Consider the following 72,089-nt stretch of genomic DNA (forward strand, 5'->3'; position numbering starts at 1 on the left):
GCTAGTAGTTTATGATAATCTTTTCCTACATCTTAGATGTAGTTTTAGATCACCTTAAAATGAAAATTGGATAGCTTTCATTTTTTTTCCCCTAGACTTTGAATTTTTTAAAAAAATAAAATAAGGATTATTGGTTTCCTTGGTTGAATTAAAATGTTTGATTATAAAATGACCTGGGTCTGGTACATTTTATGATGCAAATGGGTAGAGAGGTGGTGAAAAAAGATGATTATTGGTTCAACTTCTTTAATGGCTATGGTAGGTCGAAAAATAATTCTCCAAGATGTTCACGTCCTAATCCCCAGAACTTATGAGTGTTACCTGCTATGGCCAAGGGAACCCAGCAGATGTGGTTAAGTAAGGTCTTGAGATGAGAGGATTATTCTGGATTACCTAGGTGCACTCTAAATGTGATCCCAGGTGTCTTTATGAGAAGGAAGAAAAGGGTGATTTTTGTCTAAGGGTGGGTCTCCAGCCATGGAATGCAGGCGATGCCAGAAGCTAGAAAAGTCAAAAAAAACAGTTCTCCTCCAGGGCCCCTGGAAGGGAGCATCCCTGAGGTACCTTGATGTCAGCCCATGAAACTGATTTCAGATATCTCCAAAATTGCAGATTAAATCTGTGTTGTTTTAAGTCACCAAGTGTGAGTTGATGCTTTACCGTGGCAATAGGAAACTAATACAATACTTCTGAGGTTATTGCTTTTTTAAAATGTCATTAGCTGTTTATGTTATCAGAAAGGCTTTCAATTAACAGTAGGTTATTAGCAGTTAAGTTTTGGTAACTCACAATTATACATACATTTTCAGATGTGCAAGTGGTCAGTGTTTCTAACTCCCAAGTTGTTCTTTTTTATTTTTAAAAATTTGTATTTTAAAGAAGTAGTGTACAATTCAGGGTGGGATTATTGTTTTATCTGGGTTTTCCATTTATGTTTTATCAAATTGCAATCAGTTGCATTTGCCTTGAAAATTATCCCTCTCATAACTGCGTTGGTATTTATTTATTGACATTAGTCTGTGAAAGTTGTCAGATTCAAAATGGAGTCACTTGTGTCAAATTCTGGAAAATGGAGCCAGGAAGGCCTTGAAGGGGTTCTCACACACTCTTTGCTCTCACATGCTCTTTGCTTGACAACTGGAACCATCACAAGAGCTTTTCCCAAACAGCTTCTCACTATTGAGTCACTCAAGGACAGCTAGCAGCACAAAGTCACATAGCCATTCATACAAGAACACTTGCCTGATGCCAAGTCTCACAAACCCAATGAGAAAGCACAAGGGCTTAATTCTAACTCCAAGATTCTAAGTCCTACCTGGCAACCACTGACTCTCGGCAGCCAGAACTCTCCAGCTCTTATAAGGTTCTGCCAGCGCCAATATACTTCCTGTCCAAATAACTTGGATACTCTTTTCCCAATGAACCCTACCCTTTTCCTCTGCCCTCTGCACATATCAGGGATCTCCGTTGTCTGTCTAAATGCGCTGGACTGCAATCCTACTTCGTGTATATTGCTCTAGATAAAATATTTTTACTTAGAGATTCATCTCTATGTTTTTGTATGCTGATGAGACTTTCCTTGACAATTTAAGTTGTGATTTTTCCATCACTCTTTCATCTGGCTTTCTTGCCCTGTTGGGGTAGAACTCTTGAAGACTTTCTCACACTCCAGAGCCCATACTTGACACCGGGCAGCTTCAATGCTGTTCACACAGACTTCAACTCTTACCCTCTTTCTCGTCATCGACTTTTTCTTGTAATGAGCCCAGAGATGCCTTTTTGTTGCCTTTTAAGCCTGTTCGATGTGCATTTGACTCAGAGAAGTCACCTCCAAAGCTAATTTGCTTGCAATGCCATAAGAAGACCCAAACACTGTACGATTTCTCTTCTCTTTGCTTCTTTTCCACTTTAGAGCACTGTGTAATGTAGAGGCTAAAGTCAGGGGCAGATGGAAATGTGTGGGCTGGAACACAGGCTCTACACCAGTAGAGTAGCTCAGTAAGTTGGTAAACCTCTTCATGCCTCAGTTTCTCCATCTGTAAAATGGGCATGAGAATAGCATCCACCTCATCTGAGTGCTGCGAAGGAAGTGGCTTGTATAGTGTTTGGCTCACAAGAGCTCATCTGACTTGTGGTCAAATCACTCCTACCATTAACAGGAAGTGTGCTGCCATGTGATGCCAAACTTCCAAGGCAGAAAGGCTCTCTCGGGCTTGGTGCTCCACTCCAGCCAACACACTTTACCTTGTCTGCAGTCCTCAACATGGCTGCCCTCACCCTGCCTTCCCATTCCCAGGTCTAGGATTTGTCACGACTGTGTGGACACTTCTGCTCCCTCTTATTGGTCAACTGGTTGCTCTTGATCTCACTTCAGGTGGAGACCTTCCCAGTCAGCCCTTTTTTGTTTTTTTTGTTTTTTTGCAAATCATTGCCAGGTCTATCTCTGTCTTTCTATGATGCTAGAGGTCATCCTCAGTGTTCCTGGAACAATTCCAAAGCCCACAGGGTGGCCCTGGTCCCAAGGGTCCGACTGCAGTAACCCCAGCTCATCGCAGCTCAAAGCTTTTGAAGCATCCAAACCGTGCCTTGACTCAGCCTCCCGTGTTCACCAAGTTTTTGGACACTCTCTGAAGTCTTACAAAGTCATTTTGTGGTTTTCCTGATACTGAAGTGATTCCTCTTTCTGAACAAACCGTCTTCTGCTCATCAAAACCTTCTCAGGTTCACATCCCTCCTTCTTGGAGACCTTCACCCAACCACACACACCCACCATCACTCTTACTCTGTTCCAGCTTCTGGGAGTCCCAGGCTTTGAGGCCCCCACACAGTGTCATTCACTGATGTGTACCAAAGAAAATTAGTATTTGATGATAATGTGTATAAAAGTAGGTATTTATTTGTATCATTTTAGACCAGCAGTGTCAAAGTCAACGAAACCCGGCGATTGCTCTTATTTTTGCCTTGATCTGTATACACCCCTTCAAAGATTCCTTCAGATACTCTGCTGTGTTCTTTACCATGTGATACATTTAAGGGATTCTAAACTCCCTCTTTTTCGTGGTGGATGCTGATATTATATAACAATCTACTTTTATAAACAGGGGAGAGTAAACTCCCATTCACAGTATGTGTAAGGTATTTTGTTGTTTCATGCCATGGCCCAAGTAGTCACTCGTGAAGGAAGCAGAGAACCTGGCTCTTTTGTTCGTCCAACAAATGGGGACGCAGTGGAGAAGAGATGTGCTCCCTCTGGTACACACTCTTCCTCTTTATTTGATGCCACTTTACACTTTTGGCTCGCTTTTACTTTAAAAATATCCCATCTGGGCATTAAATTCCAATTTCACCAGTCTTGAAGGCTATATTTATAATATGGTTCTATGCCATACTAATATCATATCATAGAATGATTATATTACATAACTATATTATCCTATTTTATAATGTGAGTGCACTGAAGACAGATCAGTCCCTGAGCCTTGACTCTCACGTAAGTGACACAGACACCTCACTCTATCTGCCATGCTTCTTAGACTGAGATCGCATTATCGATTTTGTTTAATTCTTAATCATTCAATTGGAATTTCATCTCTCTTAGCATCAAAAGTAAAGTAAAAACCATGTCATTCACCAAGACAATCTTTTGATGTGCTTATTCAGTGTGGATTTCAACTCTAGAAACTCACACATTCACTTGAATTTGGTCTCTAATTACCTACAGCCACTGTGGAATCCAAAGAGCCCCTGTGATTTGTGACCCAAGGGCTCCGTGTTTTGTAAGCTGAATCGTAACATGGCTGTATTCTGGATACTAAGCTTTTCAGCCAATTTTTAAAAATCAAAAAAGGAGCCAAGCTTGGTGCCCTGGGTCTGTAGTCCCAGGTACGTGGGAGGCTGATGTGGGAGGACCGTCTGAGCCCAGGAGGTGGAGACTGCCATGAGACGTGATTGCTGTGCTCATCCAGAATGTACTGTTTACTGATAGTGTTGCAGTATGAGTGCCAGACAGCTGCTTCTCCACTTTCCTGAATCCACATCTATTGGCATTTGCATACACTCAGCAGCCTCTTCTGCAGCCTAGCAGTTAGTGTAATCTCTGATAGTCACAATAACAAACTGCAAACTTTTAAATACATGTGCAAAGTCTAAAAATAATACATGCACAATTAAAAGTTATAAAAACAAAGAACTTGGAAATCACAGTGCAATGGGACACAGTAAACAATGCGTATATTCAGTCTTTCTTCTCTGTCTCTTGAAAGACAAACAGGTAAATGTAGATATGAGTTTGATATAAAATTAGCCAGGTGAGATGACTCACACCTGTAATCCCAGCACTTTGGGAGGCTGAGGTGGGCAGATTGCTTGAGCCCAGCAGTTTGAGACCAGCCTGAACAACATAATGAAATCTCATCTCTACAAAAAAAATAAAAATAAGAACATTAGCCAAGCGTGGTGGCCTGTGCCTATAGTCCCAGATACTCAGGAGGCTGAGGTGGAAGGATTACCTGAGCCCAGGAGGTCGAGGCTGCCATGATCTGTGATTGTTGTGCTCATGCCACTGCATGCCAGCCTGGGCAACAGAGTAAAACTCTGACTCGAGAAAATAAAAATTAAAAAATTAAAAATTAAATTAAGTGTATAATTCTTCCTACTCTACTGACTTATAGCCAATCTTCAGAACATCTTTGCTCAGTAATTTGAAAACTAACCTCCCTCTCTCCCCCAAAAAACAGCATTATTCTGAAATTCATTATTATTACTAAATTATTAAACTGCAATTATACATTTTAAATAATTCACTTAGAATGGTTCCTTTTCTTCTGCTTTACTTAAATATATTGTGTTACTTTTTTGGTTGCCTTTTCAAATTTATTCTCCAGTCTCATCATTCATTCTGTTTTCCGATTTCAAAATAATATATACCTTCATAGAGGTCTATTATTTTTTATCCTTATTTCTAATAATCTTTAAATTATAAGTTAAACAATGTCTTCTAAGCAATAGCAATGAGTGAATCACTCATTATTAATCCACTATTTTATCTGAATGGTGGGCATTTATATCCATTGTGATATAACTATGCACAATAAATATTATAGTACGTGTAAGAATATTCTAGAATGGTTAACCCTGTGATTATTAGAAGGATTATGTGAAAACATGCCTTAGAATAAACCAAGATAAAATTCTGAATTGCTTGCAATTCCTTTTGCATAATAATTAGACAAGTGTTAGTAAAACTTAATCTCCCTTATTGTGCATCAGAAAAGCTTTCGTATTCAAAGAGTTTTTCTTTTTCTTTTTTTTTGAGTTGGAGTCTCACTCTGTCGCCCAGACTGGAGGGCAGTGGCCGCTCCCGGCCACCGCAGCCTCGACCCACTGGGCTCCGGTGATCCTTCTGCCTCAGCCTTCCGAGTAGCTGGAATTACAGGCACGCGCTACCATGCCCGGCTGATTTTTTGATTTATTGTAGAGATAAGGTCTCGCCAAGTTGCCCAGGCGGGTCTCGAACCCGCAGTCTCAGGCAATCCACTCACCTCAGCCTCCCAAAGGCGCAGGATTACAGGCTGAGCCACGGAGCCCGGCTTCAAAGAGTTTATCATTCGCATTCCGACACATTCCAATGAAGAAATAGGACTTGAAGATGATGACAGGGCCTGTGTGGTGACTGGGAATAAAGTGAGATGCTCAGGGAATTGCAAGGAGTTCAGCAGAACTGGAGGGAAACCCAAAAGACTTGAGCCTGGCTTCACTGTGGGAACTTTTCCTTTGGTGAATACTTTTCACCCACACTTGCCCCACCTCCTCCTTCCCTGATAATTGCAACATGTTGTCTGTCCAATTTAGGGGTCTTCTGTTCCTAATATGGCTCTCCTATATGACTGTTAGTGCTCATACCAGTCATCTAGCCTGGAGGGGCAAAATATCTGTCTTACTTGCATGCACTTAAAAGCAGCAATACCTTCATGGGAAGAAATATACACGGAAGAAGATGTTGGGGAGGTGATCAAGGAATCAAGACCGTAAGACATTGTGCAGTTCTGAAAAGGGAGGCTTCCTATGCAGAGATAAGAACAGTAGGGACCTTTCTGAGAAACAGGTGAGCTATGGATCTTTCCCTTAAAAAATGCATGACCTGCACACTCACACACACCACTAATGAACATGCAGAATTTACTTTAAATTGAGAGGTTGTATGTGCTTTCCAAAAACCAAGTTTAGGATCCCTGCACCAGGAACAAATGTCTTCCAGATCTAACACCCCCACTCTGAATATCAGAGAGAAAATAGTCTGGGGAGAGAGAGGGAGAGAAAGAAAAAGAGAAAGATTAGAGTCTGAGGGACTGTAGCAAAAGATACAACATTGATGTCATTGGAACCCTAGAGGAAGAGGAGCAAGAGGAAGAGGAGCAAGAGAAAGAGAATAAAGAGCTCACAAGGAAATATTGGCTGAAAACATCCCAAATTTATGGAGAGACATAAATCCACAGATTTATAAGGCTGAGGAAATCCCAAATAGGATAAACCTAAAGAGATCCACACCAGGACACATCATAATTAAACATACGAAAACCAAAGACAAAGAGAAACATCTTGAAAATAGTAAGCAAGAAATGCCCCCTTATCTATAGAGACATAGACACAACTCGGAGGACCCTCCAGAAAATTATACTAAGAAAAAGGGAACATCCCCAGAGGTCACATACTGTACAATTCCATTTTTTTCCCATTCCTAAAATTAGAAAATTGGAAAACTGGAGAATGTGTTAGTTGTCTCTAGTGTTTAGGAAGGATTAGAGGTTGGGAGGGAAATTTTGTGGCTATAAAAACACAAGATAAGGAATGTTTGTGCTGATGAAAATGTCCTGTATTTAACTGCATCAATGTCAATATCCTGGTTATTGATATTGATATAATTTAGCAAGGTTTTAATAGTGGGAGAAACCTCTAAACCGTACATGGTATTTGTGTTATTTCTTACTACTGAATGTTAACTTACATTCATCTCAAAATGATATGATGAAGAAATAAACATGTCTGTTTGATATGTGCAAATAAATGCGATTAAGAACTTTTTATTCTTCAAAGAGCTGTCTTAAGTGTTGTATTAAGGACAAAGTTTACAGAAGCTTGGAATGAAATCGAATTTTGCTGTTTAGGTAAATTTATTTCAAATCTTCTCTCTAGAATAGCTATAGACACACATACAATCTTTTGTGGCCACTTACATTTTGCATTCATTTTTCTTGTATTGATTTTCTGTGTCTCACACAAAGATCTAATAAATCAATCAGGTTAAAATAAATTCATATCACTGGAAATTATAAGTAAAATAAAAGGGCAGTACATAATACTTCCATAGAATAAACTTGTATTTGTTCAAGAATAGCCCTGCTAAAATTATGATGGATTTGCACACAGAAATCTGAAAAAATTATTATTTGAAGCTATAGCTAGAAGCAGAATATTGAACATTGTTATGTATAGTTTCCTATTCACAGATGCATTCCTTGAATTTACACTGTGATTTTGAATTAGACTTAGACCCTGAATCACGGTCTAAAGGAAGAAGCTTAGAACCATCTCAGTTGTGACAGAACATGTGGCAGGTAGGAGAAGGGATGGCCTGTGTTTGGAAGTCTAGCAACTGTTTCACTTTATGGTGGGTGATGCTGGTGTAGCAGGAGGCCCCAAAGGCCCGGGAATGGGAGGCCAAGACATCTTCCCCAGAGGTCGTGGCCATGGTTGGGTCAGGTCAAGGCTGAGGACAGGAACTAGATGCCCGGCACCAGGGGTCCCAGCCTGGTCAAGGACACGAAGATCAAGTCACTGGAGGAGATCTGTCTCTTCTTCCTGCTCATCTAGGAGTCTGAGATCATTGAGTCCTTTCTAAGAGCATGTCTGAAGGATGAGACCTTGAAGATGATGTCATTGCAAAAGCAGACCCGCGCTGGCCCGGGGACCAGGTTCAAGGCATTGGTTGCCATGGGGGACTACAATGGCCACATTGGTCTGAGTGTGAAGTGCTCCAAGGGAGTAGCCACTACCATCCCAGGGACCATGATCTTGGTCAAGATCCTCTATGTTCCTGTGCGGAGAATCTACTTGGGGACAAGATGGGCAAGCCCCACACCATCCCTTGCAAGGGACCGGCTGCTGCACCTATGTGAAGGTGCACCTTATCCCTGCCCACTGAGGCACTGGCATCGTCTCGATCTGGGCCCAAGAAGCTGCTGATGGTGGCTGGCACTGACAACTGCTACACCTCCCTTCAGCCAGGGCTGCACTGGGCAACTTCACCAAGGCCACCTTTGATGCCATCTCTGAGACCTACAGTTATTTGACCCCTGACCTCTGGAAAGAGACTGTATTCACCAATTCTCCCTATCAGGAATTCATCAACCATCTTGTCAAGACCCACGCTAGAGTCTCTGAGCAGGGGACACAGGCTTCAGCTGTGGCCACAACATAGGGTTTTTACACAAGAAAAATAAAGTGAATCAAGCCTGTCAAAAAATAAAATAAAATTTATTAAAGGCCATTTGTAGCTTAAAAATGATATAAAATACTTAAAGGTTAATTTTATTTTCATTTACTATACAACTAGGTTGCTGAAACTTAAAATTTAATTGATATCTATCTTAATTATGGCTCTTCCAACTCTTTTTGATTACACCCTTCAGGAATATTCACAGTGATGTTTTATGGGATATCGACTTATAAATTTAAGTCTATAATATACCAGTGGCTTTATACAATAGAAGTATCAGTTGCATCAATATATATTTTTATTGATTTGAACCATGTCTAATGAATTACTTGGCACTAGGAATATTATTTTTCCCCCAATAATTTTTTTCCACCATTGTTGGATTAAGTCTTCAAATTTGTACGTTGCTCCTTTGAATACTATCATAAATGATAGCAGGAAAAGTTAGGAAGTTTGTTTAATTTCTTTAGATGTTCGTCTACCCTTCAATTGAGACCTTTGTTGTGAAGAAATCTAACTAGTGTTATTGCAATAAAAAGTCATTTATATTTGTTATTTCAGTTAGCGGAGAAATTGTGTTGGTTCTGCCTATGAGCTAAATCTCCTGTGCTGTGTTTGCATTATTATTGTTATTTGTCTGAATATTATTTTGTCTTTGTTTATTTTCTCTAACAGCACCATTTATTGAAAGACAAAAATGGGAGGTGTCTTTCAGTTCATCTCTGCTCTTTAGAAAAAAATACAGTGATATTGCCCTTATCTTTCTCTGGTTTTATAGTTACTATTTTGACCAAAACAAAGGTATTGCAAGTGTCAAGGTACTGCAGTTGCATGTATTTTAGCAAATTTTCTTTATTCAGTTTCTTCCTCAGTTTTAACGGTTCTCTAAGACCACCCACATACATCTGTCATTCATTATGCAGCCCGGTGCCCTCTCCCATATAGTGACTGAACCTGGCACTGGGTTTGATGCTGCTTAGACTGACCTACTAGATCTTTGTTTTCTATTGGAAACACCTAGCTCGAATTGTAGTGCTTTTCAGGATAAAGAACTTCCAACTGGGGCTTAATGACTACAGGATGGCATTAGTTATCTCAGGAAGAACTACAATAATAATTCATTTTAACATCCTAAGTAGATTGCAATAAAAAGTCTGACTGACTCCATTTTTGGGGTTTGTCCACGTCTTTCAAGCTTCTTCCCCTCTTGCCCCATATCTGTTTAAGTCAATAAAAAGCTCAAGTGTTCCCTGAGTGGTGGGAAGTTCAAACCATACAAGCTAGCTTGACCCACAAGCAGGAGTCTCAAACTGACCCTTCACTACAGGGAAGCTGTAGCTCTCCCAAGCCATATTTAGATCTGCTTGGCAAACTCCTGCTCCTCGCAGAAGGCCTCATTATTTCAGCAATAATTCCTTTTTATATCCTCTTGGTATATGTCTTTGGAATTACTTTTTCAACATCTGAATCATATTTTGGGTTGAGGGGTTCTTTCTGCCTTTCTGAGATGACTATACCCTATACGATTTACTGTCACACATGTTATTTATGGACATGTCATAAATCTTTTATAACCATGTCATGAAAATATCACAAAACTATATAAATTACTGTATATACGTTAAAACATTGTAAATTGCCCATCTCTGTTGTCTTCCCATGTGTAAAAGACAACCCTTCATTTAGTGTGTGCACTTTTCATGACTCCTGGCCTCCGCATCCTTCTCTAAATATTACAGTTCCATTGTCTATTATGATCTAACAAGCTTCGCTCATGTATTTGCTGTTACATCAATTTCTGAGCTCTCTGTGGTTTCTCTTGTTGCCTTTGGTACCTGTTTCACCACCTTGTTTATGGCTCTTTGCTCTCAAGCACACCTACAACCGATCACCCACACTTGACTGCTGTATTCTGTCCTTATTTGGTATAAATTACTGAACATATGAACAACACTAGCCAGCATTTCTTACCATTTAAGTGTAACTTCTGCAGACAGCAGGTAAACCCTAAGTGTTATTAGAATAAAAAATTCTAAGCTTGCCTCTAAACTTGTCCAGCTACTGTGTTTCCACAGACTATGCAAACCCAATTTTTTTGTAACTGTTAACACTTCATCTTTACTAATTCAATTTGTTTGTTAAAGATGTAATTGAATTAATAAATGTTGTACCATTTCTAAATCCCTCTCCCTATTACTGCTATCTAAAGACAGATGGAGAAAAGTAGACGTTATATAGTTTGGTGGACACGTCAGTGGGGGCTCCATCAAGAAAAGAACTTTCTGACACCGACAGCCTGTGTACTTGAAGGCAGCTGATAAGAAGAGACTCGTGCTTAATTATCACAAAATAAAGACGAACACCAAGAGAAATATTCATACTATGAATTTAATAATAACTTATTGGTTACATGAGATCTCAGTTTACATAATTCAAACCTGCTAAAACTTTTCTAAATCTTTAAATAATGTGTGTCCTTGGGATTTTAGCCTGTCTCACTGGTTGTTATGAGAAAAAAAAAAATCTGGGATTTTAAAAAACATATTGCTTCACTTCAAAGCATACAATAAGAAAATTAAGTAACCAATGTGTTACTCTAAAATGTCAAGTAGACTTTAGACATAATATATGATGTTTGTATTGGTAACTGTAATTTTGAAAAGTGTACTGAATATCTTAAAATAAAATGTCATGGCATAGTAGATAAATTTCAGAACAGTTCTTCTTTCAAATTTAACTACGAGGGGAAAGGCCCAGCATCGACCTCAGCTTCCTAGGAATGCTAATCTTAATACCCTACTTAAAGATATTGCTGGAAGCCAAGTCAATGTACTTCATTATAGAGGAAGGAGGGCAAGTCCCCGGGAAGACATCATAAAATATGTGACATATGCAAGGAAGCAAATATGAAATGACCACTGGGTACATTCTTTAAGCTCTGACTGATGAGTAATAGCCTATATATCATCATTTAAATTAGAAATACAAATTGTTGGAATCAGACTTACTTATCACAGGTTCTAAGTTAATACTTACCAATCCATTAATTTTCCTGTAATATGGCATAATCAGCACACTTGAAAGATGTGATTGCTATATAAATATTTAACTAATCACTATGACCTTGAATTTAGCAAAATGCTCTTAAGCTAAATATTCAGAAGCAGATATTGGTTCCATCCTTGGTGAGACTTTCAGGAACATCCTTTCCATCCCAGAGGAAAAAGGTTCAAATATGTTGAGAAGCATTTGGTCCTGAATTGAGAATTCACCATTGCCCATGAGAAGCTGTGGTAGATTTCTAGGGATGCTATAACAAATTGCCACACATTGTGTGACTTACAAAACAGAAAAGTATTGTCTCACCATTCTGGAGGTTATAAGTCAGAGATCAAGCAGCTGGCAGGGCTGTTTTCCTCTAAGGACTGTGAGGTAAGGCTCGATTCCAGGCCATCTCCTTGTGTGTTTCCACACAATCTTTTCTCTATAAGAGACTGTCTTTGTGTCCAAATTTCTACCTTTATAAGGACATCAGTTATGTCAAATTAGGGTCCACCCAAATGATGTCATCTCACTTTTATTATCTCTGTAAAGACCCTATCTCTAAATAAGGTCACGTTCACGGGTATTAAGGGTTAGAACTTCAACCTATGAAGAGTAAAGAACATAATCCACCCAATTCAGTGTCTACAAAGTAACCACAATTCTCCCTTTTCTGAAGAGACTATAACTGTCTGTACTTCTATACGAAATATATGAGAATTTGACGATAATGGTCTTCATGCATATGCCAGGATAGCTTTTGCCTTATAACTATTGTCTTTTCCCCACTGGGGAAAAATTTTTATTTTATTTTTTTGAGGTGGAGTCTCACTCCACTGCCCAGGCTGGAGTACAGTGGCACACTCATGACCATCCCAGCTTTGACTTGCTGGACCCGGCAATCCTTCCACCTCAGCCCTTCAAGTAGCTGGAACTACAGGCACAGGCTACCAGGCTCAACTAATTTTTTGATTTATTGTAGAACTGAGGTCTTATCAAGTTGCCTGGGCTGGTCTCGAACTGGAGGGCTCAGGCAATCCACTTGCCTCGGCCTCTCAAAGTGCTGGGATTATAGGCTGAGCCATCGAACCCGGCCCGCACTGGTGCTTTATCTGACGAGACAATATTTAGTAAATAGTTCATTAGTCCATGACCAAATATGCAAATGAAGAAGTAAATTAGTGAAGAGAACTGGTCTACTTGGGGTCTGTACATTGAGGACATAGGAAAGCCTTCACAGTCTAAAGTTGCTATCATCTGGGATGCCCTGGGACAGCGCTGCATTAACCAAGTTGGTCCAAAGCAACAGGCTACCACGAGAGTCCCTGGAACCATGGGTGCTACCACCAATATTTGTGTTATGGAGGAATACATTTGCCGAGCTCATGTTGTGGTTGGGGTTATTATAACCATATTCAGATTTAATCAGAGTGGATGACTTTTAGACCCGAGATTAAAAATGTAGATTCAGACAGAGAAGAAACAACTTAAAAAATTACCTGCACCTTTGATTGGCTCTTCTTTTGACAAGTCTTTGACACTTTGTCTGTTTCCAACAACAACTGGAATATTAAATATAATTGAAATGAAGGCCCTGATCTGTTCGGGGCGTGTTGAAAGAACATATGGCTGTCATTGTATTCAGAATATCAAGAATATTTGTTATCAAGTTCCTTTTGTGTTTAAAACAAAAATAAATGCAGGCAGAGGTTTTCTCCACAATTTTATATTAGACTTGATATAGAATGACAGCTAGATCATGTTAAATTCAGTCAATGGCTAGTCAGCTTGAAAATCCAAAACTTTGAATTCAATAAAATGAGGATATTCTTCCAGAGAAAACTTATCTTTCATAAATGCATGCACAATACATAAATTGCATCCATAGTAAAATACTCGGGATAATGCAGATGTATAGTCTATACAGTTTGGTTAAGGACTATTTAGAATATAAATTTTATTTTGTAATATTTGCAAAGTTACTTCTCTGTTTTAGTTTGCAAAATAATTTAAATGCTATTCAGAGGGAAGAAAATGTCTCCAGTTTCTCATATTTCATGTCTTCTCAAGAGTTCTTTATGACAAAATTCTACTTTCTTGCATGAAGTGTCCTGGAAATTTCTCAAAATTAAGCATTGCCTCTTCTTTTAAGGAGTACATGTTTGATGTTGAGATTACTAAAGTGAACACCCCAAGCTTTACCAGTGATCTCCCTCTGGCATGAGGACATCTGAGCCCACTCTTCTCTCGTGGCTTTCCTCTTTCTGTCAGTGCCAACTCTTTTCAGTGACCCCTACCCACCCCTCCCCTCAGGTCTCATATTAGATGGTGTCTTCTCGGAGAAGGCTTCTCGGATTCTTAAAAGACCTCCCTTCAAGAGGAACTCCCAGAGTCCCCCAGTTCTTATTCTCACCCAGGTTGGCATTTACTCTCCTGCTAACCACTGGCATCCACCACCAGACTGTGGGGAAGACATTGTATCTGTACTCTCATAGTAGATCCAAAGCAGGCCTTTCATCAACATTTGTTTCGCCAGTCAATCTTTCTCACTATTTTGCTATTGTATTATGCAAGCACTTAGTTGGTGATTGATGAATGCTAGTGAGTTGAATCGCATACAAAGAGAGACAGCCAGAGTCTGCCACTTCAGTCAAGATGGAGGGAGATGTATTTTTCCTTTGTCCACAAACTACAATGAAACTCTGGATATGATATGTACATTAATAAAAGGAGACTACGAAAGGTGGAAAAAAGAAGTAGGCATTTAGCAAAAAGGAATATTTATGTGTCAAGAAGACACAGAAAAAGATGTTCAACACCATTAGTCATTAGGCAAATGAAGATCAAAATCCAATGAGACATCACTACACACCAATAAGATTAAGTAAAATAAAAACGAGAATAAGGATTTGGAGAAATGGACCACTTACACATTTTTGGTGGGGATGCAAAATGGCACAGCCACTTTGGACAACAGTTTAGCAAACGTTGAAAAAAACTTATACATGAAATTAGTATACGTCTCAACAGTTGAACACTTTGGACATTTATCCACAAAAATGAAAAATGTTTGGTTACTCAAAAACTTCTACACACATTTTAACGGCAGGACTATTTGAGAAAGCCTAAACCTAGACACACTCAGGGTCCTTCACCAGTTGAATGACTAAATGAGCTACGGCATCTCCATGTCATGGAATGCTACTCAGCAAAGAAAATAATGAGCTCTTGATGCACTCAACAATGTGGGTGGATCTCTGGGCTGTTCAGTGAAAACAGAAGTAACAAATAAAGCCAATTACAAAAGGTACCCTGCTGTATGATTTCATATCTATAATGATCTTGAAATGATGAGATTACAGACCTGGAGAATAGAATAGTGGTTGCCAAGTGAGAAGGAGGAAGCCGGGACAGGCAAGAAGTGAGTGTGGTCATCTACAGGAAGCATGAGGAATCTTCATGGGAATGGAAATATTCTGCAACCCGATTATATAGATGTCAATGTTCTGCTCGTGACATTTACTGCAGTTCTGTCCATTGCTACTTTTGGTACCCTAGAAAATGCTATTGGAATCTCTCTGTATTCTTTCCTACTACTGCATGTGAATCTATAGGATTTCAAGATTTAAAATAATAACAATTTTAGAAAGTGATTGACGGATTTATGGCTCTATGAAGGTCAAGAGTGAATAGACCTTGGCTCTATGAAGGTCAAGAGTGAATAGATCTTGGCTATTAATTATTCACTACGTTTCTTTCAATAATTAAGGAATATGTCTAGGATCCATTTACTTTTCTGAGATTTTTATGAGTTCGATATTAGGACTTGTGTGATTGGCAAGATTAAGTTCACAGAATTACCTAAGTATGCCCTAATCTGGCATTTTCCCTTGTTTGGTATTATGTGGGGAAATATGTTAATAAATTATTTAGGACAAGCAGGAAACAAGGGTATATTTTAAAGTCAATATTTGTATGCATATACAGATGTATTAAATTGATGAATATATACAGTTCTTTTCCGAGTAACCTACATGAACTACAGCATATACTAGAACTGTATGGTCACTTATTTGCTTGTGTCTTGTTTCTGTTCATTGGAGTCCCTCCATGTCCTGCTAGGAAAATCAACAAGTCACTTTGAAAGACCTGACTGTACTCCTTCATTTGACTTACCCTAGAAACCTGTAGCTTGCCCAGATCAAAGGGGAGGAGGTGGTAGGCAGTCATGTCCACCTGTCAAGCTACCAGAGAATGCTGTTGGCCTAGCCACCACCATATTATGCTTCTGTGGAAGCTGGTCCTACAGGCCCATTGGCACAGCTCCGGGCAGCCAACGCTTCCTCAGTGCTCATCGCCCTTTGTCAAAGGCTATATCCTGAGTCATCTCAGCCAAACTTCCACCACAGCCATCCCTCCTCACAGCAATATCAAGGTGTTAGTTTTGACAACCCATTTCTACAAGACACATTTAGGTCAGAAACGTCAGCTTCCCCCTTGCTACTAGTTTTACCAGATGGCTTCCCTGATTCCTTTTCAGACTTTCCCAATTAAATCCAGCTTTTCTGAATTCATCCTGATTCACAAAGCGCTCCCTGAATAAAAATCTTGAGTAGCAAGTATTGGTACCTGGATTACTTTGCGAACTGATCTACTTCCTCTCCAGGGCCTGACGCTGTGAAGCATATACCTCAGGAAAAAGATGCATTAATAGCCCACTGAATATCAAGTTTTAAAAAGAAACATTGGCTACCGATGAACATTTTCAGGTAATTTAACAAACTTAATTATGCCAAGTATGCATATCTTAATGTGGTACTCAAATCTCAGAGAGGCAAATTGAATGTAAAAATATCATTTAATTCCCCTTGCTATATTCCTGCTCACGATTTTTTTGCATAACCCAGGAGAATAGAGTCAAAGTGAACTTAAACATCCCCATTCAAAGGGCCTGTTAATTAATTATTGTTTCAAAAGTCAGTAGTGAGACTGACTTCCAGAATGTTGGCATAAGAAAGAAGTGGGTGACAGAGTGAGACTCCAATTCAAAAAAAAAAAAAAAAAAGGAAAGAAACAAGTGGACCCGCTTGGCAACAAACACTCATTGACTTGGAGGAAAATTATAAATTGAAACCATGTAAAGTCTTTAGACATTGGCCTTAAGTGCATGTTGCAAATGGAGAATCATTTATTCAAGAACATTTACTAAATCTCAGTAAAAGCAACAAGAGTATAAGTGACAACCCAGTCCCTGCCCAACTCCTCCTCCACCCCAAGCGCTATCTCGTGGGAAATACTGTGGGAGCTAGTCTTCATAACGGTATGGTCCAGAAAATGGGACTTTACTCAAGGAAGAGGCAAGCCACTGTGGTGTCTCATCTCTTCAAGATCTGTGTTGCAGATACTCACTTCTGAGAGTTCTGGGGCATCTCGCTCCCACTAGCCCCAATTTATAGGGCAGAACATTACCCCCTACATGGTAGGTTGAGATGACCAAGTCTCAGTTTCCACTGTCCCAGTTCACTTGCAGAGTTGGACATTCCATACAAGAAAGGACAGAGAAAATGACCAGGGTTGCAACCTGCCCAGCACCTCCACTTGGAACGGGGGTGGCATCCTGCCACAAGCAGACCAAATCCCAGCTTTGGTGCAGGGGAAACATTCTGTGTAGTAGGAAGTAGAAAGGCAGCTCATCAGAACTACATGCTCTGCAGTTCTGCTGGAGTGGCCTCACAGTTTGCAAAAGACCGCGGAAAAGTTCATGCCCGAGGACATATTTTTTATGTCAAAAATATGTATTAATCCTTTTTGAGTGAGTAGAAAATATTCATGAATGTGTCTGCTTATATTTAGATTATTGTTTTTTAACTTGACTTTAGTTCCTATATTTTCTTGTTAATCACTAAGTACATTGTTAAAACCACAGGAGATCTTGGAGGAAAGTAGTTAAGAAAAGACCAGTAGCTCCAAGATATGTTATTTTTAAAGAACCAGGTTCAAGTTTCATTGATTTTTTTTCTCTATTGCATTTTGATTTTCTATTTCATTTATTTCAACTACAAACTTTACTATTTCCTTCCTTCTGCTTACTTTGGGTTTAGTTTGCTCTTTTTTTATTTTTTGCATTTTTAAGGTAGAAAGTTAGGTTATTGATTTGAGACATTTCTTCTTACTCATAAATACTGTGTTATCAATTTTCCTGATCTCTTTGCTAATGCACTTAAGTGTGTGACCTTCTTGGAAAGTCATCCTTCAGTATTGACAGACTCTGCAGATTTTGTCATCATGAAAACTTTGCCTTATCTGAGAGCTGGCATGGTCTTCCTGGGATGAAGGTTGGGTATTTATATCATTCTATGTTATATCTTAACACAATATTTAAAAAATTCACATGTGATATAAAGGTGGTTACTGTATTTTAAAGATAGATGTGTGACAGGTCCACTGACTATATTCCTAGTGTGTAAAACTGACTCATCAGGGAAAAAAAAAGACTATAGATGCTGCTGTTCTATTGCAACAGGACTATGAAACAACCTTTTTAGTAAAAATGCAGATTCTCAAATTCTATCCCAATGTGTTCCCTTCAGAGTCTCCAGAAATGTTAGAATTCTCTGACATATAAAGGAGCATTTTTTGTATTAATACAGCCATAATTAAGTCCACACTTAATATAACATGATTAAATATTCATATATTATGATATCAAGAACTCCTTGAGGAATGGGGAAAAAACAATGATTAATGCAAAAATTTTGATCATAAGCTTAGTTTTTAAAAATTTAGATGGTGAATAAATTGACAAGCTGACTTTCTCACAGGTTAGATGGCAAATATATTTGCCCCTTAGTGAGAGCTAAAGAAATATCAATTGATATTTCTTATGCTCTGCCTAAAAAAAAATTTTTTTAAATACTTTGAGGACAGTGAAAACAAAAACAAAATATACAAAAATTTATGGGGTATAGTTAAAACAGTGTTAGAGAAAAAGTTGTTGCTATAAATGCCTATATTATCTTTAAAAAATCAAATAAATAATCTAAACATCCACCTTACAAAGAAGAACACAGTAAACCTTAAGGACGTAGAAATGAGGAAAAGCTGAAGATGGGAACAGAAACAAATTAAATAGAGAATAAAAAATAATAAGCACAATCAATGAAACAAACGTTAGTTGTTTGGAAAACTGAGTAAAATGGCCACACATTTAACTAGACCAGCCAAGAAAAAAGGTGAAAAGAGACTCAAATTATGCAATTCAGGAATGAGAGGAGCCATCACTACTGACCTTACAGAATCAAAAGGATTATCAAGGAATGCTATGAACAACTGTATTCCAATAAATAATAGTAACTTTGATGAGATGACTGAGAAAATAAATGATAGGAATGATAGGAATCCCAGGGGTAGGTGCTCTAGAGAAGCATAACTGACATAGGTGCATCCCTGGGCTCTGCAGTATCCACATCCTGTAGGAAGGGGCCCAGACAAGGAAGCCAAATGCTCGAGTGTGCCACCCTCCCCTGGGTCTTAGAGAAGCTGTGATTTCAAATTCATATTCCCTTCTATTTCACACACACACACACACACACACACACACACACACACACACACACACCCCAACCAAGCACAATCACAGAGAAAAAGTTTTATTGGACATATTTTGTTGACTGAGCTTCATGAGGACAGAAACAGTTTCCAAAGTATTCACTGCTGTAGCCCCAGAATAATTCCCTGCTCGTAGTAGATGGTCATTACCTAACTGCTAAATAACTTTTTAAGTGGATACATACTTCATCAGCAAGTCACAACTGTAAGTATACTGAGGTAAATACTTGTTAGAAAATATATAACGTTTCTTTTTCATACTTAATTACAATAGTTTTCTTAAAACTACTTAGCACAGGCCGGGCTCAGTGGCTCAGCCTGGAATCCCGCGCCTTTGGGAGGCTGAGGTGAGTGGATTGCCTGAGCCCATGAGTTCGAGACCCGCCTGGGCAGCAAGACCTTATCTCTACAATAAATCAAAAAATCAGCCGGGCGTGGTAGCACATGCCTGTAATTCCAGTTACTTGGATGGCTGAGGTGGAAGGATCGCCGGAGCCCAGCGGGTCAAGGCTGCAGTGGCCGGGAGCAGCCACTGCACTCCAGTCTGGGCGACAGTGAGACTCCAACTCAAAAAAAAAGCTACTTAGCACACATTTCTATATTATAAAACAGGGACATAGGCAAGGGAAAATTTTCAACCAAAAAAACTGCAATTATTAACGCGTTAAAAACTTATTATGAAATGTTAATTGAATACTCTTTTCTCTTCTACAGAGACTATTTTAAGTTCTGACCCCATTGTGGTGGTGTTCTGATAGGAGAACTAGTGTCTTATTCACTGCTGACAAGTTTGTTTTTAGTCTTACACTGCCAATGCAGACTATATTAGTTAGAAATTGAAAAATCATTGGCATTATGAGCTGAGACAATTCTCATCTTACAAGTAAGTCTCTTCCATCTTGGCCTATGTGGAAAGTAGTTTAATTCTAAAACAATGAAAGAAAAAATATAAGCCCGGTTTTTACTAATCCCTGATTGGATTATGATAAAATATTGCTATAGTTTCCAAGAGATGTTAACCCTGAAAGAACTTGGGTAGCGAGTGCATAGGGAGTGTCTGTATAATTTCTTATAATAGCATGTGAATATACAATTACCTAAAAGTAAAAAAGTTTAATTAAAAAAATAAAGAAAACCAAAATTCAGATTCCTCAACTACCATCATTTCTCTATTAAGTTATAATCACTTCAGCTCCTTTAATATAACTATTGTGTATATCTGAGAAATATGCTTTTACTTATTCACATATGTGTAAACATTGCCAGTTTATATCAAAAAGTGTTTGATTAATATAAAATTTTTTTGTCATAATTCCCAGGTGTTGGTTTCTCTGGGAGTCCTGTCAAGTACAAACTTTCGTGGTGACCACTCCAAACTGAAGGCCAAGTAACATTTTTCAAGTTCAAGGTAATATACATTTTGTTTCATTTTAGTCTATGTTATTATTTTTTTTTGTACTTAAAAAAAAATCTGTTAACTACTGTTGTCAAGCTATGCTGATTGACTTAGTGATGCATATTTACCAATGTCATGTTTCCTGGTGGGCAAGTCTGCAAAACTTACCCCTAAAGTCTGAAGAAGCTATGAGGCTGAAGAAAGAGGCTAAAATATTCAACTTCTTTTAAAAAGAAAACATTTAGCCGGGCTCTATGGCTCAGTCCATAATCCCATGCCTTGGAAGGCCGAGGTGAGTGGATTGCTTGAGCCCGCAGGTTCGAGACTCACCTGGGCATCTTGGTGAGATCTCATCTCTACAATTAAAAAAAAAAGTAGCCGGGCATGGTAGCGTGTGCCTGTAATTCCAGCTACTGGAAGGTTGAGGAGGAAGGATCGCCGGAGCCAGCAGGTCGAGGCTGCGGTGGCCGGGAGAGGCCACTGCACTCCAGTCTGGGTGACAGAGTGAGACTCCAACTCAAAAAAAAAGAAAAAGAAAAAGAAAACATTAAATAGGGACTTACAAGCAGAAGCCGTATCTATGTCTCAGGTGGCAGTGAGATGAAATGGTGGATCCCCATGGCCTTACTCCCTCAACTCAGAGATTATAAACCATAAAAAAGGGGTGATTCAGAAGAGATGTGTGGGACAAGTGAAGTACAGTTGAAAGTTGTTTGTTTGTCCAAAGGGCAGAATTTATGGGAAGTATCTGCTCTTGCACAAGGAACAATAAATGAACTGAAAGTCTTAGACGCCTTCTCAAAATTGGGGTTAAACAGAAATCAGCACAGCAGATGAGTATCCAAGATAGAGTTGCTTTGGTCTCCACGATATTATTAAATACATGAGGAGGATCCCCAAAAAGCAAACTGGAATTATCTTTTGGAGGGCAAGCCCCTTGTAGTATACTTGAAATTTTTTCTTCCAGATGAAACAGTCAATCAAAGTTTTTATCTGGAAATTTTCAGAAGGTTGCATCATGATTTGTTGAAGAAAACACCCCAAGTTACGGCAGACAGGTGAATGGTTCTTCCACTATGACAATGCACCTCCCCCATCACGTTGAGTATTCAGCAGTTTTCGACCAAAAGCAACATGACCTTTGGGTCCCATCTGCCTTATTCACTCCAATGTGACTTTTTGTTTTGTTTTCCCAGGTGGAAAAAGTCCTTAAAGGGAAACATTCTGCCAATGTGGAAGAGGTGAAACAAAAATGGCAGAAGCACTAAAAGTCATCCAAACTGGTGAGTTCAAAAACTTTTCTGTGCAGTGAAAAAAGCATCTTGATAAGTGCACTACATCAAATGGAGACTACTCTAAAGGTAACTGAAGCTTAAACATGCAAAAATACATACTCATTTTTTAAGTAAATCCCAAATTTTGGGGGTCCCCACCTTTTGTAGGCTTTGAGAGATGCACTGCCAATTGTAATGAAGGAGATATTTAGGTTCCCATTGCACTCTTCATTTTCCCCAGACTATTTGGTTTCACATCTGCCATACATGTTCATTTTTTTTTCCTGAGAATCATTGAAGTAAGTGATTTGCAAAATGTGTATACTTGTTATTCATATACTACAACATTGACATTATTTAAAAATAGACATCCTAGAGAAACTGACTTAAATATATGAAAATGTTTGAAAATGAAGGCCGTTTGTGAAATCATGTATCCAAGTATTTGTTCACTCTGAGGCCTCAGTCTTTGGAAGAATGTTGGAAGGAGCTTCTGGCATCATGACCATGCGGATGATGAGGAAAGCAGGGAAGACACTTGCTAGGACTCTGGGAACATGACCTAGGGTCCACTCTTGGCCGACTATTTTATCTGCCATCAACTCCCAGGTAACGGTTTCTCTGGGAACTCTGTCAAGCGCAAACTTCCATAGTGAGCATTCTGAACAGAGGATCAAGTGGCCCTTTTCAAGTTTAAGGTCATACTTAATAGAAGTTACTTATCATAATTAAAGTTCAATGTTTTTTAAAAAATAGTGTCTTCATCTGACGTGTCTTTTTACTCTGAGGCATTTTAGTATAAGCAACTTATAGATCTGAATCATATTTATAATTGAAAACACACAAGAATCAGAATAATTGGAAGATATACAACAATTCATAGTTATTTAAGGTAGAGAGATGGAAATAATTACTCATCTCCCCTTTTAATTTACAGGACATGCTTATATGCTACATCTAAAAATAATGTTTAAGGTATTGACATCTATGAAATCTCTTGCTACATATCTTAATAGTATGCCTTTGAAGAGCCTAAGTAAATAATAAAAAATTGTAATAATCAGTTCAGGCTTCATTGTATTTCTAATAATGTAATTAAAAGATATCAATATTTGCAGTTGGATAAATATGAGTTTAAATTCATAATTTGCCACTTACTGGTTCTGAGGTGCATTATTTTGAATGTTGCTAGACTCTTTTGAGCTATAGCGCTTAATTTATAAAGTAAAGATTATTGAATTTATCATCTGCATATTTGGGAGTAAAATGGATAAATAGATGGTTAGGAAATTACAGATTTAGGCAGATAAATATACGCAAAATTGGAACTCCTAAGAAGTAGCTGTTCTTGTCATTACAGTTACCCACAGGGCTGAGGCATGGGACCAACCTTGGTTAAAGGAATGAACTTCAAGTGCCTTTCAGCAGCACAATGCAGGGAGACCATGAAGCTGGAAAGTGAGCAACAGTGGCATTAGCATATGGAAGAAGTGGACATGAACAGCAGGTGTCCAGTATCCACTCCTGATGTGTAATTTTCTTAATTCAGAGGAAATTAAGAAAATGGTCACTTGGAAATTGAGTTTGCAAAATTAATAAAATCCAGGTAAGCTATGAACACTTTTCTATCTTTACAGCCAAGAAAAAGTCTTGTGCAACCATGGTGTGATGTTGAAACAGGATGTGCTAGGCACGCAAGGAGCAAACTCTGTCTTATTATCTGTTGTGCAAAGCAGGTGATATCATCTTGCAAATAGAGACTACTTTTCAAAAAGGAAAAAATAATGTGAATTACAGAGTAAATTTATTACTTGCTGTAGGGATATGTTTAACAAGTTTAACTCGGTCCAAGTGTGCTGAGCTGAGAGAAGGCAGTCTAACCATCACATACCTGGCATAGCGCCACTGAGACTCAAGCTTCCTCCCATCCGAGTCCACTTCTGAGTCTCTCCATGTCCTTGATGTAATGAGTAAATTGTTACGGATGCAGATGGAGTGCCATCAAGATCTTGAAATCCCTCAGAGGTGACCATATGGCTCCCTCTCACCTTTTAATATTTAATGATGGTCCTTGGGCATGCTCCAATTATTAAAAAAACCAAAATAAACAAAGTTTGGGAAAAGAGCATTTTTACACCAATTGAAAAAGTATGTACCAAAGACAAGCTATCCTAAATATTTAAACACCTTTTAAGTTAGATTTTTTTTGCTTGAATTTAATAAAATGTTTGCTAAATACTTTGTTTCAAGACCGATTATCCTTTGGTGGATGCTTTTCTGTATTGGAATAATATAATCTATCTCAAAAATCCTTTTCAGTTATCAATTATATAAATCAATGACAGGCTGCTAGCACAAAGTCATTACAAAGTAGCAATATTGGGTAAAAGCCTGATAAAATTGCCATTTGACCAAAAAATAATGGAAGCCCGCAATCCCAGCACTTTGAGAGATCGAAGTGGGAGGATTGCTTGAGCCCAGGAGTTCAAGACCAGTCTGAGCAAAATAGCAAGACCCTGTCTCACAAAAGAAAAAAAAGAAATGGCTGGCGAGTTATGCGGGTTACACTTTCCTCGTTAAGGTTATCATATCTATTGCATTCAGCAGGATCACAGCCAAATATAACTTCCCTAGAATTATCAGTGCTGCAGCTTGGCTCTATTTTTTTATTCAGAGACAAACTTTTAACATCAGGAATCATTTGTTCAAATGCTTCTGAAGGCTAAGTCCTGGGCTTGTGGGCACATGAGCAAGAGTCATGATTTCTGTCTTGGAGAGATGCATGGTTTGCTTCTATAAAAAAGATAAATACATCTAAGAGGTCTAAGTGGCAAGTCTGACTATGGAAACAATTATCTTATCTTTGAAGGTATATAATTTATCCCAAGTGGTTAACATTTCATGGTTATTTACTCAAGCTGTTTCATCAGCAGGTACTTTTTCCCCCCTAATTCTTATCTTTTTTCTTCCATTAAGTAATTTGAGTTTTCATCAATCAGTCATTTGTTTTCTATCATTTGATAGACATGTGTGAAAATGTAAAATTCTTGGTCCTGGTGTGGGCCCTGGAAACTCAGAAATAAACAGCTTAATTCCTGCCCCAAAGCAGTACATAACTCAGCAGGGTCACAGTGAAATAATGTTGTATATGTAAGACAGTTTTAAGTGTTTTAGTGGTGGGATCCTGTAATGGGGACTCTAGAAGCTCAAAGCTAGGAGTTCATATGGAGGGGGAGTTTGGAAATGGAAATTGGTAAGGGAGGTTGACTTCTTACAAGCTTAGATTAAGTCTCAAAAAAACTGAGGTGAGGCTGACCAGGTTGGGAGTAGTCTTGGAGAGTTTTCCAGGCTGACAGGGAGTTAAGGAAGTTGACAGAGAGCAGGACACATTTGAAAAATGCTCACTTTATTGGTATGACAAAAATGTATGGTGCAGGGAGGGTGAAAGATGAAGATAAGACTTAAAATTCACATTTAAACATTGAGTATCCCAAGACTTAACAATATGTTGCATAGCTGTTTTAATTTTTTCACATGCAATTTTTTATTTGTAAAAAGCTGGAATGAAGATTCAGAAGATAAAGTTATTAGGTGAGAGCATAAAGTCTTAGAGGTGACAAGAAGCCACAAGATTCAGGACATAGCTGGAGATATTAGTTCTTCGGGGAGAAGTGCAGTAGCATCGATTTGGAGGAAGAAAGCAAACAAAAAATCATGGAAGATCTGCAAAGGAGCAAGTGGACACGGAGGGCATTTCCTCTGGGTAGGCTCTGCTTTCTCTGCTGTGTGGATTGCAACTGAGGTGGGAACTCCAATGACTAAATCTCTGGACTTAGAGGCAAGTAAAAGCATCATTGAGAAATACTGGGACTGACTGGAGAGAAATAATAAATATCTAGGGTTCCAGCTATGGCTAGGGCACGGTTTCTTCTTTCAGGTCTCAGCTGTCCATGAAGAGTCATGGAGCCTGCATCCTCAGCAGGAAAGATATCACCACCCAAAGGGACAAGAACTGTTTTTTGCAGGGCAGGTAAACAACAACAACAACAACAACAAAAACACAATGATTTTTTTGGCATGAAATGTAAATATGCATACAACTTATAAACAAATATATGACAGGTCTTTATTATTACATTTATAAGGTGAAATAATTAAGAAGACATGTCTAAAAAGGCTCTTTCAGAGGGGCAATAATGAAAAAAGTGGCTAAAAACACTGCTGTAGAAAAAGTGACTGGAAACCTGAAGGTTGGCCATAGCTTTGTGATACAAACAGCGAAGAGTCAGAACATACTTGTTGTTGGTCATGATGCCACTGAAGTGGTAAGCTGCAGGTTCCATGTTGGGCAGAGATGGAAGTTCAACTGAAAGGAAGCTGGAAGACCAGGAAACAGAGAAAGGTGGAAAGACTGGACAAGTCAATGAAGGTAAGAACATACAAGTTGCCAGTATAAGTGGTTGGAATATCGGAATTACAGGCTAGAATTACTAGAGAATGAAGTGCCTTTGGTTTTAATTAGGAGATGGAAGGGGTGAACTGAACTCAAGTTTGAGAGGATGGTGTGGGAATTGGCAGTATAGTGGACAAAAATCAGAAGCCATTAGCATGAGTGTCACACCGAAGAACTGAGAATACTTGGGTTCCTCAAACTTACCTGGGGGCAATGAGAACTGATGCCAACATGGAGGTCATATTTGTTTTAGGAACATGTTTCCAGAAGGGTATGCCTTTCACCCAATAAATAAACTTCATTGTTTCAGACAACTTTTACAAACCAATGTGTCTAGTTGAATCATTAGTTTCTCTGGTCAAATAGTTCTCCTTTCATGACAGTAGATTGTTGACTTCATTTGGACAAAAAGCTAACTTATCAAATAATAGTTTCTTTTACTAAAACTCACCTGAAGACCCTCCTGTGAACTCACTTTCCCGCATTCACCAGTCCTAAGTTATTTCGTCATGAAGTGTTTCTAATCCCAATCACTCTCTTGCACATAAAGGTCTATCATAAAATCACCGAAACCCAAATATGAAAATTATATAAATCTCCTCTGTTTAGTTCCCCTTGTGGAAAATAATTAAGAGTCTGTCAAAGATTATTCTTCCTGATTGCATTAGCTCTGATCATCTTAGCTTTGCTTAATTAACAGGTTTTTCTGTTGGATTTCTGAAGGTTCAAGGGTTGACACATGTAATATCATCCATGTGAAGAAGGTATGGGTTAGAGCCTGGAGAAGTAATGGTTACTTAAAACAAATAAATATCAAATAATTTGTGAATGAATGCATATTTTAAGAAACTACCATGATATACAACAAGATAGGGGATGTTTTATCCCTTAGAGTTTTTAGAGGAATGAAACTCTATTTTTTGAGGGGAATATATTGGTGGCTAGATAGGCTAGACTGAGTTACACTGAAGGATCTGATTGTGAAAGTAAATACTTTGCAAAAGGTTGAAGAAAGAAGACAGGACAAGGGAGAAAATGAGACAGTCCCACAGAGAATGGCCAGGCAGTCTAAGGGATGTCTACTTTTGGAACCCATAAAATATATTGAGTGTGTGATATACTGAAACATTTAAAAGCATGCTGTAGATAACTAAAAAGATTGGTCTCTTCTGAAAATAACACAGTTGTGCAGATATAGGTGTGAAGAAGAAGAAAAACAGAAAACAGAATCAGAATGTAAGCCTTAGTAGCTCAAAGATTTCCTGGGAGGAACTCTGGACTGCCAGCTGGCTGAGGAATTGGTGTCTCTGTGCCTAACAGATTGAAGAGAGAACATCTTCACAAAGAAACATCAATCTGACCTTTAAAAACACCAGGGTTGGCCTTTGCTTTGCTAAACCATGGTTTGACTCTATGACTCCTTGAGCCATGGTTGTTATGCTTCCTAGTCTTGTAATCCCCACCCCCACCTGGGGGAGGTGAATCTCCACTCTCTCTCTCGCTAAAATATACTTTTAAAATAAACTATATTTTCCAATCTAAAAATAAATAAATGCATTAAATGAATAAATGAAATAAAAGCACTGGAGTTATTAAAAAAAGAAGATTCTTACTGTTTCCAGAGAATAAGAAACAAAAAATTGAGGATCAACAAGACGTAAGTTTTCTCAGTAGCATGAATTAGCACTGAAAGACAGAAGAGTATCACCTTCAAATCTCTGAGGGAAATTGATTGGTAATTTTTAAAAATTCTAAAACTTTGAATCAGTTGTGAGGTTAGAAGACTGTTTCATGCATGCAAGAGCATTACAGACTTGTTTCTCATACATCCTTTCTTCAGACCTACCAGATGTGCAACAGAATAACATAATAGTATACCTAGAAAGGGGGAACCCAGGAACCAGTGACATGGGGCCTCAGCACAGGAGAGTGACAGAACCAAGTTAAAGGTTGACTGAGGGACCAGGGCCACAGGGACAACCATTGGGTAAAGCAAGAGAGCAAAAAGCTCCGGGACAGATGGGATTTGTTCTGAGAAATGTGTGGCTCGGCGAACATCATAGAGTATTCCACAGTCCTAGACAGTGCAGTCTACTACACACCAAGGGTACATGGTACAGCTTCTTGCTCCTAGGCTATTCACCTGTATAGCATGTTACTGTACTGAATGCTATGGTCAGTTGTTACACAATGGCAAGTATTTGTGTCTCTAAACAGAAAAGGCGTAGTAAAAAATAGGATATTATGATCTTACGGGACCACCCTCCTGTCTATATGGGGCTCATCATTGCCAGAAATGTCACTATGTGGATATGTGGCACATGGCGGTATATACACATCCATATATACACACTCACACACACACACATATATGGAGAAGCAGAGACAAACAGAGACAGAGAAACTGTAAAGAATTGGCTCACACTATAGTGGAGACTGATAAGGCCAGATTCTGCAAGGTAGGCCTGCAGGCTGGAGACTCAAAGAATTGTAGTTCAAGTTCAAAAGCAGACTCCCGACAACATTCCCTCTTTTTTCTTGAAAGCCCCAGTCTTTTTCAATGATGACCTTTCATTGGTGAATGAGGTCACCAGATCATGGAGGGTAATCTACTTTACTTTAGGTCTACTGACATAAATGTGTATCACATCTAAAAAAATATACCTTCACAGCTGTATCTAGGAACACTGTTTGACCAAGTACCTGGATGTTGTGGCCTAGTCAAGTTGACATATACAATTAACCACTGTCACCTTCATGCTGAATCAGGAATCTCCTCTTGCCTCCAGAGCTCTGAGGCCGAGCCTACCTCTCTGTGCTGAACTCCTATCCCTCACCTGGATTCTCTCTTAGCCACCTATCACACTCTGTAGTCAGACAGTAGCCTCCTCCTCCTTGTCTCAGGCTCGTTCTTACCCACACAGGGGAGAGTATCGATGTCGACTACGCCTTGAATTTGCTCCCCATAAGTGGAAGTGTAAGACACAGATCTTTTTTTATCCTGTAATTTCGAGAGGGTTTCTTGGGTTGTTATATCAAATGCCCTCGAGGGGCATCAAAGTGACCAAGACTTTAGAGTGTCTCGGAGAAGGGAGTAACTATCTGAGAATGTCAATCTCGATTTTTACTTAAGGCCTATTTAATTTATGTGTCTAGTATTGGTTTTTTCACTATTTCTTTTACACATATTGTATGATGCTTATAACAGCAGATTATAAGGGTTCTTCAAACTTTGTACTGTAACATTGAAGTCATAGGTCAGTTTGATGCAGAGAGCTTGGCATCAGACTGTAGCTCTATCTCTCACATGGCTCATGTCTCAGCAAATGACTTCACCCTTCCAAACACCTCTCCTTACAGAAGAGGACGTCAGTATAAAAACGAGTAACATTTACTGCACACTTAACAGAGCAGGGTGATTTTGTGGTTGTCAGGGGGTATCCACCTCACAAAAGATTTCTGAGAATGCCACAAGAAAACTATAAGGTCTTTGTCTGACATATCATAATGATTTTATAAATTACATCTACTTATATCCCTGTAACTATGAGCCATGCCGAAGGGCGAATTGTTAGAAAATTAAGAATCTTCTCAATATGTATACATTAAACTCCCTTCATGTGTTTTTTTGTGAAGATATCTTCGAAGGCTCAAGTTTAAATCAAGTATGAATTTGTGTCTTAGTATTTATTAAAATACTTTCCCAAACTGAGCATTTGATCATTACTCTTTTATATGGGAGAGTCATTATTTGAGCTTAGCAGGAAATGCAATATGGCAACTGGTCTTTGAGGTCCTGGAAGACAGAAGTCATTGTGTTTTGCCTTTGTTTCTCTACTATCTAGTACAGAACCAAAAGACAATATATGTATTTAAAATGCAGTGAAGCAAAATATATTCTCTGAATGAAGACCAGCAACTGAATGTGTAAATGCTAACATGTGTTCACAGAAAAGTCTGCCCTTATGATTATGAAGTCATGCCTTTACTCCAAAAGCTTCATGACATCATCCAGTGAGCTATACCTTGGTGTTCACAGGAGCTCAGGGCTTTGTGCTGTTGTGGTTCTAGTATTTGAATCAGTGAAAGGCTGGAATAAACAGCCGGGCTTGGTGGCTCAGCCTGTAATCCTGCACTTTGGGAGGCTGAGGTGAGTGGATTGCCTGAGCCTGCAGGTTCATGACCCGCCTGGGCAACTTGGCGAGACCTCATCTCTACAATAGGCGTGGTAGCGCACGCCTGTAGTTCCAGCTACTTGGAAGGCTGAGGCGGAATGATCAGCGGAGCCCAGCAGGTCGAGGCTGCGGTGGCCGGGAGCATGCCACTGCACTCCAGTCTCAGCGACAGAGTGAGACTCCAACTCAGAAAAAACAAACAAACAAAAAAACCAGTGGGCCATTCTGAGGTCAAGTTCAAAGCTCCAGCTAAATACCCTGAAACAGTGTATTTCAAACACTTTCATTTGAATGAAAGTGAGAAAAGCAACGAAAAAGACCTTTTCAGGTCTTTTCTCATTTAGAAAAACATCTCTTTCTAAAATGGTGACTAATTTTCTCTTTTTTCTCTAAAATTTATAAGCAAAGAGGGTGTTCCTTATGCTGCTCCCTTTACCAAACGAAATCACGTCTTCCAATCAGACGGTGGGGAAAACCCTGCTGGAAGCTGTTTCATGATTAAGGCATTTCACTGTGGGGATTCTTATTTTAATAGAAAGCATCAACAAGAGTGTGCCATCCGTTCTGACTGCTGGCTGGCAGGTGTGGGTCAGAACACCTGTGTGTCTGATGTGCATTGCTGTTGAGTCACTATCCGCCTTGTTTTAGTCGCAAAATATTCTGACAAAGTCTTTCCTTATATCTACCACATTTGGGAGCATGTGTTCCTAAAAATACTCAATTAGGATGATAATACTTATCAGAAAGTAACCAGGAACTGTTGTTTGGGGAAGTCAGTGCACTCTTTAGAAATTTCTAGAACTGGCCCTGGGGAATCTCCTTGGGACCGCTCTCCACAGGATGGATGCCGACAGCACACAGACACAGTGTCTACAGGGCTCTGGATGAGAAGGCTAGCACCTCTGGGCCCTGACCCCCCTGTTTATAATAAGGGTCTTTCCATTACACAATCTCTAATGCCCCGAGTGTTTCAGCCATCTATGGTTCTGGGACAGACTTTTCTAACTAGAACAGAAAATTTATTACAAAAAGTCTTGTGCATTTTAAGCCTTTTAGTACCATGTTATTCTAGCTTTTTTTTTTTTAGATTGGAAAATATAGTTTATTTAGAAAATAAATTAGAGAGAGAGTACACTCCCCTTCCCAAGTTAGGGGAGGGAGCCAAAGCTCATTATTCTAGTTCTAATGCAAGTGAAGATACCTGAAATGGATTACCTCTGGGTTCTTATATAGTTTGTTTTATTTATTAGCTAAGTTACTGATGGTAAGTTGCTTACGTCTGTGCCTCATTTTTCTCACTGTAAATGGAGGTTATTATAGCACTCACCTCTTGTGGGGTCTGGGAGACAATAAAGTTATCTGTAGTGGTCCCTGTGGTTCATAGGTTGCTGGCCCTTCAAGGCATGAGAACCCATCTCAGATCAGAAATGTTCTCCCCACCTCTACTTCTGGATGTTATATCTCAGCACTGCCTAGTGCCATGGGAGAGCCTTTGCCCTGCGTTTTAATAGCACACCACTTCTCTCATTCCTGGAACAACACAGAATCAGATCGCCAGCGTGCCCAGCTGTTTTTCCTTTAATCAAGTTCACTTCCAATTATAGTGTATCTTGACAGTTTGAAAGCCAACTGCCTAACTAGCAAGTAGTGCTGGAGTTAATGGGAAGTAAGAAGTTGTGTCAGTGTGGGAAGGTTTGATGACTTACAAATGCAGAGTTGTTCAAAGGGCACAAACTCCACGTTCCTTCTGAAAAACCGGTCCTTGTGACACCACCTGTCACCCAGAAACAGTGGTTGCTTTTTAATCACCAGCCACTTTCCTGTTGTTGAACTCCATGCATCTTTGATTTTTATTCACTGAAGGTGGACTTCGGACCCTGCAGGAGAATGGAGATCAGGAAGACATGCCGTCGTGATCTGGAGTTTCTGTGTCACTCCCAGCATTTGTTCTGTTCCCTGCTCCACATCTAAGGAGCGGGCTTGGGGGATGATTCCCATGATGCTCCATGGTTAACCATGACGGCCACTCCAGTTCGCATGACAAATGGCCTTGGGCAGACCTCTGCGTCCCAGCCCTGTGGCACTCTTGTCTAAGTTGAGGCCAACAGAGGCAGGGAAAGAACGCACACATCACAGGGGTCAGGGCACTGTGGCTGTGCCCTCGGGGTTCAAGAAGTCGTCTCTGTGAGTGGGTGTGGGTTTGGGCATGAGAAAATCATTCCTAAGGTCCATTTCACATGGGAAAGAGGACGCAACACCACCCAGAACCCAGTCCCTCTCCTTACTTGTCGACAGTATTTCATCTCAGTCCCTTCCCTCCAAACACACGCGCCGTGCCAAAGGGGTAGGCTCTCTGTTGCTTCTTGCTCTATGCTGGCTTTCATCTGATTTTGTCAGTCAATGCAGCCTTCACCCCGCTGCATTTGTTACTTAGACGGTTGGGGGTATTTCCTTCACATCCGATCCTGATTTTCCTCTTTCAGAGCACTCAGATGTCTATCCTGTCAGTAACTCTTCCCCTCCTCTGCCTCTAGTAGGTCTGGGGTTTGTGCCTCTTTGAGAAAAAGAAACTCAGAGCCGGACTTCCCAATTCCAGCAGGCCAGAGACATGCAAAGCTCCATGGTGATATAGCTGGGAATGTGCAGAAGAATGAGCTCCATCATGTCTTTCTCTCCAAGCTGCGGAACTGAGTTTATGTTGGATGCCTCTCCCAAACCATTGTAGGTCCATAAATCATGTCTTATTTATTATAGATTGGTGTTTCGTGGGCATGCATTATTTCTCTGCTAATTTCTAAACTGTCTGAAATGCTCTATAGGAAAAGGGTGGAAATAAGGCAAAGTTGGTAGATGTAAGGGAACAGATCCAAGGGTCATCCTCTTACTTGGGGGTCTTTTAGAAAAAGGATGCTATCATGACTTGATTCAAAGGGGTGGATGTGTGGATTGGAGGAGGAGTCCAAATCTGTTGCCACACAGATGCTTTCTCCAAACTGTTGCAACATATTTAAATCCATGGGGGCTCTGGTTTCTCTCTCCCCTGCTGGAAATGCCTATTGGCCAACATGAGTGGAAACTGGACAAAACCCCTTGCTGGCAGTCAGGCCCATGGTCTTAAAGCCCAGGGTAGAGAAAACAGAAGGGTATCTCCTTTGAAGAGGGTCCAAGCTCATCACTCCACAAAATCCCCTTTGGAAGGACATTGCATCTTAAAGGGATGAGAATAAGTGGAGTGGCCAGGAGGGTTGATAGAGAGGAGAGTTGTATGTGGCCTTCCTTCACTGTCACGTGTGACAGTCTGTTGGCCTTCCCTCCCCTTCCATGGAGCAGAGGCCCAGATACTGACATCTGGACTGCTGAAGCAGCAGACAGGCAATTTTCAAGTTTCCTTTGCCAGCACAAATGTACTCGCACAGTGACATTGTGTGTTTGTGGCCTTACTCTTTGTTTATTCATGTAACAAATACTTTTAAATGAGAAAACAATTATGACCAGATTGTTCCTCCCATGCACTGGTGTGTCACGTATGATAAGCATAACTGTGAAGCCAAACACATCATTCAGCATACTTGAATGTTCATAGCTTTAGATAACTGGGGTTGCCCAGTGGTCAAGACCAACAACTTGCCCAATATAGTGTTTCTAAGAAAGGGTCCTTGTTTAGGCTTCTTCTGAGCACTCAATCCCGACGTTCACATGGTAAACACCGGCCCCCTTGTTCTGTTGTGTATATCTCTGAGGTTGGAGTTAAAGGCCTTGAGGAAGCCCTCTTGGTGATCTTTGGTGTAATGCTGGTCATCAGTCATTGTCATGAAGGGGATTTCTACACCACCTACTCTGTTTTCTTTATTAAACATCTCTTATTGGACAGCACATAGAATAAATACTCCAATCACTGCAGCTTCAACTTTATGTGATGGCATGGGTCACTCCATTTAGAATGAATAGGGGGAATCAAGAAGTTAGCCAAGGGACAGAACATAAAATATGGCCATGCTTGGGAGAGGACGGGTTCATATGAAGACAGAATCAGGTTAGCCATGGAGAACTAGCAAGACATAAAGACATTTGTGAAAGTGCTTATGCTTCAGAAACAAGAGGAGTTCAGCTTTTTCCATAACTGTATTGCAACTATGTTTGAGACACTGTTAGAAAGTCTTTATTTGGTTTTATTCTGTAGCTGTCAAGGATAAGTGACCCTCCCTGACACTAGTAGTTGTAGTAAGCTCAGAATGGACTTTCTGTGGGATATGATACCAAAAGACAGCCTCTTTCCTGACAAACTTCTTCACATGGACTTCCTACAAGTAGATCTACATACTGAAAGAAAACTGTCACGGCTATGGGTTCTAAAATTGTGCCTACCTTGACACTAGTTTCAGTAACAGTCCAAGTGACCTATTTCTAGGTAATTGTGCCATGCTTCCCTTATGTTTCCTATAGATAAACGTCCTTAACTGATATCCTGTAAAATCCAAACAGACAGTGAAAGTTGGAAAGCACCTTTTATATACCTAAACTGAACTTACTCCATGTCTCTTCTCCTCTCTACCACCACAATCAGAACGAGAACAGGTGAAATTTTTATTTCACTTTATTATTTTTTATTTTAAATTTGAGAGGTTTTATTTTAACATGCTCAGGTTACTGAAACAGAAAGTTGATTCTTTGAAAGGATAAATAAGATTCATAGACCACTGTCCAGATTTACAATAATAACAAAAAGACAGAAAATCCAAATAAGCACAATCAGAAATGAAAAAAAAAGACAATATTACAACCAATCTCTCAGAAATACAAAAGATTCTTAGAGACTTCCATGAGCTTCTGTAAACTAGAAAATCTAGAGGAAATTGATGCATTCATGGAAACATACAACCTCCCAAAATTGAAACAGGAATAAATTGAAACCCTGAATAGACCATTAATGAGTCACAAAATTGAATCAGTACTTTAAAAAAACCTACCAACTAAAAAAAAAAAAAAAAAAAAAGACCTGGACTAGACAAATTCACAGCTGAATTTCACCAGATGTACAAGAAAGAGCTGGAACCAGTTCTACTGAAATTATTCCAGGTGAGCTATCTTTAAAAGGAAAACTGCTAGAGGTAAATTTTCCAAGTTTGGAAAATATGATTCTAAGAAAAGCATAGTTGTGGTTTGAGCTGAGAAAATAAAAGAATGAAGCTTACCCTACACCCTTTGTTCAACAGTGGACTCTTAGCTATTAGAGAAGACCTTAGCATTCACTCACACACATTTGTGGATATCAAAGTGTCTACTAGTTTAAAAAAAAATGGCAAACGAAACAGCAAAACTCCATCCAACCCTACGAGTTGATTCGACTTTCCCACATGTGTCCACTGCATCTGACTCCAACAGCAGTATGCTTTCCCTTCTAATGGGAAAGTCACCTGGAATCACTTCTCCTTTTATGTTCTACTCTGTTTCTTTTGTGGCTTTAGTCACGGGCACTATTTGGTGCTAATGTGTAGGGCTTGACTGACATCTGGAATGAGCTGCTAAAACGAGAGTTTATTTGAACAAAGATGGGATTGAGAAGAGGTTAGTCCCTGGCTTCACTTCCTAGTGTCAAAAAAATTTGCTCTATTTTGATACTCCCCTTTGTTCTCGACATTGGGGAATTAAAGTCTATGATAAACAGGCATTACAACTTGTTTCAGGAAGTGAATGGCGGTGGCGCTGATGGATGCCCCTGGCTCGCTCTAGGCTGCCACTCAGTAATTGCTGCCACCAGGCACAACGTAAACCCACCTGTCTTCAGCCCTCCTTTTGGACAATGTGCCCTCTTCAGAATCCTCTCGCTAACCCCTGAGCTGATTTTAATAACTCCCTCACTATGTCCCCAGGCTAGCTATCTTGGCACTAAACCCTCCATCTTGTAAAATCCAGTTGCTTAGGTAACACTTTGCTCCCTCCAATGTGATGTTCTGTGATACACTCGTGCAGCCCTGTTCCAGATGACTTGAAGAGGTAATCACGTAATTTACTCGGAGCCACGTTCCAGTTAGTCTTCTTTTCTCCAGGAAAGGGGAAAATAGAACATCATTTTAAATCTGTTTAGAATAAAACAATGTGGACAACGGTAGGCAGATAAATCCACCTTCTCAGAGTTCGAGGTATAAATTTGCCTCGATCCCATTTCATTTGAAATTAAATTATCTAACCCTCCATCCATCATTTGGGACGAGGCACTCTAGGCCAGGAGGGAATTTTTTTTTTCCCTGTTTCAGTCTCTGGTAGAAAATTCATTCTCCAGTTGCTGAGTGAATGTATAGAAGATGTCTCTTCAACTAGTTGACAAAAGTTTGAACTTTGCCCTGTGGGTCAGACAAACTGAGTGCCTCTGAATGGAGTGTTTATGAATGAGCCGCTATTTCCTGTGACAACAGACAGACTTGTGCTGGGCGTGAGGGCAAGAGGGAGACGGGAAAATCCCAACATTTTAGACTCATTTACGGTAACAGGATATGTACAAGATTTATAATTTTTCGTCTTTTCAAACCCTGTTACAGGAACTGTGATAGTCTCAACTTGTCTCATTGGAGCTGTAAATTAGTATTATGAGGATAAGCAGAAAACAAATAATAATTTCACACTGACTCACAGATTTCGTCACATGATCACACATGGTATTCATTTATCTGACCCAAAGAAGTCATGTTTAAATTATTTAAACCCAACAGAAAAATATAAACTATGATTTGGTTGTAAACTTGCAACAGTCGTGTCCAGGTTTAAATAAATGTTCTGACTCATTTCATCAGTTTAAAGATGTATAAATCTAAAAGACGACTGTACAGAACACCAGTCACACATGTTTAAAATAATAAAAATAATGTGATAAGATAGATATTCATACACATCCATACTTTCAAACATGCGTGTCATATGCTCTATTTGATTGTAGTTTTATAACCGGTAGAACTGTCACTACAATTATTTTGAAGCAGAGGGACTTCTGAGTTCATGCTGACCCTTTTTGTCATATCAAGTATGCCAACATCTCATGATTTTCAGAGGCATTCAGAGTTCTTCCTTGTCTAGCAGGCACCAAATTGGGTGATTGTTGCAGTTATTTACAGTTTAATGATTTAAACAGTTTGCACTTTTAAAATTAAAGCACAGAAAGCTCTCATGAGAGTAAAGCGCTCTTGTAGAGTTAATCAAAACTCGTGTCTCTTTTTCTTCCTTAAAATGGGAGCTTCAGGGGAAAAAATAGTATTGTGGCGATGCAGACTCCTGTATATATCTGTGAAGAAAGAAGAGATAGGTCTCTCTTGACTTAAATGTTCTGAAATACTCCTCAAGATGTCTCATCTTCCATCCAGCTTTTGCCTTTGAGTGTCCTCTCTGAAGATGTGTCCATCCACTCTTTTTCAAATTGGACCTTTATTTATTTCTGTGTGCTCCCCACACTTCCATTTGTGTGCATACATGTGTGTGCTTTGTGTCATATGTTCATAAGCACTCTTGAAATACCAGCTGTGGACTAGGTTGTCACTTCTCATCATATACCACTCCTGGATTCCACTGTCCCGCCTTGTCCAATTTGAGTCGTAAAACAAATTAGCACCAAGATGAATTAAGCTTAAACTTTACTTTTCTATAGCTTCCATGGCCCTAACGCTTGTTAAAATGAATGCATTTATCTCATCGGGTGTGTTATTAAAAACATCAGTATCTTGACTTTAAAAATGTTTGTTCAAAATCAAAGGACAGTTTATTGGACCTATTCACTGGATCTCTTCATAGTACTTAACAAACTCACCTCCTTCTTTGAGTGTTCTCTTAGCTTGACTGTAATGATCACGATAGCTATACGCAATTCCTCCTCCTCTGGACCAGAGGCATGGGTCTTTCTCATGAGCACCTTGTGCCAGTATCTCCAGGACCTCATGTCTGAGGTTGAAGCCTTAGGTTTGATTCGTTCATCCCAAAAAAGTAGCCAAGAGGACAATCACTTATATGATGGTGCCTGGCATAGCTAGATCAAGTATTCTCCCCTCAATGAGATGAGCATTTTCAAATGTCTTCTAGACACCCAAAAGTCATTCAAGATCAACGCGGAGTAACCTGGAAGTATGTCTCCCTTGATTTTAGCTCTGACATGTAAAGAACTTGGAAGCTGTTTCTCCAATCCTTTCAATTGTGGCTATTTATTCAAAAAATATTAAGAATTTCAAGACGGTGACAGCAGAGCATTAAACCAAGTGTGGGGTACTTCTTGATTGTAGTTTTATAACTGATGGAACTGTCATTATATTTATTTTGAAGGAGAGAGACTGAGCATGGGACCATGTGCACTGCATGGGAAGCATACCCAGAAGTTTGGTTCCACCTCCAACACAAGTGAGTACTCTGGGTAGTACTAGCTGAGTATGGGTTAGGTCATCTCCCAAAAAACTAACCCAAAGGGCAATGCATGGATGATGGTGCCTGGCATAGTGAGATGAGAAATTTCTCTCCTGAATAAGATGGGCATTTTCAAATGTCTTCCATTCCTAGTGCTACTATTAGTAGAAGTGCCAAAGGAACAGCAACTGCAGTTGTCTGAGGAGTACTTGTAATAGAGCAGTACTATTAGACTGGATTGCTACTATTACTAGACAACTACCAATAGCAGTAAAATCTAGTCACCCTCCCAAAGAAGAAATCTGAAAATATGTCCAGCATCTATGTCTCTTTGCCCCTGCCTTCAGCTATTAAATAACTGTAGATTATTTTTAGACAGTCAAAGCATTCTCACAACATTTTGTTCCCTCCATTCCCTGCTCTTATCATACTTATCCTAGACATTGTATCGATTTTGAATCATCTGCTGTTTCTCTAGACCAATCCTCTCCTCCATTTTTCATGCTCTCTCACCAGGTTAACCACTACAAAATGCAATCTCATGATCTTACACCCCAGATGAAAATAGTCCAAAGCTCCACACTGCTTACAGACAGAGCCTGATGCCTTGTGTGGCTGGAAACACCCTTCTGATCTCACACTTCCCTCCAGAGCTGCCTGGTTACTCTGCTCCGTGTTCCTTCCTCTCACAATCTCTGTTCCTAGCAATATCAAGTTGTTTGTAAGTTCTGTTAATAATCTACTAGAAGCTTTTTTAAAACATATATGATTCTTCCTTCCCACTGAACTCTTTTGAACATCTTTCCTTACCCTTTATGACCATATCCATACAAACCTTTGATCAGAAACTCTTATATGCATCTCTCCTAACAGAGTGAGGCATTTTCTCCTCTTTGCTGGAACACGTTCTGTTCTTGCCTCTCTAGATCCCAATCTGCACTTTGGTGATGATGTGCTTTTAGATTTTCTCACTTACTCTCCCCTATGTGCCCCAGACTGACCAGGTCTTATTACATGTATACAAAATGTATAACAAATGTGTAATAATTTCTTGAGGACTGTATGGTGAATGCATGAAGGAATGACGAGAGAATTAAGAAAATAAATGACTCACTTTCAAATCAATAACATTAAAAAGGTATTTCAGAAGTCATTGAAGAAAAATTCTTACATATAGGGAATTCAAGTACAAAGTCTGAGAATATGAATTGAAAAGTCACCATTTTTCTCATACCATACTCCAAGAGTTAGAAGCAAGTAGTGTAGGTTAATTCACACTCAGGGAGGAGGTGTTAAGCTTTAACCTCCTATATGAAATGTCAAAGAATTTGTGGACTTGTGCAAAAACCACCACATTAATTAATAAATATATTGGAAGGAATAATTTGAATACATTCAATATCCTTTTCTTCTTAAAATTTCTTTCACTGATATCAGCAATTGCTACAAAGGTGTTCTAATTCTATTTACCTTATTTCTTCTACATTTATAAATTTAAATTTTTCTGTAGTAAGCATTTCTCTCTTTTTCCCCATTTATTTATTATTTTACTCATTTGTGTATGTCAGTATGGACTTCTGGATATTTGTTATTCTTGGTCTTATAACATAGTATGAACCTTGTCCGTTTTGCTGTCCAGCTTGTTACAGGTCTGGCCCTTGTTCTATTTTTATTTGCCTTATTTCTTCTACATTTATGAATTGAAATTTTTCCATAGGAAACATTTCTCCCTTCTCCCCCATTTATTTAATATTTTTCTAATTTATGTATATCAGTATGGACTTCTGGATATTTATGTCATTCTTTGTGTTATAACACAATGTGATCCTTGTCCATTTTGCCATTCAATTTTTTACAGCTCTAGTTCTTGAAAAATTTGTTGGTTAGGTTTCTGAGTCTTTTGGACATGCCTCATTTTTGAGCATTACTTACTTTAGGTTCTGTGTGTGTGTGTGTGTGTGTGTGTGTGTGTGTGTGTGTGTGTTTCGCCTCAGCCCTTGAATGAACTTTTTTTTCCCAAAGATTCTTGATTCCTTTTATTGGAGAATGATATTTAGAGAACAAAGTCCAAGTGCTAGGTGTGCTTGTTGTTACTGGGATATCTATCTCCATGCCAGCTTGATGTATTCACCCCATACACACATGCCTATAATTTTTTCTGCATTCATCCATCTGTGTATATGTGTGTGAGTGTGTGTAAACCTAAACATGAATACACACTGATGTCTCTAGTGCCAAACCAGCATCTCAAATTAACTTTGTAGACTATAAATATTCAGTTTTGCCTTCACCTCTCTCTTCCCATGTGCCTCCCACATTAAAACATGCACCTTCGTAGCTTCTGAGTCTATAACAGGCAAATGAATTCAATTCCTCTTTATCTAAGAACATGCTAGAAGCTTGGCCAATGCAGTTTGGATCTAATTGCATCTGTTTAGATAAATTTGAATTTCTTTGGATGCCTCAAGTCATATGACAAATGTTGGCTTTCATTTGGTTTGGAGTAAACACTGCCGATAGCACCTATAATAACTCATTTGCTATTGATGCTTCCCCAGACTTAATCAAGGATTGCCTCTTTTTGTCTTTTCTTTCTGACCCTGGCTTCAGTGAATGCTGAAAACTCAGACAATTTTAGCCAAGTAAATCTATCCATGCATTTGTGACTATTTTATATTATACCCACAGAAATTTTGTGTGTCACTTGCTTTGAATATTATTATGATTCAGAGAAAAAAGAAAGCATTTTTCTGTTATAACATTAGAGTGAAAACAAGAATAAAAGCAAGACAAAGAGACTGAACATGAGATCAGGCTTGCTCTTTTCTGAATGTCTCAAAGTCTCCTGTGGCAGAGATATTTAACAAAGGTTGCACGGGACTTAGAGACAGTGGTGTGTAGACTAATCCTGCATTTGGCATTCTATATAAACAAGCTGTGTGATCATAGATAAATCACCAAACCTCTCAGGGCTTCTGATTCTTCACCTCTAAAATGAAGGGGCTGGACTATATAAGTCCTTCAGTTACCTGTGACCTCTAGAGGGTGAGTAGAATTCTATCCGTACAAGGCTCTTGGCTATACTCCTGCAGCTTCGCTTTTACTGGGACTCTTTGACTTCTAATTTCCTTCATTACAAACTGATGAAAATGATGGATTTCACTTATTTTCCTCCTGTGTTGAGAAAAAAAGACAGGCATGATGCAAGTGTCCACTGATTTCCCGATTCTGCCTTTTTTTCATCTGCTTTAAGCATTGTTATAACCCACTTGCAGGTTTTTCACTCCGACATCTCTTCTGTGGCAGTAAATATTTGTCAAATGCCGTCCTCGCCTTCTTTGGCTTCACAGGAAGTTCTATCAACTTGCTGGTTTGCTTTGTTTGCGTCATTCTTGTCCAATTGCTCCATAACATCTGACATTTCTCTCCCTCCCTCTCTCTCTGCCTCTCTTTTATAAAGGATTGAGTTGTGTTTTATCCTCTAATCCTTTCAAAATACTGTGTACCTTTCTAAATGATGGCAACCCCCTGACAAGGCGAGGCAGATGAGAAAGCTGGAAACCACATCAGAAGGGTCTGCTAAATCTGTTGTGACAACAGGAAAGGAATGCTAGGACTTGCTTCATTTAGGTCTGAAAGCACCTTTGTTGTATTTCTGAGGGAAAGAAAAGAGGGTGGAGGCCTGGCAATGTTTAGCCTGTCCCCTCTGCCTGTCAATCACATTAGCATTGAAGAAAAAAATGAAAGATTAGGGAAAAGTGGGAGCAAAATCTAAAAGGAAGGCATAAATAAAAGAAGCATTTGCATAGGTCTAAATATCAAAACTGCTTCATCTTATACATTGAGATGATTATAGCCAAAAAAGATGACTAATTTATCCCTGGAGGAATGTAGGTGAGGTCACCAAAATTGGATTTCTGGCTTCCATCTTTCTTGGCTGAATTTTTTTTTTTTTGGAATACTGAATGTACTTTAAAGAAAAGGTATATTCAGAGATTTTTTTTTCCTTGCTTGCTTAGTAAGCTGCTCATTTGCATCAGGTTGTCAAGAGTTATGACATTTAATGTTATTAATGTCACTTCCATTATTCCACTGAATCTCAGCTGCCTTCACCTACAAAATGTAAATGTTTTTGAGTACATGACCATAACTAGAGACCCCAAGGAAAGGGAAAGAAGAAACACAGGTCTCCGTACCGTGAGTAGGCTGACTTGCCAGCTCCTGGTGTCATTCACTGCCATGAGTTTGGAAATAAATTCACTCAAATGTCAGAAATATTACACACATGCATGCATGCTTATGAACACACACACACAACACACACACACACACACACACACACACACACACACACCACATATGCAGAGTTATTTTTATTCTAGATATCCAGTACAATTTAACAAATACTTGGAGCCAATTCTTTTAGAAGGAATGTTTTCCAGGTTGAAAAAAGATAGATTTATTTCAGTGAACAAATAACTAGGCCCATGAGAGCCAGAACATGAAGACAGGAAAGTTAATCTTGCAGACAGGTAGACCCATAATTTTCTAGAGAGTTAATGCAGTGACAATGATTCTATTATTTAATTCTAAAATGGCTCTCATGTAGCTTATTTACAGAAAATTATTGATTAATATGCAAAATAATTTTTAATATAATTAAATAAAATGATGGTTTCTTTTTTTAACATGGGGATTGCAAATGATAACTTTGAATACAATTGTGTCTTATTTTTGAATATTCTTAAAGTTCAAGACAAAGATATAGTTTAAATATTTCAAACTATTTTTAATTAGACTGAAAATTCAATTCTAAAATAAAAAAATTTATATGTGACTTTTATTTTTATTATAAAAATTCAAAAATACAGAAGAGACAGACAAATAATACAATTTCCTCTATTCAACAATGAAAGTTTTGTTTTATTTTTTGTAGCAAAATTACTTTTTCAAATGTACTTTTTCTCTTTCTATCTCTACCTCTAGGTTTATGTTTTTAGATAGATAGCTGGATAGACAGAGGTAAATTTTTTGTTAAGCAATATATACTCATGTGTACCTCACAGACCACTGTCAGACCAAATAAAATGAATAATGATTTTCTAATATTAGCTTATCCCTGATCCTTTGTAATTTTCACAATGTTTTTCAAACTATCTAGAACTGATTTTATTAAATGCAAGTTCATGTTTGTGAACTATTTCTGTGTCCCCTCTGTGTTGTGTAAATCTAGAATAGCCCACTTCTCCTCAACGTCTTTTTTTTTTCTATGATGTAGACTTTTTGGAAGAGAGCAGGACAATTGGCCTGATTGATTTCCCATGATGTAATTTAACTTGATTCTCTAGGTCTTCTGTTTCTCAGAAGTTGAAGGTTCATGCTCATTTCTTTTAGCAAAATGACTTCCTATGTGATGTCACATACCTGAGATTTCAGTTCACCAGGAGGTACCTGCAGTCATGTAGCCATATTATTAGTGATGCTAAACTTGACCGCTTGGTTGCTCTGGTGACAAATTTCCATCTAATCTATTTAGCATCCATCGGTAATACCTAAATCAGTGGTTTTACTAGGGGACTTGCAAACTTTTTGAAAGTTATATCCTTGCTTCTGTGTTCACTAATTGACATTATTATATAAAAAGTACAGCTTTACCCATTGATGGGTGCTAGCTATACTCACCTAAATTTTTTGAAGAAGAGATTAATGTCTTTCATTTGAGATCTATTCTTCAGAGAGTATGGAATTGATGCAACAGTCACCTGCAATAATGGATGGTGACTTTGTTTATTTGTTTGGTTTTGCCTGTCCATATTATTTGAGGGATTAACAGATTTTTATTTGTTTAACTAGTTGCAATCAGTTATGTTCATAATTTTTGGTTGACACCAATGATTCCCCAATTTAGCCAGTGTGAGTCCCTCAGTCAAATGTTTGCACCTCTTTTTCCTCTAAAACTGCCCCTTAAAATTTTACTTATCTAGTTTTATTTTTATGGATACATATTAGTTATACATATTTATGGAGTACACGTGATTTTTCATGCAAGCATACAACATGTAAAAATCAAATTAGAATCTCAAACATTATTGCACATTTGTGTTGGGAATATCCCAAATCTGCCCTTTCAGTTGTTTTTAAATATGCAAGGCAGCCCCCTCAGGTCCCTTCCCATTGTGGGAGCTTTTCTGTTCTCTCAATACATCCTGCTTTCAAATAAAAAAGAAATATGCAATACATTATTTTGAGCCAAAGCTGTCTTATTGTGCTACTGAACACTACATATTATTTCTACTATCTAACTGCATCTGTGTACCCATTAAAAACCACTCTCCATGCCCCGCCTCATGACCCTTCCAAGTCTCTGGTAACCATCAACCTACTTTCTACCTCCATAATATCATTTTTTTAGCTCCTACATATAAGTGAGGACACACACTAATTTATTTTTCTTTCTGTCTCTGGCTTATTTCACCTAACATGTCCTCGAGTTTCATTCATGTCAGTGCAAATGACAGGACAGTATTCTTTTTTATGACTGAAGACTATTCTATTGCGTATGTGTTCCATGTTTTCTTTGTCCATTCATCCACTAATGAATATTTAGGTTGGTTTTAGGTCTTGGCTATTGTGAATTTTGCTTTAATAAACAAGGGAGTGCAGATAACTCTTCTACATACTGATTTCCTTTTTTTAAAAATATATACCTAGCAGTGGAATTTCTGGATTATATGGCAGTTCAACTTTAGGTTTTTGAGAAACTTCTGTACTGTTTTTCGTAGTGACTGCATTAACCACCAACAGTATGGGAATGTTTCCTTTTCTCAGCATCTGCTCTGGCATTCACACTTTTTTTTTGTCTTTTTGATAAAAGCCATTTTAACTAAGGTGAGAAGCTATCTCATTGTGGTTTTGATCTGCAGTTTTTGATAATTAGTGATGTTGATTTTTTATACATCTGTTGGTCAATTGTATGTCTTAGTTTGAGAAATGTCTATGCAGATCTTTAGCCCCATTTTTTGTTTTTTTTTTTGGAGTTGGAGTCTCACTCCATCACCCAGGCTGGAGTGCAGTGGCATGCTCACAGCCACTCCAGGGTTGCCCTGAGCTCAGGCAATCTACTCACCTCAGTCTCTCAAAGTGCTACTATTACCGACTGAGCCACCAAACCCAGTCTTTTTTTTTTTTTTTAGGACAGGGTTTCACTCTATCCCCTAGTCTAGAGTGCAGTGACATGATAAATAGTCAGGGCAGTGTTAAATTCCTGGGCTCAAGCAATCCTCCTGCCTCAGAATTCTGAGTAGCTGGGACTATAGGTGCACACCACCATGTCCAACTCATTTTTCCATATTTTGTAGAAAGGAGGGTCTGGCATTTTTTGCCCAGACTGGTCTTGAACTCGTAGAGTCAAACGATCCTCCTACCTTGGCCTCCAGAAATGCTGGGATTACAGATGAGAGCCACTGTGCTCGGTCTTTGGCCCAGTTTATAATTGGATTTATTGTTTATTGCTATTGGTTAGGTTTCTTATATATTGGTTATTAAGCCCATGTGAGTTAAACAGCTTGCAAATATTTCTCCTATTATGTGGGTTGCCTGTTCACTTTATTGTTTCCTTTGCCATTTAGAACTTTTTCACTTCATGGGATCCCATTTGCCCACTTTTGCTTTTGTTGCCTATGCTGTTAAAGCCTCACTCAAGAAATCTTTTTTTTTATGTGAAATTTTTTCTTTAATGTGTTGTGAATGCCATCAAATGTAACCATTTATGATTGTTTTGACTGTATCATCAGTCACTTCCAGTATAGACAAATACATGTGTTATTTTGCATGTATGGTGACTACTTCAGTTAGCATAATTTTAAGAGTTAGGTTGTGTCGTCAGTATTGGCATTTTCAGAAATATATAATGTAGTCTGAGTCCAGCTTCTGACCCAAACATCCTACTCTGAGCCCTATTCCCTCCTCACTAACAGGTGGCCTTGAGCAAGCTAACCTGTCAGAACCCTGGTCCACATCCACCAGGTGAAGACATCACAACCCATCCTTCCTACCTCATATAGGTCCTGCACAAATCAACTAGATCACTATACGTAAAATTTTTCAACAACTATAAAGTAAAAGACAATTACAGATATGTCAGTGAAGTTAACCACCAAAAGAATATTCATGCCTACAACCAAAAGCTTTTAAATCAAAGAAGTTAAGCAAATGAGGACTATATTATACAGACTATGTTAACAGCCTACTCTATTGAGCCTAATCTTTGGAAAGACTTCATTCATTATAAGGGGGAAAAAAATCTGAGTTAAGATATTTATTAGTATTTATACAAAAAAGCTGCAACTACGAATTCAAAAATAGAAGGGTTTTTTTTTTCCCCCAGGAAGAAGAGTGCATTCTTTAACAGGACTGTACTGGAATAAGAATTTCATACAAACAGAATATATACCTTAACATAAGAAAGCAAGGAAGGAATGTTATACATGACACAGAATATTCAGGTGATTCAACCGAGTTAGCTCTCCACACACTTATTTTCCAAATTTATTACAAACATTGCAATCAGTTCCGCACATGGTGATGCTATGCAGTGTCTGCATCTCGCAGTGTGAACACAGCAGGTGATGCAGCCTTCAATTCCAAGAGTTAAGGGACTGGACTACTGTCTGCTTTTCAACGTTTCAACTAACCATTCCATGGCCTCACCGAGGCCAGTGCCTTTGGTTGCTGATGTTTTGAATATCTGCCACTTTCCATCCTTCAAGGTAGGTAATCCAAGTGAATTTGCCATCTCTGAGGGAGTCATGGCCTGTTCCATGTCCTGTTTATTTGTAAACACCACTAAAATGGCTCTTCTCAGCTCTTCTTCCTCCAACATGGCAACTAACTCTGATTTGGAAATGCCAATTAGGTCTCGGTCACGACTGTCTACTACACAAATAACTGCATCTGTGTTTGAATAGTAACATCTCCAGTATGGCCTGATACTTGTCTGTCCTCCTAAATCCCAGACTTGGAACTTAAGGTTTTTGTATATCACCGTCTCTACATTAAATCCCATGGTAGGAATAGTAGTCACGACTTCTCCAACTTGTAATCTGTACAATATTGTGGATTTTCCTGCTCCATCTCATCCCAAAATTAAAATCCTCATCTCCTGAGTTCCAAACAAACTGGAAAAAATACTTGAGAAAAAGCCACCCATGGCGAGCCGCTAGTCCTCCCTCGCCGACCCTCAGAGACAGCCGCTGTCCCGCAGAGCTCCCTGGGGGGCCTCGCGCCCCCACCCCTGCTCGCCCAGGCCGCTGAGGCTCGGAGGCGGCTCCCAGCGAGCCGGGTCAGCCGGCGACTCCCACGTCGGCCTCCCGGCGGGCGGGGGCTCAAGAAATCTTAACCAAGACCAATATCCTGAAGCCTTCTTCAATGTTTCTTTTAAGTACTGGTCTTATATTTAAGTTCTTAATCCATTTTAATTTGATCTTTGTATCTGTTTGAAAGATAGGCATCTCGTTTCATTCTTCTGCATATGGATATTCAACTTTCCCAGCACCACTGTTCTTTCCCTAACGTATGTTCTTGAAGCGTTTGTTAAAAATGGGTTTGCTGTAAATGCATGGATTTATTTCTGCATTCCCTATTTTGTTCCATTGATTTATATATCTGTTTTCATGCCGGTACCATCCTGTTGTGATAATTATAACTTTGTAATGCCTCCTACTTTATTCTTTTATCTCAGGATGGCTCTGATGTGGTTCCATCGAAATTTTAAGATAAATTGTTTTTTCGATTTCTGGGAAGAATGTCATTGACATTTTGATAGGGATTGCATTACATTTGTAGATCACTTTAGGTACTATAAACACTTTAATATTATTGATTTTTTCCGGTTCATGATCATGGGATATATTTCTGGTTTTGTATCCTTTCAACTGATTTTATTAATGGTTTATAATTTTCATTGTAGAAATCTTTCACAGCTTTTATTAAATTTATTTCTTGGCCTTTTAATGTTTTGCATATGTATATTGAATTTGTATTCTTTAATTTTACTAAATTTATCAGTTCTAATACATTTTTGGTTCTGGCATTTTTAGTTCTTTAAGATATATCATTTGATTGTTCATTTGAAGTTTTTCTGTTTTTTTGGTTTGTTTGTTTGTTTGGATGTAGGCATTGTACACTATGCACTTCCCTCTTAATACTGATTTTGCTATATTCTGTAGGTTTTTGTATGTTGTGTTTCCATTTTCATTTGTGTCTAGACATTTTTGAAATTTTCTACTTAATTTCTTCCTTGAGACAGTCATCTTTTAGGAGCATGTTGTTTGATTTCTGTGCATTTATATTGTTTCCAAAGTACCTCTTGTTATTGATGTTTAGTTTTATTTCATTGTGATCAGAACAAATATTTGACATGATTACAAGTTTTGGAAATTTTTTAGACTATTTTGTGATCTAACATATGATCTATTCTTGAAAATGCTTTATGTGCTCAGGAGAAAAATATGTATTCTGCAACTGGCGGGTGCAATATAAATATCTATTAGGACCATTGGTCTACAGTGCAGATTAAGATCAATATTTCTTTGTTGATTTTCCATCTAGATGATTTGTCCAATGCTAAAAGTGGGATGATTAAAGTCTTCTTCAACTATTATTGTATTGGGGTCCATCTATCTTTATAGCTCTAAACAATTTTGCTTTATATATATGGAAAAAGTCATTTATTATGATCACATGGAATTCATTCAAGGGATGCAAGGATGTTTCAATTTATGTAAATCAATTGATGTGTTACATTTTATCAAAAGAATGAAGGGTAAAAACATGATCATTTCAGTAGACACCATAAAAACATTCCACCAAATTGTGCATCCTTTTGTAATAAAACTCTCAACAAATTGGGTAAAGAAGGAGTGCGCCTCAAACATTACTGGCCATGTATAACAAGCCCATAGCTAGTATGATACCGAATAGTGACAAAAAACACCTATCTTCTAATATTTGGAATAAGACAAACATATACAGTACATATATATTTTGCACTGGGTGCATATATATTTATAATTGTTTCTTGTTGAATTGATGCTTTTATCATTATATAATGGCCTTCTTTGTCTCTTTTCACAGTTTTTGTCTTCAAATCTATTTGATCTGATGTAAGTATAGCTGCTTCTGCTCTTGTGGGGTTTCCATTTGCATGGAATATCTTTTTCTATTTCATTTATACTTTATTTGTGTCTTATGTTGCTTGTGCTTACATATATTTTGATCTTGTTTTTTAAATAATCCACTCGTTACACTGTCTTTTGATTTGATAATTTATTCTATTTACATGTAATATTATTTTTGATAGATAAGGATTCACTCATGACAATTTCTTATTTGTTTTCTGGCTGTTTTGTTAGTCCTCTTTTAATTTGTCTCTTTCTCCTTATTTTTCTCTGGATATAATTTGTTTCCTCTGGAATTATGCTTTACTTTCTTGTTTTTTTATCTTTGTATTTATTATAGAGTTTTTGCTTTGGAATTACCATGAGTCTTGCAAAACTAATCTTGTAATCAATTATTTTAAACTGATGACAACTTCACTCTGATCACAAAGAAAATAATAAAAACAAAACAAAACACTCTACACTTTAACTCCATCTCCACACTTTTTGACTTTTGTTGTCTTTATGTTTTATCTTGTCGATCTCAATGCATTTTTCTAGTTATCATTTTTGATAGGTTTATCTATTAGTCTTCATACTAAACATATGAATGGTTCACACATCACAGTAACAGCATTAGAGTATTTTGTATCTGTCTGTGTACTTCTACCGGTGAGTTTTATATATTCAAATGATTGCATGTTAGTGTCTTTTTTCTTTCAAAATGAGAATTTATTTTTATTTTTATTATTATAGTATTGCTTGTAAGACAGACCTGGTGCTTATGAGTTCCATCAGCTTCTGTTTTCAAGGAAAGTCTTTATTTCTCCTTCAAGTTTGAAAGACAACTTCACTGGAAACAGTATTCTATGCTCAAGTTTTGTTTCTTCACCACTTTCAAAATGTACTCCCTTTCCTCTTGTCCTGTAAGATCTCCCCTTATAAATCTGCTGGAGTTCCTTGGTATGTTATTTGCTTCTTTTCTCTTTCTTCTTCTAGGATCTTTTTTCTTTTGGCCTTTACCCTTGAGAGTTTGATGACTCTATGCCTTAAGTTAATCTTATTTAGGTTGAATCTGCTTGGAGTTTTTTTGACCAGCTTGTATCTGGATATTTATATATTTTTCTAGGTTGGAAATTTTTCTGTTATTATTTCTTAGAATATACTTTATACCCACATCTCTTTCTTTAAGTTTTCTTTAAGGTCAATAACCCTCAGATTTCCCTTTTGAGGCAATTTTTTAGAAATTGCAAGTGTACTTCATTTTCTAAAAAAAAAAAAAATCTCTTTTGGACTGTGTATTTTCAAATAGCCTGTCTTAAATACCACTCATGGTTTCTTCTCCTTGATCATTACTACTGTTGAGATACCGATGCATTTTTTTCAGTTTGTCAATTGAATTTTTCAGCTCTATGATTTCTAGTTTCTTTAATTATTATTTCAATCTCTTTGTTAAATTTATCAGCTGGAATTCTGAATTCCTTATCTGTATTATCTCAAAGTTTGTTGAGCTCCCCCAAGACTGCTATTTTGAATTCCCTGTCTGAGAAGTCGTATGTTTCCACCACTCCTGGTGATTTATTTAGTCCATTTGGTGAGGTCCTGTTTTTCTGAATGTTCTTGATGTTTGTAGATTTTTGTTGATGTCTGGGCGTTGAGGGATTAGTTGTTTATTCTAGTCTTCTTCTTCTTCTTCTTTCTTTTTTTTTTTTGAGTCGGAGTCTCACTCGGTCACCCAGACTGGCATGCAGTGGCCGCTCCCGACCACGCAGCCTCGACCTGCGGGGCTCCGCTGACCCCTCCGCCTCAGCCTTCCGAGTAGCTGGAACTACGGGCGCGCGCTACCACGCCCGGCTAATTTTTGATTTATTGTCGAGATGAGGTCTCGCCAAGTTGCCCAGCTGGGTCTCGAACCCGCGGGCTCAGGCAATCCACTCACCTCAGCCTCCCAAAGCGCGGGATTACAGGCTGAGCCACCGAGCCCGGTTTATTCTAGTCTTCTTAGTCTGGCATTGTTTGTACCTGTCTTTCTTGAGAGGACTTTTCAAGAATTTAGAGGGAACTAACTGAGTGTTGTTACTTAAGCCTGTGGTCACTGCAGCCATTTAAGCGCTAGGGGTCACCCTAAGTCCAAATATGCTGTGACCTGTGAAGACACCTTTTAAAATAGCCTTGGTGGATCTGGAGAAGATAGGCATTCATTCCTTGAGTTCCCAACAATTCTCCTGCTCTCTTTCCTCTTTTTGCCCGAGGCAGCAGGGGTCTCCACACGGGGCAGCCCAGAGTTGGAGGAGGCGAGACACAGGCATTCCGAGGGCTTACCATAGCTGGTGTCATGCTGGATCATCCCTCAGCCCAGGATCTGAGAGTAAGATGCGGAACTGAGGTCTGCCCAACGACCTGCAGGGGCCCCAGGCCACTTTAGTCCATCAGTGATGAAGTGAGCCAAGACTGAACATCCTCTGCTGGTTCAGAAGATCCTGCTTTTGTCCAGGACTAGTCTAAACGCTCCCTCTGTGGACAATGGTAGAATTCTGTTTGATGCTGTGTTCCACTGTGACAAGGACAGCACTGTGTCCCAAAGCAAAGTCCCATGCTGACTTCATTCTCTGTCCCACAGCATGCAGTTTCTATCTCCTTGCTGCTTTACCTGAGGTTAAGGGAGAGGTGGTGTTGGCAATGCGAGATTGTAGTTTCTGCACCCTTCAATGAGTTCTTCTTTGTTGTTATATTTAAAAACTGGTACTCTGATCACTCACCTGATTTTTTTCTTGTTTTTACGAAGGTGTTTTCTTACATGAAGGGTGGGTGTTCAATTTATGTTCCTGAGGAGAGGACCCTTGTGGTAGGGTTCCGTTTGTCCACTTTGCTCTGCTTCCCTTCTTGTGTCTCTTAGACATGGTCCCTATTTGTCTTCAAAAACTTTGAGCTTTCCCTATATTGCACAAGTAAAATTAGACTTTGTCTAAAAAATACTGGCTTTTGTTAGTAGTGAATGGTACCAAAGATAGCTCCTAGACAGAAGTGCTTATTGCAAGAGGTGTCATAAATTCTAGACTGCCTTAGTAAAATAAATTTGAGAAAATAAATATTTTTATAATATATTATAAAATCATATTTCCAAACAAATGTACTATTGCAGTTATATATGAAATATAACTTGAGTTACCTTCCATCTCTGCTTATGTTAATCATCTAATATACAATTAGGTTCATTTGCTTTCATTCAATTTAATGATTTATGCTTCTTTTAAAAATTAATGTTATCTGTTAATATGCAAAACATTAACATGGTTTGATGTGAAAAATATATCAAAAGTTATATTTACAAAGGTATTAAATTTATGCCTGTTTACCCAGTTCTATTTGTAAGCAACTATATTTATATTGGTGTTTAATTTCCACATTTAACAAATATGCCATTTTGTATCTTGCTCTATTTTTCAACCTACACATGTCTTCTGAATATCACTCAATAATTCTACCATTCTCATTTATTTTACATTAGCATAATATTGCTATGTATATTTATGTATACAGAGTGAATGTGTATTTTTTCTTGACAAATAGTCTTCTGTACATACATGTTTCATTCTTTTCTTGCTTATGTTTGCTGTCAAGAATCTTGGAGCAACTTGAGTTTTTCTTTGTAAGTTTCATTCTTGATCTTTATACTTAGAAGTTCACGAATTGCATATTTTTTAAAGTTTAATATATTTTCACAATATGTTTTAAAATTATTCTTCTGGGTCAAAATTTTTAGGCATATGATGGTCACCTCAATATTTAAATTGAAGTTTTCTTTTATTTCAACAAAGTGTATGTGACTTAACTTTTTAAAATTAATTGTTTCATGCTTCTGTTTTTCTTAAAGAAAAATGATGGTGGAAGGGGAGTCAATTACTCCAATTATGGCTGTGTTGTATCCTCTTTACATACCTTTCACACTTATTGTCTTCAAATTTGTTTTATAACACTCTTAATCCTGTTTTATTTTCTTCATTTTTAAACTTACAACCTCTATTTTTTAATACTATATTTACAGTAATAAATGTCCTTCATCAGGCACATTGTAATTTAATTTGAAATTTCTGATACATATTTCTTGCCTAACTTAGTTCTAACCCATGCGTCCCCACTAGCATCTTTCCTTCCTTCCATCCTTCCTTCCTTCCTTCCTTCCTTTCTTTTTGGTCTAGAGCTATCATGAGGTTTTGAATTTCTGCTTCAAAGTACATTGTATATCTGTGCTTGCATGACCAATCACTATATTTTAAGTTTAGTTGTTTTATGTTAAGTTTTCTCTGCTCCGTGGCTGCTTTGATGGTGTATATGTGTGTGTTTCACTTTCTGTGTTTCTCTTATTTTTTCTATTGTCACTGTTATATATCTAGAACACCTTTTTCCTTTTACTGCCTGTAGTTAAATTTTAAAATAAATGGACACATTGAGTTGTGTCTATCTTCTTCTGGTTCCTTCTTATTATTTTACTTCACATGCTTTATTATTCCTTTTTATCATCATTAGAAGGGAAAATCACAGGATACCAAATGTGACTTTATATACTGGTAATGAATAGTTGGTCAGAAGATATGCAAATATTTAGCATAAATGTAATAAAAAGCATAACTCTGAAATTTTTAAATTGAACTGACAGGATAAGAGAGAGAAGTGGAAAATAAATCTTAACAAATATTTTAACTTACTAGTGTAGTGATATGAAAAAGGACAAAGGCATGAAAGATATAAAAAGTTTAAATAATATGGTCAATAAGATTTATCTAAAAGTATCAAAAATTAGATTAAATGAATAAAAATACACACATTTTGCTATATTTTCAATAGTAGATTATAAATTGGAAAGCAAAAGAAAACTCAATGCATTTTAAATAACTAACATCATATTGTGTTTCTCAACTTCAAAGCCAACATCAGGAAGTTTTCATATATTTGGAAATTACTAAACCCATTATTAAGTAATTCTGAGGTTAAAGAGAAAATAATAGGTGAATTATGAAAACAGTGTGAGATAATGGTAAGCAATTTTAGGCACGTAAGATTTTGAAATACATTAAAAACAAAACTTTGAATTTACATTTTTTAACTTTAAATAATTTTTTTAGAAAAAAGTTGGAAATCTAATGAAAGAATTAATTGGCCAGATTTGATGGTTCGGGCTTTATCCCAGCACTTTGAGAGGCCAAAGCGAGTTGATTGCCTGAGCCCGTGGGTTCCAGACCTGCCCAGGCAACTTGGTGAGACCTCATCTCTACGATAAATCAAAAATGAGCCGTGCCTAACAGTACGCGCCTGTAGTTCCAGCTACTTGGAAGGCTGAGGCAGAAGGCTCATTGGAGCTCAGCAGGTTGAGGCCACGGTGGCCAGGAGCGTGCCACTGCCATCCAGTCTGGGCAACAGAGTGGGATTCCAACTCAAAAAGAAAAAAAAAAGAATTAATCATCTAACTCAACACCTAAACAAACATAAGTAAATAAAAGAACATAATAAATGTAACGACTATAACAAGCTTAAGAGGAAATAGATCATAAAATATTACGATGAAAAAAATGACAGTAGCAGCAATACTGATTAAGATGATAATGAATGCAAATTAAGCATAGAATTTTAAAAACAAGAAGACTAGAGATGTAACATAGATAAAATAATTTGGTCCTAAAATAACAGACAAAGGAGTACTGGCTTCTTCCTTTTCCTTTCAGAAATCTCTCCAAACTATCAAAGATAAACAGAGAAACAGTCAATATGATCAAACAAACAAACAAAAACCAGACAGGCAAGACGAACTAGGCCTGTTCACTTCATTCTCTACTAGCAATCTTCCGCTAATGATTCTGGTTCCCTGTAGATGGGACTACAGAGTGAGAACACACCAGCCATGGCAATCCAAGTATTAAATTTCCATAGATGCATGATCTTTTCCATTGCAAAATTCCAAAAGAAAACATTTTGATAATTGCATATCATGTTCAAGAATTTGATTACTAAATAAATTATACCTGAGAGTGTTGAATCCATTCATATTATTTTACTTAGCAAATATTTACCCTTAACTAAGGGGAGGTCTTGAGACAAAAGAAAGAATGAAGTGGAAAACCAGAGAGTTGTAGTCAAAGAAGTCCCAGAAGTGTTTGGGGATCAGAAGATGCAGATGGTCTCAGGCAAGTGTATCCTTTGCAGTGACTGTAACGGTCTTAACTGCAGTGAGGTAAATACATGTGGGTAAGTCTTATCAGGTAAAAGGAGTTCTGAAGGTGAAGCCAAATTCAAGGGGAGACCAAAAATCCCCAGAATGTATTTATTAAAACACGTGTATTTATTCTTACTTATTTAAACTTCAATCACCTTTAAGGTACTCTCCAGCTCATGAAATATATCTATTGACAGGCTTTTTCCACTGCCTGAAACGGGGTTTGAATTAATTAATTTTGATGCCTTTTAGTGTTTCTGCCATTTTTTGTTTCTTCCACATCTGCAAAATTTTTCCCTTTTATGACTTTTTTTCATCTGGGAGAACCAAAAAAAAGTCTCTTAGGGTGAGCTCGAGTGAATAGGGAGGGTGGGGCATGAGAATTATGCTGTTTTGGGGTCAAAAACTGCTAAACACTCAGCGCAGTGTATGCAGATATGCTCATCAATCACCCATCATAAAAATGGGCAAAAGTGTTGAAAGAATCGCCACACACACAAAAATTCACTGAAGCTGAATATAGCCTCCTACAATAATGCTAGCTGGTACACTGATGCCGATGGGTTCCTAGAACACTTAGCTAGTGGGGGGAGCCTACAAGGGGCCCACATTTGACACAAAATTCCATTTTTTGGGGGGGTCCCTCTTGTAGTTGTTGGTGTTAATTTAATGGCTTGGAAGTTTCAGTAATGTGTTCTTTGATATTCTCTTAGACATTGCTTCACTATCCCAACATGACTACCACTGGGGCAGCCATCACAATTGTGCTCCAGATAGAAAGAAAGGGCAACCAGGAATAAAACATGCATCAGGAAAGTCACAATTCTCCCAGAACTTTTCTAGCAAAAATCCATACCATTAGTCCGAACTATTTCACAAGGCTGGTTATTTCTAGATACAAGAATGATTAGAAATTAGAATTTTTAAAAAAGAGCGAGAGAATAGTCAAAAATGTGTTCTGATTTAAAAAAAAACAGAATAGTGAATACTGGATAGGCAATACTTTAGTCTTTGCCATATGAGGGTCAGAAGTTTTTATTTTATCATAGGTTTGTTAGGCAGCCCTTGGGTGGTTCTAAGCAGCAGACAGCATGATTCAACATCAATATTACATAGGCACTTTGCCTGTTATGTGTAGAATGAGTTGTAGGCAGGTGGCAAAGGAAGCTAGGCAATGGCGGGAAGGTTACTACAGACATCCAGGTAAGAAACAACGGTGGCTTGATGGACATCATGAAATCATTGGAGACTGAGCGAATTAGAAAGAGTAAGACAATGTTCTGGAGAGAAGCAGGGCTTAATCATGAGATGAAATCACAGAGTGAAGGAGAGATAGTCCCCAAATTTGACCCCTTGAAATTTGACTTGTGCAGCTAGAGGACCACGGTACTTGAGATGGGGGACTTTGGTGGGCATGGGGTTGATGGATAGACATCATGAAGGCTGTTATAATTTGCTATGTAGGAGATGCTCTTAGATATCTGGATGGAGCTCTCATCAGTAACCCATCACTGCTCCCAGTTCGAAGGTGTGAGAAAAGGACAGGAGGATAAGTCAAGAACTCTTTGAGAAATTGGAAACAGGCGTTGCAACCTTGATGCGAATGGAGCCGGCAAGTCCTCTTCGCTGTGCCTAGCTCCATAGCAAGGCCTTGCCATGGTGCTGCTGCAAAATGCATCCCTTGTGCTGTCCATTCTCATCTGAGCACCAACATATTTTGTACTACCAAGAGACTGGAGTCACTTTCCTTTGGAAAGGAAGATTTTCTAAAAGGCTATATGACTCGTTTCACCACCACTATCAATTATAGTAATGAGGATAGTAATAATAATAATGCTTTTTTCATTCAAGTGCTATCAATTTAAAAATTAATACGCATTTTGTAGGTGAAGTAGTAATGCAGAAGGGATATCCCATAGACTAGCCATATTTAATAGTAATATTTGCACTTTGGTAAACTGTTTCCCTTTGGTAAGACCACAGGCTAACTAACTCAATGCATCATTCAAGAAAAAAATTGTTAAGAGAATTTTAAAGACATTATTGGGACAATTGAAACCTAAGTGGGGTATGGGAATTACAAGGTAGTAGCTTATCAGTGTTGGCTTTCTGATGTTGATGCTTCTAATTTCTGTTATGTATGAGAGTGTCCCTTTTTTGTAGAAAATACAAAATAAAATATTCAGGTATGATGGGGATTCAGCTCAATAAGTTCCTCTAAAATGAAAAAAAAAAAATAATTTGAACCATGCTTCTAACTTTTCTTGAGGTTTGTCATTTCTTCATAATTTAAAGAAAAATTATAACAATTGTGTCATTTTACGCTAGGAATTTAAAGATGCTTTCTCATATTAGGTACCATTTCAGAATTTTTTAGCACATTAAGGGTATTTTTACTTGCACATATTAAATTGATATAGTGGCCACATAAATTCAGTCGCTAATATACCTCTTCATCACTTACATTTTTACAATTCCCCATGTTCTCAGTAAAACACTGAGCAGGATTAGATGCCAACCTACTGCAAAATTAAATTTTATTTCTTCAATACTAAACATGCTCAAAAACACCTGCTCAGAGAACACTAACTATTACAGCATGTCTAGCCTATAGAAGATTCCATGAGGTTTTTTTTTTTTTCTTTTTTTTTAAAGCAGGGTGAGAGAGTTCATAGTTCTCTTGAGAATGTTAGGGATAAGTTAGCATACTGTTTGCTAATTGTCCAGTAGAAGAAAACACTGAAAATGTCAAGATGTAATTATTGCTTACAGCTTACCTGCTGTGAAAGCATCGTTTGAGTGACTCTGTTTGTTATTGATACCTGAGAGAACTCCCTCCAAAGAATGCAAAGCACATAATTACCAGCCTTTAGTCCAAACCCTTTTGGAGAAATTCTCAGTTAAACCCACTCTTTAGAGGCAAATAGCAAAGGGGTTTGTAATTAGATGAGCTGTTCTTTAGACATGAACCAACATAGATAATGCTAGATAATTAGTAGATAATTTTCTAGGTATTCCTGGCACTGAGAGCTAAAAGCAAAATTAAGTCAGGCAAAGCACTCTGAGAATTGCCTGTGGCCAGCATGTTGTTAGTGTTAATTGGGAAGAGAGAGGAGGAGATCTTTAAGCTAGAATCTGAATTACTCTTTCCATTGTCCAGTTAATCGCATGGCCCGATAACGGCCAGTAGCATGGATAATTTGGTAATTGAAAGGCAGTGTGTGATGTGAATTATTTACTGGAAAAAGTTCTTAACTTTAATCACCAGCTTGAATAGTATTTGAGTTGTAGGAGGGAAGATATTTAGCAAGCTTTTTAACAATCGTGTGTGTGTTTTATAATTTTTAATAGCACACTTCATTCCATGAACTGCTAATTGGTATATTTATGTCCTTGTTCTGAGAAACAATTTGTTTGGGGTGTTGCCCAAATCCTTTGAGTTTGGAGATATTCTTTCATGACTCTCTTCAGGAATTAGTACACTCCTTCGAAATTTCCTACACAATGTCATCAATGAGCCCCCTTCATTGCATATATGCAATTTGTAAAAATGTGGTAAGACAGAAGTGAGTCTAGTGTAGGAAAGTGATCAAGGACGAGACAAAAACATGAGACAATATTGGAGGGAACAAACTCAATGGTTTCATTAGTTGAAATGTTTTTTGTTAGTAACTTAATCCCTTTTATTAGCAATATGCTGCTAATGATGCAATTCTTTGGCTAGGCTGTGTTCCCTTGAGCCTGATCCACCGCAACCATGATTTAGGCATATGTTGTGAAAAGCGCACTTATTTGACAGGGAGTTAAGGACTTCAGTGTCAAGTGTTCAGTGTTAGAACATATCTCCTGTTTGACCAAGGGCATATCATCTCATTCCTCAGTTTTTTATTCATAATATTGAAGTAAAATTCAAACAATATAATACCTTAAATGCTAACATTGTAGAATGTTGTTATGTAAGTGTTCGGTGTAATTTTCATGACTATTATGGGTGAGGGAAGCCATGAAATTAAAACATAAAACAGGAATCTGTCTAGTCAGGAGAAACGGAAATACAAACTTGAAGTACTGTAAAATACATTGTCTGTTAAAAATTATGGATAACATTTCTCATTTAAAAGATCACTTATCCTCATGACATCAGTTTCCCACCTTTTAATAATTTCCTGCTGTCTCTGCCTTTTTAACTCCCACATCCTTTGAATTGGTAAATCCCGCCCACTCTTGCCGGGTAGTATTTCCTGGTCTTCCTACCCGTTATCCTTCTTAGTCTCTGTTCTCATCTTCCCCACTTTGAAGGGGACAAGGATTTCCTGTTTAATTGGCTTGCTGGTGCTGCGCCCTTTCAAGTGGTTCTCAAACTAGTTTAGTTACAAAATTCTACCTAATCTCTACACTAAACTTAAAATAATTAGGTCTATATATCTATGCTAAATTAGATGCGAGTTTGCATTTAATTCAAACAGACAACTCAGGCATGAAACAAAGTGTTTTTTTTTTAATTACAATTTTTTTTTAACTGAGAGCTTACTTCCCCTGCTTAGTTTCACTGCGTGTTCCCGTGTGTTGCTTTTGGGGTTTTGGTGTCGGATTTGGGCATCAGAGTCCCCTGGCACGGTGTGGGAGGGGCAGCTATCTAGGGGAGCTTTGGGAACAGGAAAACAATGACCAGGAATATTTGCATCACAACATTCACAAAGAAGCAGAAGAGGGTCACAGCACCAGGGACATGTAGACATGTCCCCTTTTCACACCTCATCATACAGAGCTGGCTATCGGGACCTGCCATCCAGGCTAGTGACTCTTGGTGAACCCTACGGGACAGATGGTCTTTCACAGAATTCATAGAGTGAGACTCCGTCTGTCCCTGATGGGCGTTGGTACAGGTGGGCATGAGATGTGATGGTGACCTGGGGATGGTGGACTCCTCAGAGTAAAAGGTAACTTCTGCCACCCACCAGAGTCCTGGCAGGAGCTGGCGAGAGCACCAGCCAGTGAGGGTGGTTTATTTGAAGTGACAATGGCCCTTTCTGTTTCCAAGAGACTTTCTGCCTCCCTGTTAAGTGTTGAGATTAAAATGAGCTTTATACCATTTTCATTCCCCAAATCAAAATGAAACCTAAATGCTTCTGTCAGGGTGTGTAGATGAGAGGAATCCCCTGACTTTACCAGACCCTTCAGGATCTGTGGAGACTCCCATCCCTAGGAAGGGCATGACAGTACCTTTCCAAGGATGAAGCAGGTTGCTGGCTGCTTGTCAAGGTGTACCAAGCCCCCATGTTGGGGCAGTTAGTCTGTGCGTTACAAAGCTACATCTCTTTGTTTTTAATGATATACTAGAATTATAGCTGAAAGACAAAGCCTACTTATTATTACAGAGCGCCTTTATCTATGTCCAGCATCAAGGGGGCTTTCAAGGTATATTTTTTAAATACAGATTTTTAAACAGAAAAAGTCAATTTGTCAGCAAAAAGCCAACACTGGTGAGCAGGGGACCAAATTCCATGCCTGCCACTTCCCAGGTGAGCTGTGTCAAAACGTCTGTGAAGGCGACAGGGGGCAACGCCCTGCAAGATGACAGTTTGGGTTCTGGGAGTCACTTTGGGAGATCAGCAGGGGAATCACGGCCTGAGTACCCCCTGGGAGGCACCTTTCCATCAGCAAAAAATGCACTGAATTGTTGCCTTGCCCAGGGACAGGCTTCTGAAGTGACTCTGCCCCAGATCCAGGGGAGGGGAGATTGTCTGTGGTCTCAGGTAAGAGGCCTATGAGGGCTGGCTTCAGTTCTCCTGCCCAGTAATTGATGTTTGGTGGCCTCAAGGGGTTAAGGATGAAGCCATTGACAAGCGCTCCTGTGATCTAAGGGTGCAGTCAGGGCCACTCTCTGCTGCTGTATCACATTCCACTGTAATTCGAAAAAGCAAGTCTTGTAGAAAAACAAAATCCGGCTGCTTGTGTAGTGTAGCTGTTATTGTCCTGGAGGGACAGAGTTGAACCCTACTTTGAAATTGCGAGGATGTTTGCAAAGCCAAACTGTTTCTTTTCCTTTTTCTTTCCTCCTCATCAGCTTTCATCCACTTGGGGTTCTTATTTCTCCTTTTATAAGAGACTGCTCTTTTTGGAACCAGAAGAAGTAATTTGACTCCATGACCTCCCCACCTCCATGGACACGGCTCTCTGTGGCTGCCATCTTGGCCAGGTCTCTTCTGTTGGGAGGGCTGGTCAGGGGGGATCCTTGGCTTCCACCCAGAGCCTTGCTGGTGGCTCTCTGCCTGTGGTCCCAGCAGCCTACTCCTCACACACTTTGCTTCCTTCTGTGTGAGGGTGGAGATAGCAGGAAAAACACCCACAACTCAGCCAAAAGAAGGATTTGCCTGAGCTTATAGTTTTGTCCCAAGTGACATGGCCCGTTGTGCCTGGGTGATGGTGTGCCCTCTGGCCCCTGGAGGAAGAAAGGACTCTAATAAGCCTGTTCTTTTTGTGTGTAGCCCATCTGATTAAAAATATACTACAGAGTTTTAAAAAGTCCTAGAAATGAATGACTCTATAAGAATCCCGGAGTCTGAAGACTCTAATGAGTCAAAATTAGAAGGTCAGGTAGGAGTCACTTTTCTTGCCTTCCTCTCTGAAAGGTGACTCAGGCAGAGATTATCTTCCTCGTTCCCAACTTGGCTGTCCTGGGACTTTTTGTCTTGTGTGCTCCCAATAGCACCTGCAACCAGGTCACAGTAGCTTGGGTTTTGAATTTGTTGCACGCAGAGCAAAATGACACTTGAAAGATAACTCTCGTTTCATACACATGTAAGCATTTAGCTCTCAAAAATTAGTTGGCAAATATCTGGTCCACAGGCTTTGGGTATCAATAATTGGTTGAGAGATGATTAGGGGACATTGGGGTGGGTGAGGATGCCTGGGGACATTAGCCTGGGGACATTAGCATGCTCTGTGGTCATGTCAAGTTCAAAGACATCTGGTATATTGAGGGGAGAAAAACCCATGACTTGTCCTGGGAGCTTCCTTGTCTGTATGTGGTATATACACCAGAACACCATTCTGGAAATGCTTTCATATACATTCAAAAAGAAATGTATAAAACGTCTTTAAGAGATGTCAATCAGTTAAACAGGTGCGAGACATAAAATTACTAGTAAAGATAATACAAGCATGAATAATGAAAAAGTATTGAGTACCCACTACGAACCAGGCTGCATGCTAAGCATTATACCTGCATGACCTCATTTCATCCTCACACTAACCTGTGAGGTAGATCCTATTTTGTGCCCAGTTTATTCATGGGGAAACTGAAGCATGTAACATTTAAATAATTATGCCAAGTTCTTAAGCCTAAAAAGAGCAGTGCTGGACTGTGAAGCTGGACAGCATGGCTCCCAAGACCACCCTCCTAACCATCCCTCTGGTCTGTTGATAGAATATTTAAGATTCAAACCACACAGTATTATGAGCTCCTTTTTATATCGTTAGGAAAGAAAACATGTTGGGTATTCTCAGGCACTTTCTTAAGTCAGTGCTTGACTGGATTCTAATTCTCCTTAACTACTTTTATAGTCAATATCACCAAGAAGATACCTGGAGGGAAGAAACAGAAGGTGAGTGATGGACCCTCTACATCTTGGTGCCTGAGTTCATGTAGCCCTCCTTTGGGATGCCTGGACTGTTGGTGGGGTTCTGGGAACAGTGGGAGGCACACGTGTAGCATGGAGATCACTTGCAACCCTGTGTCAGCACTTTATCTTGGGGTGTCAACAGACCACCTGATCCTTTGTCCTTTATTCCTGTACAACAAGGACACTTCATTGAGAAAACCCAGAAAGATGAGAAGGCACTCTTCTGAGAACACATCGGCATCAGCCTCAGAAAACAGTCTCTGCATTCTGAACACTCATAATGGATGTTAGATGGGTGTCATTAGCTGCATGTCTTTCCCTCACTTTTTGGTATTTAAAGTGAAATTATAATTAAGTAGTCATTGCTCATTAATAATAGGTTGAAGTTAAAGTGAAATACACAACTGTAACATGGAGCAAGAGAAACTGAAGAGGAGTGGAGAGAAACACTCTTTAGAGTTGCCTGCTTTTGGGGAGGGGTCCTTGTGCAGTCTCATGGGATGTAGGGAGGGGTTAAGCCCAACTGGAGACAGATGTGAATTTGAAGAATGTACAAAGTGCTCCTAGAACTTGAGCATGAGAGCCCCTTTGTAGTCTACTACAAGTGTTTGGACATCATAGACTTCCCTGTCCAAGAGATGGTATAACAGACTGTGACCACTGAGAGGGGAGCAAAGGTGGCCCAGACCACACCCAGGCTAACATGGTAACACCTGGTGCTGGCCTCAGCACCCTTTTTCTTCCCGCTGCCCAGGTGACAGGTGAAGCCTCCCAGGGCAGTTGTTCATCAGTCTGTTTCCTGGACTAAGAATGATTCTGAAGAAAGCCCTCTTGGAAAAGAACCCCTCAATGACTATGTGAACATAGGTGAAAAGTGAAAAAGCAAACTGAGATGTTGCCGTGTTCGTTGGGGGATTGTTGTTACCGCAGTGTAATATTGCCTGTTCTGACTAACACAGTTTCTCGTTTTCTGCTAAACATCTCCAAATAGAGTACTCTCTCACCAGCTCCAGTCTTGTCTTTTTCCCTGCTCTCTCCTACCACTTCCTTTCATTATGTAGACCAAAGTGGACTTCCTTTTCCTCCCTCCATTTCTTCCATTCTGTCCTCTCAGATCTTTTGAGTCCATGTGACCAAATATCCAGGAGCTGGTGTTTCATAGCTGGGCTAGAAGCAACATGTGCAAAATTAAGTTTTCTTGAAATTTTGAGGTGCTGGGAAGACACTATATATATGCATTTGGGTGATTTCCAGAGGAGTAATATACAGTCAAACATTGCTTAGTAACAGAGTTGCATTCTGAGCAATGAGTCCTTAGACGTCCTCCTTCTTGTGTGAACATCACAGAGTGCACGTCCACAAACCTAGAGGGTGTAACCTGCCACACACTTAGGCTATATGGCACAACCTATTGCTCCTAGCTACAGACCTGTATGGCTTGTGACTGTACGGAATACTATAGACAGTGGCAATACCATGGCAAATACTTATGTATCTAAGCCTGTATAATAAGCATAGGAAGAAAAATATGGTATTATAAAATTAAAGACCACCTTCACATGTGCGGCTAGTCGTTGACTGAAACATTGTTATGAAAGCAGAGACTTTTGATCTCATGCAGCATTTTTTTTTTCAGATGCAGCCTTTTAGATTGATACAATAGTTGTACATATTTGGGGGGTACATGCAGTACTTTGATACGAACGTACTATGTGCAATGATCAAATTCAGATTCGAGTAATTGGGATATCCATCACCACAGACGTTTATCTTTTCCTTGTTTAGGGAATATTCTTGTGCCTCTGTCTAGCTATCTTAAACTATAGAGTACATTAACTTTAACTAGCATCACCCTACCGTACTTTTGAACACTGGCTCATATGTTTTCTCTCTAACTGTATTTTTGTTACCATTTCCTAAACCCTCTTCATTTTCCCTCCTTCTCAGCCTCCAGTAATTATCAGTCCACTCTCAACCACATGGATCCTGCATTTTAGTGTCTGCATATGAGTGAGAACTCAAGGTATTATTAGTCTTTTTGTGCCTAGCTTATTTTGCTTAGAATAATGACTTCCAGTTTCATCCACGTTGCTGCAAATGACAGGGTATTATTTTTTGTGACTGAATAATGTTCCATTGTGCATATGTATACCACATATTCTTTATCTATTCATCCACTGAAAAATACTCAGGCTGATTCTATGTATTGACTATTGTGAATAATGATGCAGTCAGTAAACATAGGAATGCAGGCATCTCTTTGACCTACTGATTTCCTTTCTTTTAGACGCATACCCAGCAGTGGGATTGCTGTGTTATATGGGAGTTTTATTTTATTTTCCTGTGGAACCCTCCTCCAGTTTTTCACAATGGCTGCCCTAATTTACATCCCCACCCAGAGTGTGTGACCTCCCCCTTTCTCAATAGTCTCCCCATCATCTGCTAGCTCCCGTTTCCTTAATAAAAATCATTTAAATAGTATAAGACAATATCTCCATGTGGTTTGGATTTGCAATTCCCTGATGATGCTGAGCATTTTTTTTTTTTTTAAATAAAACTGTTGGCCATGTGTATGTCTTCTTTGGGGAATTTTTTTATTTTTAAATATTTTGCTTATTTTTAACCCGATTATTCAGTTTTTTGCTGTTGAGTTGTTTGAGCTCCTTACATATTCTGGTGACTATGTTCTCATCAGACAAAAAGTTTGCAAATATTTTCTCCCATCCTGTAGGTTTTCTCTTCATACTGTTGTTTTCATTGCAGAAGGTTTTTAGCTTCATGGAATTCCAGCTGTTTTGTTTTGTTTTGTTTTTTTCCTTTTGTTGCTTGTGCTTTTGAGGTCTTAGCCAAACATTATTTGCTCAGATTAATATTCTGCAGAAAATATAAAAGCTCCCTTGTAACTTAGCTTGGCATTGAAGGTCTTGTAAGTGGTAACTCAGAGAAGGTGACGGCTATAGTCTCTGGACTATAAATCACTCACCTCATCACCTCATCTGGGGTTTCCCTTCTCAGCGAAGGTCACCGCCCTCCACTCAGTGTGGATCCCAAGGCCTTTAAGGACACACTCCATAACCCACTCCTACCGTGTTTGTATCCCAAGAACTCTCCCTCTTTCTTGACACAATTTCTTCATCTCACCTGCCAGCCCCAATGCCCAAGGGGGCCATTGCCCAGGTGCAGGCCATTGTCCACTGTGACTCTGCTTCTGTCCAGTCTCTTCTTTGCAGCACTGTGGGCATGTTGTATTCAACGAGAAGACCATGGATTCGCTACCCGGCACCCTCCATCGCTTCCCATGCTCTTGGGAACTGGCTCTAAATTCGTACATCATACCCAAGGCCCTGAGATTGTTCAATCTCAGCCTAGTGCCTCTGTGCTCTGACCCTTGCCAGCCCAGCTTGAGATCCTTTCACCCTATGAGAGTACCTCAGACAAGAATGACCTGCGGTTGCCTTTTTACAGGATAACTGCTAACAGGTTAGGAATGACACTACCCTTAACAGTTAGGTTTCTAGTAGTGATTTCATCAAAGAAGTCTTTTCACCCTCAGGTAAGCCCCCACATTAACATACATTGCCATAGACTGTTCTAGGACCCTGCACATTTCTACCTGCAACCTTTCACCTGTGATAGCTAATCATACGCTTAATAATGTGACTATGTGCCTAACCTGTCCCTGTAGCCATTTCCTAGCAAACCATTTGTTTAAGTTTATTTTTACAACATAAATCAGAACAAATAAGCCACTTGCTTAAAAACTACATGATGGCTTCCCTTTACTCCTAGGAAAACATCCAGAATTCCTGTATTCCCACACAGTTCTGCAGGACCCCATGATCCCACATGACATCCTGCTCCCCTGTGATCCACCATCCTCTGTGACTTGTGCCTCCTCATCATCCTGAATTTCTTGCTGTCAGAGTAGCTGACAGTATGACGGACCCCTAAAAGGATGAAGCATATTCCCATCTGGGGTTGTGGCCCCTGCAGTCTGCACACTCTTGTCCCAGATGGGCACTTTGCTGCTTCTTCTCTTTGTGCATGTCTCTGCTAACAACTTACCTTCTCAGAGCAGCCTTCCCAGAACTCTGTATCCGTTCACCCCGTGCCCTGAAATGTTGTGGGAAATAATAATAATAATAAGTGAGAAAATTCAGTCCAGAACGCCTGCACATATGGATCTTTCTGTGTCATGGGAATTGCTGCCTCACATTCTGTCATTTCCTATCTGCTTATGGATCTTGCCCTCACACTTTGGATTGCTTCATTGTTTTCTTCATTTCTTTCCAAAAAAATTCACACTCACAGTCTATTAACCTTAGCATTTGTTTCCCACTTTCTAGAAGAGTACCCAACACTTAGTAGGCCTTCAGTAAAAGTGTACAGTGAGTACTCAAACCTTACAAATTGGGTAGACTTTTCCAGAAGTGTTGGTGGCCAGAGGTGAGACTTCCTCAGATGAAAACTGAGAAAGAGAAAAAGACTGTTCACCAAAACAAGTGTAGTCTGGACGAGGAACTAGGCTGCAGCCGTCAGCAAATCAGAGGGCTGCCAGCTCATCAGGAGAAAGGGAAGCCATATTGGTAGAAGGTAGATGGGTGGAAGACATTCAGGTAGTGAGAAATGCTGATGCCTCAGGCAGAGGAATGGGGTATATTCTCTACTAAAGCCTGAGAGAGGGAGCTTGATCTCTCTCATTTGCTGGAGAGAGTCCATGTATCAAAGAATATTGGATGATCTTTGTGTGAATCTACAACAAAATGTTGCCATTGTGTAGTGCATGAGAGCAAAGACCCCAGAACTCCGAGTGAATGAAGTGCTGTGATAGAAGCTGCAAGTGTCTGAGTGCACTTGAACTATTACAGCAAGTGCAATCCATGAGGCAACTTACACACAAGATAAATTTCTTTCTTGCAGTTCTAGAGGCTGGAAAGTCCAAGATCAAGGTGCTAACACATTCAGCGTCTGTCGAGGACCCATTTTCAGTTTCACGGCTGTGTCTTCTAGCTATGTCCTCATGCAGTGGAAGAGACAAAGGGCTCTTTTATAAGGAAAAGAATCTCATTTGAGAGAGTTCTGCTCCCATGATTTAATCTGTTCCCAAAGACTCTATCTCCTAACACTATCCTCATGGGGGTGAGGTCTCAACATAGGAATTTTGAGGTGACACAAATATTCACACCATGGCAGATCACATATCTGAGAGAGGTCTGACATCAGCAATGGGAAGGGTAAATAAGCACTTAGGAGAACATTTTCATTTTGGAGTTTTGAACATAGAAGTCCTAGACTGAATTTAATAATTAAGTATTCTGGGTCTTCTTGACATATAGCCAAAGTGTCATGAACTGTGACCTCAAAAAATAAATGCTTTCTGGCCTGTCTGAAGCTGCAAAACCAAAGCTACAACCTCAGAAAGAAACAGCTGAGGAGGCATTGCTGGAAAACCTTGAGTTGGAAACACTGTGCGGCTCAGTCCCAAGAGTTCCCCTGTCTGTTCACTCCACTCCCCATGAACACTTATCAAAAGCCACACATCATAGGTGGTTCTGAGGGACCAGGTGGGCAGCCACAATCTTGTTCCCATGTTTCATGGTGTCATTTTCTGCAGAATTTTCTTTTTCTGAGGCTGAAAGGACGTGTATAGTTGTAACCGGGGAAGATTGTTGGGATACAGTGATATTCAAATCTGTTTAACTATTTAAGAAAGCAGTAGGATCTCATTAAAGTTTTTGTACCATCTTGCATAGGAATTGTTGTGATGACTCAGCTGGGCAAAGTTCTTTGCAGATAACCAGGACAGAATTCTACCTTAATAGCCTGGTGACCTTTGAGATAACATCTCAGATTAATTGTGACATGCTAGGTAAGTCTTTTAATGCCAGTGCACAAAAATTGCCCAGGCCATGCCCGAAGGATGAATAAATCTCTCTCTTTTCCTCTCTCTTCCTTTTCTTTTTTTCCTCCCCTTCGTCCCCTTTCTTCCTTTTCCTTCTTCTTTCTTTCTCTTTTTCAACACACACATTCTGGTGGTTAAGATAGCTTACTGTCCTTTTCACACAAAGATGTTACTAGAAACAGACTCACTGTGAGTTTGGATTTAAGCTTTTGCTTGTGCTTCAGTGATATTTTTGCATTTGTTACATGTTTATTAAGTGATATTTTTGCATTTGTTACATGTTTATTAAGTGCCAACAACCAGTTATGTCTCCCCCAACATAGTAAACATATCAAAGTTTCTTCTTCTGTTGGCTTTGGGTTTGAGAAGCAAAGACTGACAAGACGGGCAGCGGGGAAGCACATAACAAACACATAAACAGATAGAAACATTTTCTAGAGGAGAAACCGACCAGCCCTCCAATGGTAGCTATGAAACAGAAGGAGACACAGCAAACTTGAGCTCAGTTCTGGAGTCAGAACTCCCTGTGCCTGCTGCATTTATGACTCTCCAGCACATATACCACTTTTATTTCCTTTTTAAAATTTCAATAGCTTTAGGGGTACAAATGGTTTTTGGTTACATGGATGTATTGCATAGTGGTGAAGAAGTCTGGACCTCAAGTGTACCTGTCACCCTGTCACCTCTACGTTTCCCCTCTTTCCACTCTCCCCTTTCTGAGCCCCCAATGTCCATTATGCTGTTCTATATGTTTTTGCAGGCCCATAGCTTAGCTCTTATTTTTAAATGAGAACATGCAGTATTTGATTTTCTGTCCCTGAATTACTTTAGTTAAGAAGTTAAGATGTTGAACTCCAGTGTCATCCAAATTACTGCAAAAATCTATTTTTTTTCATGGTTGAATAGTATTCCATAGTATAAGCACACATACACACACACACAAACGCACACTCACACACACACGCACACGCACACACACACGCACATATTATATTTTGCTTATTCCCTGAGCAGTTGATGGACATTTAGGTTGATTCCACATCTTCGCAATTGTGAATTGTCCTGCGATAAGCATGCGGGTGCAGATGTCTTTTTTTGCATGACAGCCTCTTTTCTTTTGGGTAGATATGAAGTAGTGGGAGAGTTGTTAAACCTCTTAAATTGTTCCTATAATTTAAGTTGCTATTTTGACTTAACCATCTATTTTGCACATGATTGTGTCAGGGGGAGATTGAATAATATGGAAGTTTTTAAAGATGCATCTATGTTATTCTAACTTATTGAATTAATCTCCTTTTTTTTTTTTTTTTTTTGAGAAAATAGACCTGGATCTGGCAATCAAATAAATTTATTGCACTTAACTGAAATGTTGGATTAAATAACTACCAAAATTTTATTATGTTACCATATTAAGAAGAGCTTACAAGCAAAATTTGTAAGGAGTTTTTTCTAAGGTGCTGATTTCTATAGGAAGCACTTCCACTGGGATGGGAACTGGGAGTACAAGCCCCCCACCCTGCACTGCTCAGGGTGCTCTGTGAATGCCTTTGTCCCCAGAAAGACACCTGCTATTTTCCCAAGTTTATGGGGTCATTTCTTCCTCTTTGTCAAATCCACCCCTGTGGGCCTCCTATTTCCTGGGTAATCCTGGGATAGTGATGGGGAGGCCACCCCTCCCCTGTTATGTAACCAGGTATTCCCTGGAGTCACTGAGCTTCGGAGCAGTGAACATCTGGTGAACCGTCTCCTTTTTGAATTGGACAGTATGCTCCGAGTTCCGAGATGTAAAGCAGTCTTTGAATGTCACCTCTTAACTGGTCTCAGATTGTGATTACATCAGTTAATGGTTCATTGTCGATGAATGTCAGTCGGTTCATCCCAGTTCTTTGATTTTATTCATTTCTTAAATGTGTGTAGTGAACTTCTCTGATTGCTATGACAGAGATAGTAAACCTTTAACCCCACCCAATGCACAGAGAAAGAACTAGAAAGATCCCCAAAATTATGACAAGGTAACATCCTCCAAACACTTGAAAATGATATCATTTTTCTTTTCTGTCACTACCAACAAATAATTTCACCTACTCTATAAGCTCGGGGGAAAAAAAAGGAAAGTCCTAATGGGAGACACTGAAAATGAAACAAGGAAGAAGCATAGCATACAAGGTGCAGCCAGACACGGTTTCATGCCATTAATAAATACTGAACTCTTCCAAATATATTAATTACTGCTTCAGTTGCTTTCCTATTACAAAGAATAATATAAATCAACTTCAATATGCTGCTGCCCATTGAGAAACTGGAAGATCCCACCTGTTGAACAGAATATTTGACAGTGAAATTCGCAAATACATATATTAATTAAATGAGTTTTAGACAA

General features: G+C 38.9%; 2 pseudogenes across 2 annotated transcripts; one reads left to right on the top strand and one right to left on the bottom strand.

The window, feature by feature from the left end:
- Positions 1-6,395: 6,395 nt before the first annotated feature.
- Positions 6,396-8,514, top strand: LOC103260816 (annotated as a pseudogene). The gene is made up of 2 exons (XR_504317.2): positions 6,396-6,413; positions 7,765-8,514. The product of XR_504317.2 is annotated as a 40S ribosomal protein S2 pseudogene (transcript).
- A 38,966-nt stretch (positions 8,515-47,480) lies between these two features.
- LOC103260817 lies at positions 47,481-48,057 on the bottom strand (annotated as a pseudogene). Its single transcript, XR_002481976.1, has one exon. The product of XR_002481976.1 is annotated as an ADP-ribosylation factor-like protein 1 pseudogene (transcript).
- Positions 48,058-72,089: the final 24,032 nt, after the last annotated feature.

This window comes from Carlito syrichta, unplaced genomic scaffold (genome assembly GCF_000164805.1).
Source record: "Carlito syrichta isolate Samal-C Ts95f unplaced genomic scaffold, Tarsius_syrichta-2.0.1 Scaffold303354, whole genome shotgun sequence".
NCBI lineage: Eukaryota > Metazoa > Chordata > Mammalia > Primates > Tarsiidae > Carlito > Carlito syrichta.